Source organism: Lissotriton vulgaris, unplaced genomic scaffold (genome assembly GCF_964263255.1).
Source record: "Lissotriton vulgaris unplaced genomic scaffold, aLisVul1.2 SCAFFOLD_1952, whole genome shotgun sequence".
Classification (NCBI taxonomy): domain Eukaryota; kingdom Metazoa; phylum Chordata; class Amphibia; order Caudata; family Salamandridae; genus Lissotriton; species Lissotriton vulgaris.
The window spans coordinates 92,038-164,126 of record NW_028246160.1 but is presented as its reverse complement, the minus strand read 5'-3'; the positions used below and the strand labels follow the sequence as shown (position 1 = coordinate 164,126).

General features: G+C 46.2%; 1 protein-coding gene across 3 annotated transcripts; it reads left to right on the top strand.

Annotated features, from left to right (window-relative positions):
* The first annotated feature begins 24,211 nt into the window (after window positions 1-24,211).
* On the top strand, window positions 24,212-66,429 carry LOC147666127 (catechol O-methyltransferase-like). Of its 3 annotated transcripts, none has more exons than XR_015304876.1 (7): window positions 24,212-24,302; window positions 37,739-37,844; window positions 43,114-43,367; window positions 46,972-47,165; window positions 47,413-47,544; window positions 62,608-64,682; window positions 64,816-66,429. XR_015304876.1 is itself a non-coding variant. In XM_086949283.1 (7 exons), the coding sequence occupies exons 4-7, from the start codon at window positions 43,232-43,234 to the stop codon at window positions 62,785-62,787; spliced, it is 642 nt and encodes a 213-aa protein (XP_086805409.1). In that variant the 5' UTR covers window positions 24,246-24,302; window positions 31,453-31,648; window positions 37,739-37,844; window positions 43,114-43,231; the 3' UTR covers window positions 62,788-66,429. The 3 variants fall into 3 exon arrangements, 2 of the variants coding, with proteins under 2 accessions (XP_086805408.1, XP_086805409.1); XM_086949283.1 differs by adding an exon at window positions 31,453-31,648 and having other exon boundaries at window positions 24,246-24,302; window positions 62,608-66,429; XM_086949282.1 differs by having other exon boundaries at window positions 62,608-66,429.
* Window positions 66,430-72,089: the final 5,660 nt, after the last annotated feature.

Here is a 72,089-nt window from a genome sequence, read left to right as displayed (position 1 = left end):
CATTCTTAGAAGCCTTTAGCACCTTCCTACAATGGGTACTTCAGGAGATGGAAGGGGTTGAGAGCGTTTCCCATTATCTGGATGACTTCCTTTTTGTAGGCAGAGCAGAAACAGTAGACTGCGCGGAGGCACTGGCGAAATTTCAAAAAATGACAAAGTATCTGGGAGTGCCACTAGTTCCAGGGAAGACTGTGGGTCCAGCGCAGGCTTTAGTTTTCCTAGGCATTGAAATAGACACGAAAGCAGGTGAGGCCAGGCTTCCAGCAGACAAAGTCACCGAACTAGCAGCTCAGATCAAAGTGGTACTGGGGCAAGATAAGGTGTCATTGGACGACATACAAAGCCTACATGGGAGACTAAGCTTCGCCACAAAAGTGATTCCAGCTGGGTAGGGCCTTTGCGCGCAGGTTAGCCAGAACAGCAGCAAGATAAAGCGCAGACACCATCAAGTGAGGCTGAGTTTTGGGGTCAAAGAAGACCTTAAGTTATGGGGGGGCTTCCTTGAACAGTTTAACGGCTCCGTGATATGGAGGGATCCCTGGACTAGCAGCCAGGAGCTGACGTTGTTTACCGACGCGTCGGGCAGGGAGGGTTTTGGTGCGATCCTCGACAGGGAGTGGTGCGCAGCGGAGTGGCCCAATGCATGGAGAAAGAAAAAGATAGCTGCCAACATAACGGTATTGGAGCTTTTCCCAATCATAGTGGCCTTCCACCTTTGGCCTGCCTTGTTAACTGCAAAAAGAGTGGTTCTATGGTCCGACAACATGTCGGTGGTCCAGGCCATCAACACCCAGTCGGCCTCTTGTGCACTTGTGTTATGCTTACTGAGGGAACTTGTCAAAGTATGTCTATACAACAACGTGGAATGTAAGGCTAGGCACATCCCTGGAGTCCAAAACACGGCTGCTGACGCACTTTCACGTTTTCATTGGCAGCGGTTTCGAGAGGCTTGGCCGAGAGCGAGGGAAGAGATGACACCTTTCCCGGCTCAGCTTTGGCACCTGCTGTGGTGGCGCAGCGTATTTGAGAACTAGGCGAGATGTCCCTGGCACCTCGGACTATGAGAAGATCTCAGACTTGCGTAAAAACATTTTGCAAAATCATGGGCCCATGGGAGCAGGAGGCTTCGAAACAGGTTGAAAAAGTGCAGGCATTCATGGTCTGGGCGAAAGATGAGGGGAAGAGCCACTCATGGATGGCGGGTCACCTGTCTGCTATTGGGCACCATGCCCGGCTGTTAGGTCAGAAGGACCCAACCACATTATTTTTAACAAGGGCGGCGCTCAAAGGCTGGGCAAGAGTGATGCCCAAACTAGCAGACCAAAGGGCCCCAATAGACTACGAGACATTAAAGAACATGCTAGACGCCCTGCCAACGGTCACACACTCTGCCTACGAAGCAGCCCTCTTTGCAGTGACATTCAGCCTAGCATTTTTCGGAGCCTTTAGGATAGGCGAACTGGTAGCTCGTTCCAAAAAAGAGGTGAACCCTAGGGCCCTGTTGATGAAGGACGTACGGCTGACAGCGGAATCAGTAGAGATTTTCTTACAATCCTCAAAGACAGATCAGACAGGCATGGGTAGGAGCATTTCATTACAGCGTCTGGGCAACGACAGCTACTGTCCAGTGGCTCTGCTGGCTGTTTTTCTATCGTGCCGCCCACATACAGATGGGTTGCTACTGATACATTCAGATGGGTCCCCGGTCACGAAGTATCATGTGGATCATGTGATGCAGGGGTGCCTATTCTTGGCAGGCTACACAGCAAAAGGGGCCAAGTTCAGCTCCCACTCTTTCAGGATTGGTGCAGCTACCACTGCCTTTAGGGTAGGTCTCCCAGCCGAAGCAATTAAAAGAGTTGGTCGGTGGGAATCTAACTGCTACAAAAGATATGTGAGACCAATGAGTGTAATACGCCCTGTTAGCAGACATATGGTTGACAACGTGTAAATAAAGTAGAATAAGTACATAGGCCATGTTAAGGTGGCAGGAAAAATACAATGTGTGTACAAAAATTTCAGTTGCCATTTGGTGGTTGTTTAACTTTGCAGTGCTTTTAAGTGTGTCAATAAACTATGATCTTGCAACATATTGTGTCTCATTGCAGGGACAGAGGTATGGGTGATGGGGCACTCTTATGTCACGAGACTGGCGAGATGGGTGAATGCCAACACCTGGAAGCACGGCTTTACCAACACTAATATACCTTGGTTTGGCTTCCCCGGGATGCATTGGGCGGCACTGTTAGCGACGCTGCGTAGATTATTGAGGGATAACAGGCGAACGCCAAACATCCTAGTGGTGTACCTAGGGGGGAGCGACCTGGTAAGGTTAGGCAAGAGGCGATTGTTAGACGCAATGAGGAAAGACTTGAGCATCATGAGTGGTGAATTGGGACAATGCAACATATTATGGTCAGAAATATCTCCAAGACCAATTTGGCATGGGGCAACATCGCAGGAGGCACTAGAAGTCAACCGTAGGAGCGTAAACGCAGCGATGCGCAAATTCAGCGAACAGCGAGGGGTAGGTTTCATCAGGCACGGCTTGCTGCACGCCAAATCCATTGGCTGCTGGGAATCTGACGGGCTACACTTGTCTAAAGTAGGCATGGCAATTTTCTTATTAGATCTAGGGGAGGCGTTAGAAACAGCCGGATGCAGATAGAAGAGGACTAAGGGCTAGGTAGTGGAGGCTCTGGGAGCAGCGGGTGCCACGCCCAAGGCTGTGGAAGAGGTACAAGGCGATTCCCATACAGGGCAGGCGCAGGAACAGGACCTGAAGCCCCAGTGCGAAACGCACAGTGCTGAGTCATACATAATCCAAGGGGCCCTTCTTGGGGACTTGGTTTTGACGGCGCCCCGTTAGTCCTTAGGGCGGTTGTAAGCCTGAGCAACCGGGGGCTTGCCGATAACGCCCTGCCTGGCTGGGCAAGGTGTGAGTTGACTCTCCCTTGTCCGGAGGGTGGGGCAGGTGGACGATAGGTCCGCCGGTGGGAGGATTTCCTCCCAAGTACCACACTGGGCTATGGCCGCTGGTGTCCGCTTCCTTGGCTCAACTTCAGGCGCCCTGCAACAAGGGGTTGCGGGGTGTAGGGGGTCGCCTGTCAGTTAACCCATTCTGTTATTTGTACCACAAATAAACCTGCAACTTCTTCATCCCAACATGCTTGTCTGTGTATCATTTGGTTGTGGGCCGAGGTGTACCGATGCAACTACTATGCAGGTGGCACCATTACCAGCCACGTGAATGTTTGGATGCGGTGTCCAGTTTCTTCCTGCAAATGAATTGTGACCAACAACTGCTGCCACTCACTCCAAACACAGCCATTTGCAAAATCCTCCTCCCCAGGGACTTGGCTTCGTGATTTAGATTGTGCTGCACTTCTGTCCAGCACTGTAAGTGTCTCCAAGACGTTTCATTTAGTGACTAAAATATCTACGGTTTATTTAACTAGCACTTTATTTCATTTAGTCTGAGCATAACTCATTGGAACAGGAGGTAAAAACTGCAAGTCTAATGTTTATTTTGCAAGCTCCCAGGGCAAGCTTGACTTTTAAGCGAGCCTTTTCCTTAGGTATTTTTTCGCATGGTGTTCCCTACATTTAAAGACGCAGCCCCATAGTTATATTTGTTACGTTTGGCAATGGAGAGCTTATGTGCTGTTATGACATAGTAATGTGAAGGGATTCGTGAATAAATGGCGCACATTTTATTTGTATCTGTGCAGTTTCCAAACAGGGTGAAATCTTAGCTCGCCATTGAAATGTCAGGAAATTATGTTGCAGTGTTTATGCTGTTCGCCAGGCAGTGCATCACTCCTGGGACACAGGTCGGTTGGTAACGCTTCTTTATTAGTGTCTCACACAACGGCTTACATGTATGTCCGTCCTGCTTCCTCCCTTGGTCCTTCTGCCCCCAGCTTCCTGTCCCTAAACAGGATGTGGTGTCCAGTGACCTGGTCACTGCCCTCATGACCCACAGGGTCCTAGTGTCCTCTTGTCAGGTCGCCCTATCTTTCGGGTCATGACAGATGTCACAAGGAGAAAGGACCCGCAGCGTTTCTCTATTCCTCTGCTTGGTCAAAGCCATTACGCAATTTACATTTTGCTGCCTCCTCTCCCACCGGCCATGATCGCGCCATGCCAGACGTCAATATTCCAATGAAGTCCCAGTAGCTGTCGAAAATATTCTCTTAGTTGCCATGACGAAGAACAAATGACGACTGATGGTCAGTTTACATAAAGTCAAAGAAACTTGTTAAGCGCACAAATCACAGTAAGGTCTCAGGGCGCTTGCGGGCTGTGCTTCTTGCTGCACTCATCCTGTAAATCACTGAAACAAGAAGCGCGTCAGACTCAACTTAGAGAGTCTACAAACACGTCACAGCCCGCTGCTCCGGGAATACCACTTGTTATAGGCCAGAAGACATAGGGAAGGGCCTGTGACGAGGAACAGTGAATTTAAAACCAGTTTAGCCTTTGTTGCCATGACCCTACTCCATTGTCCTCAATGGAGCGAACAGTCACCACGTTCTACCAAAGCTTTGGGCCAGTAGACCTCAATCGTGCAGGTAGAGTTGCCACCTTCCCTACTAAAAACATACCACCTATTTGTTCACATTTTAAGATTCTGCGAAGTGACGGAAATGATACATAAATAGAATTTAATATAAGATAATCTACATTCGCTTTTAACATGACCTCTCTGTCACTGTTTACTTGTATTAAGGCAGCACTAGAGCACATTTTAAAGTGTTTTTGTTTCTTATTTTTACTGTTTAAATGATATACTGACACGGGGTCTAAATGTCAGCTTTAGGTGATTTTCCAAAGTTTTGTACTGTAAGGGGCTGTCAAATACTGGTCATGAAAGTAGAAATCCTGCCAGGTGACAGACAACCCCAGGTGCAGGTAGTGTGTTGGCACCAGTGCCTAAACGTCTACTGCCCCCTGGCTATGGCGGGATTTTATTATCAATGTAGGAGGTGTGTGTGTGTGTGTGGGGGGGGGGGGTGGTGGGAGTTCATAGCTCCCCGTGCCCATGGCATCCACAATATGCTACTGCTTGTGCTGAAAAAGCACAGTTAACTTTTGCGAATGCACAGTCTCTGCCACAAGGTCCACGCATGCAACCTAGGGGTCATCCTCGACTCCACCCTCGTCATGACTAAACAGGTCAACGCTGTTTCGTCCTCCTGCTTCAACACCCTCCGCATGCTCCGCAAGATCTAAAAGTGGATCCCCGCCGAAACAGGAAGAACAGTCACTCAGGCCCGCGTCAGCAGCAGGTTGTACTACGGAAACGCCCTCTACGCAGGAGCCTCTGCCAAACTCCTGAAACCGCTTCAACGCATCCAAAATACCTCTGCATGCCTGATCCTTGACATCCCTCACCGCAGCCACACCACACCCCACCTAAGAGACCTACACTGGCTCCCAGTCAACAAGAGGATAACCTTCAAACTCCTCACCCACGCACAGAAGGCACTCCACAACACCGGACCAGCGTACCTCAACAGATGACTCAGCTTCTATACCCCCACCCGCCAGCTCCGCTCCACCAACCTCGCCCTCGCCACAGTCCCCCACATCCGAAGAGAGACCTCCGGCGGCAGAACGTTCTCCCACCTCTCCACCAAGACCTGGAACACCCTCCCCATCCACCTGCGGCAGACCCAGGACCTGCTGACCTTCAGAAGACGCCTCAAGACCTGGCTCTTTGAGCAGTAGCAGCATTCCCCAACCCAGCGCCTTGAGACCCTCACAGGTAAGTATTGCGCTCTACAAATGCTATGATTGTTTGATTGTAAACGGTTAGTTCCAGCTGAAATTTAGCATAAGGAATTAATGACTGAAGGCTGTCATGTGGAATGTAGGGATCCTATGAAAAATGAACTGATCACTCACAGGTTATAGTTTCATCACAGACCTACTGGTGGGGGCCAAATAGATAGAGAGAGGAGACAGTGTCTCTGACTCTTGCACCCTTATTAAAGGGCCATCGCAGCAAAGTTGCATACAAGAGCCATTCTGCCAAAATATTCACTTCTCCTTCAGACTAGCACATTATGCAGATGTGCACAAGCCAAAGTTGAACATTTACAATACTGCGCACATTTTAGGAAATGTGACCAGCACCACCACCTAAAAGCCAATTCAATTGGTTGATCTCGAGCCAGGAGCCATGTGTACTCCGCATAAGATGTAAATATGAATTGTAGATCACCACTTCAGGTTCAACTGTTAGCCCTGTCTATCAATGATCTCTCTAGTTTGACAACCTTTACCTGCCTAGGCTCAGCTGCTCTGCAGACGTTAAAGGTGAGCGTACCTGAATTCTTCTGCTATGAAGCAAAACACATTGACGGAATGTGTGCAGCAGATATTCAAAGAGACAGAAACCAAAGCCCCTACCCAACAAAGAGACCATGGTAAAGAAAAAAAGCTTTTTCATATAAAATGTATTTACCAAAAAATTATTCAAGCCTTCTGATTTGTTAAGGATTTTTTTATTGATTCAGGCGATACAAATTTTCAACTGGAGCCCATAATACCTATCATTTATTTTTATCTTTCAAAGTTATGGCTTATTGCAGGAAAAACCAATCAGTGGAACATTTAGCATTGTATGACCCTCTTCTTTTCTAAGGTCTTACTCCCAATAACAGTTTGCTATGTTTGCCCTCGCAAGGAAGCTTTTGCCAAACAAAGCAGTGTAACGTCCAAAACACTAGCAAACCCTGCCCACCTCAAACCTGACGTGCGGCCTTTAGTTTCTTTCTACCATGCCTCCTTCTATATACAAAAAAAACACCCACACACTTCTATGCGTGCAAGGCTTTAAGTGGGATGAGAAAACTGCGGGGGAGGGGTTCTCTCTTAGGGGCAGCTGATGTAATTATGAGCGTGGCTTAAAACTGTTGAGCAAAAAATGTGTACTTAGCATAGTGTGCTGCCCCACTAGTATTGTGCTTTTTCTGTCATTGCCTCCAGATATATAATACGAGTGACATTAAACCTACAAACAGCCAGGACTATAGGCTTTGTCAATAGTTGTAAGTTGCATGAGATAAATTAGAAAAAACTGCAGCATTTTCGTTATTATATACAATGAAAACATAGGTGGTTCAGAGATGTGTTACAGGTGGGAAACACTTCGAGGGCCTGTGTCCGTTGGTTGTATGTGCCTGGCTTGGCGGTCATTTTGCAAGCAGACCAGTTTGAGGATTGGGCACATTTTTTATTTGATTCTAATGTTTTCTTCACACTTGTGCTTCAAAATGCTATATTTGGACCCCCCTTTTTTTCAACAATTTACCGGAAATATGTGGTGTAAAACCCACCATTTGAGTCAATTTTTTTCAAAATGTTCTTGCAGGGGGAGAACCCCCCCCAGCACCCTCCTTTTTTCAGTTCGGACCGCTTGCTTCGCTCGCTTGCTTATTACATTAGGGTACAACACTTTTCGCCACACCACTTTCAAAATCCACCAGCCGCCCCATGGTTTTAGTTAGAAAAACCAAGTTCCTGGACGTCATACTTAACAATAAACTCTCTACAAGGGGTCATGTCAACAACATCACAAAAAATATTCAGTAACTGTGCCCCATCCGTAACTTTGATAAATTTAAAAATAAAAGTCCGATCTTTCACTTTCTCCAGACTGGACCATGGAACACCCTTACTCACTGCCTTTTCTAAATCAAGACTGCTGCTTCAAAACATTTCACTAAAGTCTGCAGTGGGGTTAATCAGTTGTTTGTTTTTTATTTTAAGAGTTTTAAATAGCGCAAGCACTTTACATGAGCACCAGTTTCATTACAGACGGACACATTTGTTTTTGTTAGGCACGGGAGAGTAAGTGATTTGCCCAGAATCACAGGATGTTGAGCATCGTTGCCAGACTTGAACCCGGTTCCCCAGCTTCGAGGTCGACCGCTCTAACCGCAAGGCTACATCCTTTAACACAAAACTGAGTACATCATAACCGCTCTAAATTCTTAGCTCCAAATTCTGTGAACTGGGTAAGTTGACAAACTTTTCGTACTTAGAAAGGCATTATAACATTTAACACCTTAAGATGCTTCATGCAATAGCTATATATTATAAGAGAACCAGAAAATACAGAAACTAATATGAACTGGTACTTGAAATTTCAATAGTAATAAAGCGAAAAATTCTACAACTGTCGTTCTCTAGGGTAGCAACAAAGAGCTGGAAAAATATTCCTCAGAACCTGAAGAAGGAAGTCTAGGGTGCATAAAAGCCGCTGGTATAAACGAGCATCTGATCCACTCCATATCCCTAACAGTACTAAACGAGTCCCAGGATCCACTTAATTGTCTGTGGTGCCCTCTAACTTGTGCGTCATCCCTTCCCAGTACTGGCAGAGACTTGAACAATCCCACTGTGTGTCAAGAAACGTACTCCTCTGCCCACAACCTCACACACACTTCTTGTCCAGAGCACTACCCATTTTATATAAGTGGGCCCTGGTATAGAATACATGATGTAAAATCTTAAGCTGTATCAATCTATGGTGGGCCTTAATCGCTACCATCCTGGGGAGTTGCACGGCATCCCCCCAATCCTCATCTTCCAACTCTCCCACATCCCCCCCTACCACCGGGCCCTCAGGGGCTCTAAGTCCCACTGAGCATTCTGCACAAAGTGTGATAGGTGAGAGAGATTGCATTTGGTAAGCACTGGGCCATCCAGCAATCTCTGCTCCAGGGACGAGTTCTCCATAATATCTGCATCACATAGGACCACCGCATTTCATGCAGGAAGCAGTTGGAGGTACTTAAACACTTGGGAGGGCAGCATCTCATATTCCAGCCTAAGATGGTCAAATGGAACCAATCCATTTGCATCCCATACAGCAGCCAGTGTACTTATCCCTATATCGTCCCACTTCCAGAAGCCGCAAAGACTCCACACCACCCCCAGCCGTGCACTCTGCCAGAGTGGGGTCTTCGGTGTGAGGAGCGCATACATACCCATTTCCTTATTTAACCTATGCCAAACCGTAACTTCCGTCCTCATTGCCGGAGGGTCAACGGCAGACACTCTCCCACCATACAGAACATGCAGGGATCCTTCACGCCAGCACCTGCCAATCTAGGCGAAGAACCGGGTCATCTAGCTGAGCATACGCCCTGCAATGAATCAAACTGAATAGTGCGGCCTGATAGTACCACTCCCATTGGGGAGTGTAATGCCCCCTCATACATGGAATATTGAAGAGTGACCAGCGCTTTCCTCGGCGAGCCCCCCTGCCACAGCAACTTTCTCAGCAGTGCATCGACTGCCTTAAAAAACTCTTTGGGTATGTTGAATGGGCTGTTTTGAAGTATATACGTACAACGAGGTAGGGCCACCATCTGAACAGCGCTGTGCTACCCACCAAGGAGCCCAGCAGCGCCCCCAATGCCCAACATCCAATTCCAGTCTCCAAAGCAGCAGTGCAAGATTATCCACATAGTGGGAGTCCTCACCCATGGAGATCCATAAACCCATATATTTAACGTGCCCCGTTCAATCCTGAGCGGCATGAAGAGACCGCGCCGCACCCTCCACGTTCCCGCTGGAAAATCAAGAACTTCACCCAATTAATCTGCAACCTGGAGTACTTCATGTAGATTGCAAATATCTCACCCACCTTTCCCAGTGTCCAGTCATGGTCAGCCAGGTATAGTCGTATGTCACCCGGATAGAGCGAGATGCGATCCTCCCAGGCAGGGTCCCACCTTCAACCCTCAATCTAAGCATCAACTTGCGCTCAGCCTGCGGCTCCAATGCCAACTCAAAAAGCATTGGTGAAGAAGGGCAGTCGTGCCTTATACCCCTCTGGATCGGATAATCCGGGGAGAAGATACCATTTATCTTAAGGCACGCTCTAGGATTCACATAGAGTAAGTGGACCAAGGGCATGACTTTCAGCCCGAATCCCATCTTCTCCAGGACCACAAACAAATTAGGCCACTCCACCGAGTCGACAGCCTTACAGGTATTGAGGGAGACCACCACCAGTTGTACCTCTACCCTTCTCACAGATGCAATGTTGTTCTTGAGCCTCCGAAGAGTGAGTTTTGTAGATCTCTGGGGCATAAACCCATTTTGTCCGGGTGGACCAGATCCAGGATCCCTCCCTCAAACTTCTAGCCAAGACCTTGGCTAAAATGTTGGTGTCAACATTGAGGAGGGAAATGGTGCTGTAGGAGTCCCATCTATCCAATGGTTTGCCCGGTTTTAGAATAGGGATCACTGTGGCCATCCTCAGATTGTGTGGAAGCTCTTCCGTCTCATGGGCCTCCACGTACATTTTGTTGCAGTGGGACTGTGATTTATTTTATTTCTTTAAAACACTTATTAAGCGCACTGTCACCTTGCAGGCATCCTGGCGCTGACTAGTACAGAAAAAGCGGACAGTGACCGAGAGGGCGTGAACTTTCAGACAGTTACCTTGGGAAATAACCAAGTTTTAATCATTCTCCTGAACGGAAGAAGTTCCGTAGTTTGCCTAATCTCAAACAGGAGCAGATTCAGAGTTTGGCAGCTGCCACCTCGAAGGATCTGCCCCCAGCTCTGACCTTCCTAAATCTGGGAACCCTTACCAGCTTGGCCATAGAGGAACGAAGCTGCCTAGTTGGAATATACCAGGCAAATTTCGATTGCAAGGAGGCCGGGCCAATTTCATGGAGAGCCCTAAAAACTATGCAGAGGGCCTTAAATTGTATCCTCTGTCTCACCGGTAACCAGTGCAGTTTGCCGAGAGTGGACGGCCCATGTGCTCTTCTCGGAAGCCCCAGAGCCAACCTAGCAGCCGCTGATTGTACCCTTTGGAGCCTATCCAGCAAGAACCCAGGGGACCCCAGCAAAAGGGAATTGCAATGGTCCAGCCTGCTGAGGATAGTACACCTCACCACTTGAACACGAGCCTGGGATGGTAAAAGAGGCAAGACTTTCCTCAGGGAGCGTAAGATGGCGAAGCAACAGGCGGTCATCTTTTTTACATGCGTCTCCATACTAAGCCTTTGATCTAACATGACCCCTAGATTGCGGACTGAATCCACAGGCCGTACTTTGGTTTAACTAATAATTTCCTCCGGAGCTCCACTGGGAGGCCACTAGGGCCCACAGCTTCACCAGTCCGCAACTGTGAGAGTGCCGTTCGTATCTCCCCTCTGACAAGTCCTCTTCAAGCTCCATTGCCCTCTCTCGCTCCAGTTTTCTAAAGGGCACTCCTTGACAAAATCCTGCAGCTCCAAACCCTGAATAGGAGGCCGTTCTGAATAAAAATCCCGCAGGTAGTCAGTTATGACCCCATCTATTCTTTCAATACAACACACCCTGTTCCATACCATGTCCACAATCTTGCCCGAAAATTGCCACTCTATTTTCCAGTTTCTCCAGTGACCTTACACAGCTGCTGGCTACCAGACAGCCTTCTTTCCTCCCTGGGAGTATTATGAATGATTTCCAAGTTCAGGAACAATAGAAGCCTGCTACACGGAGAGGTGTTACCTCTGCCTTGCAGGAAGCCACTCAGGGTGTTGGCCCAAAAGGTGAGCTTTAAAGGCGAAGCCACCTTTGATGGGCAAATGGTGATCACACTCCTGAAGAGTTTCCCCTTTCTTCAGGTAGACAGACTGACGGTGGGAACTGGGATGGGAGACCAGTACCCAAAGCGGTTCCCTCGTTGGTGTGTATCCCACTGGTAGCTATGCCTCTATTATTTTTTATTTTTTTTTGTTACTCCAAATCTTGGACTCCACAAGTCATTTATTGTGATTATTCATACAGCATGTTCATCCCAGGAGCCAAGACATGTTTTGTCGAGTACATCGACTTCATTAGGGCTACAATTGTAAAAAGAAACAACAGTATAGGAATTCCTAGATTGGCATTATATAGTGTATTTACAAGGCAATCGTCGTGGGTTTTCCTAATCCATGCGATCATAGTACACAAAAATATTCATGTATTTATAAGTATGTGAGAGCAGGCAAGCAAACACTCAGAACACCCAACATTTGTGCCAATCCCGACACAGACCCACGCCAGGGCACCCAACCCGGCTCTACAAGCCAAGAGGGAAAAAACGCAGCGAACAGCCGCCGGCAACACGCAGCAAGAAGGCCCACAACACCCACAAAGACTGAAAAGCACAACAGTGAAACCCAAACAAGTGCAAATCACGAGGTCTACAGCACAGGCACCCCATTGCCCTTTACGTCGTTTACATTGAACACTCTCATAGGTCCTTTCTTCCCTTTTACTTGCTTATTAGAATTAGCTTTTCATCTTTTAACTCATTTTTTTCCTATTAATTTTAAACAGACTTGTACGCACTTGCCAGTAGAAGCTTACAATTTGTCAGTATTATGGCTATGGAATCTTTACTATTCCAATATGGCGCTTACTGGCAACACTGCTTATCAGGGATGCACTCACTACGCGAGTCCGTCGTCCCGTATGCTTCTCTATATTACTGAAGGGCAATATGGCGCCCGTGCTGTACGCCGCAGTAGCTATGCCTCTAAGGTGGGCTACCAAGCACCCAACATCCAAGAAAGGGTGAGACACCTTGGGAGTGAGCAGAAAAGTGCATTCTGGGATTTCTAGATGCCACCAATAGCCAGAAGTCATCACAGGGCGGAAGGGATCCAGGTAGCCGATTGACAAGTGACCACATCATCTCACAGGGCTCCTTCTGGGCATAAATATGGCACCCCTGGCACCCTGAACCTCAGATCATGCCAGAACTAGAGACTGCTCTGCTGACCCTGGACCTGTACAGGGATGCTGCACTGACTGCTGGACTGCACATGCAGCACCTTCTGCTAGCGTAGAAAGGACTGTGCCTGTGTCTCAAGGTTCATGGAAAAGTCACTCCCAAGCCCCAGACCAAAGAAGTGCTTCCAAGGGTCAGTCGGCTGACCCCCTAAAACCATCACCAATGCCATCAAAGCTGAAAAACCCCATTCCAGCAAGTCCATGGCCCCAAGAGACCGATCCTCAGTGGCGAAAAGCTGCACCCGAGCCTGCCCAAACTGCGAATGCCATCCAAGTCTACATTGGTTTCCAAAGATGGTATACTCCCTGTACAATACAGGTGAGTACGAGTGAGATAATTCATTTGGTCACCTTATTGGGATCTTTGCCAGATTACATCCTATGAATAGGACTCACGTTGTACTGTGATTTTTTTGAACAGATGTAAAAGACACTGATTGTTGCAGAGGAACATGAAATTTGGATTACACAGAAGTATCCTTTAATTGATTCATTTATTTTTCACTTTTGGTATGCAGTAGCAAACGTTAAGGACTGTGGCCCTGAAGAAAGCCGTGGGATTTGTTTCCCTCTAGGCTGAAACATGTTGGCCCTTTATATGCAGTTATATGGTTAGACTGCTTTGTTTGCACTGTTCTTGTTTTTATTGAGGGAGAGGTCAATTTCTATTAAAGTTTACCTTATTGATCCTCTATCCTTTTTTAACTCACCACACTTTATTGTTTTTGCACTGCACTTAATTCCATCTCGATCATTAACTTATGGTCTTCACGGCGACTGAGGATGTGACCCAGATGAGTATGGGCTATGGACTAGTCTCGATGATTATGCGACATACCATCCCTATTCGGATGACCAAATGAGAATATTTGATCTACATTTGACTTTGATGGGAATCCAGTATTTCTCTGTACGGGTATGATCAACAATCGCAGTGAGTCCAACTTTATAGGTTGTCTTTTTCACATCTTACAAAGGAGCTAGGTTTATCCAGCCCCTTAAGCACCACTCACTTATATAGGAGTGTGCATATTTTGGGAGTTCGGCTTGCTCCTATATAGACCCCCAGTTTGTTTTTGTTATTTGTGCCAAAGATGGACACCAGCCTTCACCAAAGGATTCCACTGGACCCACTGTGTACGGAAACTGATATCCCAGCCTCAGCTGGCACTCTACTGGCTCAAAGAGGACTTCGATGGACCTTGACCTCTGCGGCCAAAGTCAACCCACCTTGCCCATGGACCATTGAATAACTGTGATGACACCACTGTCGACCGCACAGCACCTAGAACATCTTTTCAGCATCCTGCATCTCCAGCATCAGGACCACTCTATTGAAGTCTATTACAGTCTTGATATAATGTGTGGAACTGGACTTTAGACTGCTTTGGTGACCAGGTAAATGTCGAACTACTCCTTAATGCCCACCCACCCCGGACCTTCTTCCTGCTGGATTAGGTCACCCCACTTGGGCTGGAGTAGCCAAACACAACGCTTTCAAACTTTCCAAAAGTATCCAAATTTTCCGGTACCAGTGTAGTGTTTATTTGCACTTTGGACTAAAAAGCTGAGAATTGTGAGTATATTTAAAAATATATATATCTGGAACCCTCCGGTGGATTTTGCTAACATTGGTGTCTAAAAATTCATAGAAGTATAATCTGTTTTTATAAATTGGTGTAGGATTTTTCTTGTTGTGTGAATTTCTTATGTGCTTCTAAATGCTTTACACTAGTTCCTTGGTTCAAGCCTTGCTGTTCGAAGCCACAGCTACTCAGGTGTGAGCTAAAGGTTTTACAAATGAGCCTGACTGGACCCAGCTGTGCAATGGTATTACACAGTATGGTTGCACAACTATTCCATATAATACACCACAATCCTCACATACAGGCCTTGTGTAACTCAGGGACCAGGGTGGTAATTCACACCCGAGAGGAGTTTCTCCCACGGAAGGAGCATCACAGAGATAAAGGCTGGATAGAGCAGAGATGTACCAGCTGGAAGCTGAGTATAGAGGATGACAATGAGGACAGGGTGAAAAAGACAGCCAATAAACCGCTAATAAAAATGCATGGCCGAATGAAAGGCTATCTAATATTGACTTGTTGGGATTCTCAACACAGGGTCGTTTTGGGTAAATGGGGCTTAGTTAGCCCACCTAAAGGCCATTGGAGAGCAGACCCTCCAGACATAGATTACTATTCCTATCATTTTCTATATGTTCTTGTAAATTATTTTTTTCTGGCATCTATGTTGTACTTAGGTGTGAAAAAAATGTCTCAATTATTTACCCTCTCTTCGTTACTTATAGTCACACACATAGTCATACTCGTCCTTCTCCCAGAAATTACTTATGATGTCATCCCACCTCGAGACAAGAAATCTTGTAAATATTCTGAAGAAACCCCACCCACACCTCCGTGAGGTCCCTTAAACAGGCAATCCTACCCAGAATCCTCCTGGTATACCAAGCTAACATGAGGGACGGTGGGTAAAGGGAGGGAGGACAGGCTCTGATGACTGGGATAAAGATAAGTAGGAGTAATGATGGTTACTGGCCAGTAATTAAGGATATTATCTCTTCATTGGTTGGGTATTTGAGGGTTCTTATTGGTTTCTGGGTCTGTGATTCAATCAATGTAGGGTTGAGATTAGGGCTAGGGTTAGGATTTCTATTGGAAGTAGGGACTAGGCATTCATATGTTATTGGTTGTTGTGAGTAGGGTGGGACAGGGCTAGGGTTAGACCTTTAATTGGAAGTAGCGATTAGGGCATCTGGTGTGATTGGTTGCTAGACTAGTTGTGGGACTAAGAGTAGGGTTAGGCTTTCTATTGGAAGTAGGGACTAGGTCTTCCTGTGCCATTGGTTGCTTGGACTTTGGTTGGGACTACTGGTAGGGGTAGGACCTCTATTGGACGTAGAGATCACGTTTTTTTAACTGATTGGGTGCTTGGACTAGGGCTAAGATTTGCTGTAAGGTCCTGGTCTCCTATTGGTTCCAGATTTTAGGGCTAGTGTTGTGATTGGATAGTTTTAGGGCTAGGGTTCCCATTGGCTGAAGGGGGCTCCTGATTACTAGGGATATAAAAGGCCAGGGTTAGGGCGACGAGGCTATGGGCAGAGAGGACAAGGGCAGTTGCCTGTTTGCGCCTGTTCGAGACTGACCAGGACCAGGGCCAAAAATGCTGCCCAATATATTTACCTCCTTTATGTATCTATATACTTCCATTGGACTTATGGAACTATATATATATATAACACTTTCTTCTAATTTAGCATTTCCAATGCACTACCCTATTTCTCAGCCTATACTTCGCTCAATATATCTTCTAACCTAACTTTCTGACTAATTTCAAACGTCTTTCTACTACTCTTTCCAATACACTACCCTATCTCTCATCCTATACATCTATCAATATATCCTCTACATGCACTCTCTAATTTAGCCCAAACCCCATACCACTACTATGATCCCCAAAATAACCCTTTCTAGACTCTCTCCTACTCTACCCCTCCTTGAATCATCTGACACCTCTTTTACTATACCGATCCCCGAAAACAAACCTTTCTAAACCCTTCCCTCTTTTCTACCCCTCCCCAACCCTTCTCAATCCAAATAACTGACTAACATATCCACCACGAAAATTAATTTCATGTTTCACCATACTAATTCAACACTAATCCTGATGGGTTACAGAGTAGCGTGCTACTGGCACTTCAAAATCCCATCAGGGGTAGCAAGCGCTATATAAATACAAACCTCTTTCCCTCTTCTATCCTGTCACCTAACCTTCTCTGCCCAAATAACTGAACAACATATCCACTACTCGAATTACTTTATATTTTGCTATACTAATTTTCAACACTAATCCTTTAAGGGTTCTGGAGTGGTGTGCTACTCGCCAGAAAAGCACTTCAACACCCATCCAGGGTAACAAGCGCTATATGAATGCAAACCTTTCTTCCCCTTTTATCCCTCCGCTATCCTTCTCACTCCAAATAACTGACTAATATCCACCACTGAAATTACTTCATATTTCACCATATTAACTCACTACTAATCCTTTATGGGCTTCCTGAATAGCGGGCATCAACACCCCATCAGGGGTAACAAGCGCTATATAAATACAAACCTTTTTCCTCCTCTATCCTTCTGCTATCGTGCCAAATCCAAATAACTGACTAACCTATCCACCACTTAAAATGTACTTGCATGTTTCATTATACTAATTAAACACCAATCCTCTATGGGACCCGGGTAGCGTGCTACTCGCTGAAAAAGTGCTTTGACGCCTCGTATGGGGTAGTAAGCGCTATAAAAATGCAATTACAATACAATACAAATACAATACATCCCTCTGCATTTATCTCAGTCACTACTTATGAGGAACATTAAGCTGTGTTAGGCCTGCAATGAAAAAATACCCCTTTAGAAAAGTGGTCTCAAACTTTTTTGAGCAATGACCCACTTTTTAGAACAACACATTTCTGCAACCCACCTACCTTTAATGGACATAGGGTGAGAGATTTTTAATGTAACTGAAGCATTGCGTGGTAGCCTCTGTCCTTTAGACAGCACATGTCTCATTGAAATGGGCACTACATTTGCACAGACCTACAGTTTTACTGCTAAAACTATATAGAACACAAATGATAACGTGTGGAAATCGGGTTTCTGTGAATATTTATCACTTGTGTATCACCAGGTAAGTTTCTTGAGTGTTTTGATTCTATTAAAAACACGTTTTCAGCACACTTCAAATTACAAAAAAAGTGCTTCATTTTTCATTTCCTAACTGCTTGATGCATTCAGGTATTTCCATTCTGTTGTGTATTACAAAAAACAACATCCTACATTGTCGCTTAATTCACTCTAAAAACTCCTATCACTTTCCAGTCGGAGAAATAAAAGTAAACACCAGTCCCCATGTTAAAAGAATAAAACAGTCTGACAATAACCTCTGTTTTTGAATCACCGGCAAAAGTGGCAAGTTAAGCACAGAATGTAAAGGCATCTTTATTCATCGCTCTGACTTTTGCGACTCACCAAAAGTCAGCTTGTGAGTTGTGACCCACTGGAAACACTGCTTTAGACCAAGGTCATTAATGCAATACATCAGTGACTCTATCGATATATCAGATCATACAAATAATTCATGATATGATAGAATTTAGTAAACTTTAAGGGTCTTCCCATCATTCAACATGTCTATAATGGATAAAGGTATTAGGAAGAAGCCCAGGTGGCGGCCTTGCAAATCTCAGCCATGAAGCAGCGAGCCTCTAAAGATCTCCGAGTCCCTACAGGAGAGTGATCTCAGTTAATAAATAAATCAATAGAATGGTAGATCTAATCTATTGATTAAATTAATTGGAGAAGCATTACAACCCTGCTCTGTTGACCCAAAGGTTAAAAATAGACAATCAGACAGTCTGTCAGATCTTGATCTGTTGAGAAAAATGAAGAGTTCAGGTTCAAAGCTAAAAAAGGCCTCCTTTCATATTCAGAGAAGAATGAGAAGGACAGAAAGTTGGAATGAAAGCTTCCTGATCCCTATACAAAACTGGCATAACTTCTGGAATAAAAGCTGGGCCAAGTCACCGCACCATGCCATAACGATCGCTAGCCAAAATTGACCTTGATGCAATGAAGTGCTTGGATCCCCAATGCTCCATGAAAACGTGATTGCCACCGAGCTACCGCCATCATGGAACTTATGATGTATAGATGGTCTCGATCTGCCTGGTCAGAAAACTGACCATTTCAGGAAGCCAGCTCCTACTACGAAGCAGCAACACCCTCCTACTGGAAATACCTCAATGCAAAAGAAAAAGGAGTCTCAAACAAGCCTTCCTCGAATGCCCTACCAGCACCCCCCTTTTAATCAGAACCAATCCCTCTCTGAAAGTCTTCAACGTGGATGAAAAAGATACCCTCCAACAATTCCTCCTAAATGGCCGCTGTACATTATCCGAGTTGCTTACTCTCTGGATAAATCCAAAACTAAAAAAAAGGGGGACCACCCCTATATGAATATTAACTCAACAACTGTGAAAATATTGTTAAATTAAAAATCCCATCTGTTGTATTTGGCTCTTTCTGCAGGGTCACTCCCAGACTTCTTTTCGCCTTTACTCCTCCATTTTTTGCTGAATGTTGTTTTGCTGTCTTTAGGGTTCTGTGCACTTCATTGCTCCTAACCAGTGCTAAAGTGCTTGTGCTCTCTGTGAGAAGTTGGCCTGATATATGATGTTTCCAATTCTGAAACCACCTTGTATCAGTCCAAACAATCCCTTATGGTGTCTGGTTGTAAGTCAACCTTATTAGACAAGCTATCCTAGGGGTAGCATGGACTAAGCAGCCTTAAAGGCTTAACTCAAGAGGTCGTGTTAAGCGAGCTGTTTTACCAATCACAATCCTGTAATACCAAATGAAAGGACACCACACAAGTATATATTATAAAAATATATGTGTTTATTTCTAAAAATAATCCCCAGTACTCTTTATGAGCAAAGGGGCACAAGCGTTAAATCAAAAGCACAGTATAACATACAAAGTTGCACAATTATGGATGAGGGCGGGTGGCCACTCAAACCATATATTAAGAAAGTGGTATAAGAGATACCAATCGAACAGTGGTTAGGCCTAGGGCCTATGGAATCGCTGGGAGCAGTCGGGACTAGCAATGCTGAAGTCGGGAAAAGCCCCGGGGATTCGGGTGCAGCGCTTAAAGCACACGCATGCACCAATGTAAAGTCAATGGTGCGTAAAAGTTACATAAATAGAGTTTTAGGATACTTCTGCTGAACCTAGATGGACAAAACTTTAGACACAGACCCTAGAGGTGTGTACCAGTGTGGGAACACCAGCATTGCAATGTTACCTCACCCACAGGAAGCGGGTGCATAGGGTCGAAGTGGCGTCGGGTTTCGTCACGCAGGTTCTTGGTGCTTGAAGCTGAAGATGCTGCAGGCGATGTGAAAGATAAGTGTCCGGGGTGATCCAAGGGTGGATCAGAGAAGAAAAGTACCTGAAAGCAGAGGGGATAGAGTCTGGGTCACTCAGCAGTGACCAGGGTGGAACCAGGACGGAACCAGGCAATGTCGGGCGCAATCAGGTGGTTGTCGAGGAGCTTCTCTCCGCTGCCACGTGGGCTCTGGGGCATCTGCGAGGTCCAGGAGCGGGTCACAAGCTGTCCCACGCAGGCTCTCACCGTCGGCGCTGTCGGCTTCAAGATTGGAGTCAACAACACTTGGCAAAAGCAATCCACATGGGATTGGGAGATCGCTTCTCACTCGGACCAGGAGGGTCAGACCGGGGGCTCCTTTTCAGAGGAGCTGGTGCAAGTCTGGAGCAACCAGAATCGCAAGTCGGTTTTAGGTTTTCGTTGGCACAGGGCCACAAGCCAGCTGGCAAGTGACCGGGCCAACGTGTTGAGACAAAGAAAGCAGAAGGGCCCCACGCAGCACTCGTCGAGTGTAGAGGGGTGAGCTTTGATGCAAAAGTGGCTCTGGGTTGGGGCTTTTCAAATCCTGGTGTACAGCTTCATGGGTCACTCGTGGGCTGCACGGTCAGCTTTTCGTGGTATTTTCAAGATGGTGTGCCCCACGCTTCCGGTCGCCTCCACGGGTCTCAGCTCTGCAGGAACTGTGAATCGGGCTGTAAGAAGGCAGGCAAGCTTGATCTCGTTGATCTCTGTTGCTCGAGTTTTGGCAGGAACTGCAACAAAGCAGACGTCGAGGTGCTGGATGGTGCCTGTTTGCACAGGGTGGCCACTCCTTGACCACAAGGGAGATTCTTCAGTCTTCTACGTTGAGTAGGATGTCGAAGGGTCCAGAGTTTCATTTCAAATGTTTCATCAGGATAATCTGAGTGCGTTGGCACTGCTCCCATTCTTATACCAATCTAGGGGGCTGGATTACCTGCTAGGTCCCCTCCTATGGGTGGGACCCAGGAAGGGGGTGGATACACCCCTTTCCTTTGATCCAGGCCATGCTGGGACAGGGGCTGGTGTGCCCCAGAACCGGTTTGACCGGATTATGCAAGGGGCAGCCTTGTGCTCCCCAGGCAGTGTCTGGTTTCTTTCAAACCTCCCTGCTACAATCCACTATCTCCTGTCTGGGGTGGTGTGACACCTCCCTGTGACAGGAAACCCTTTGTCCAGGCCTCCTCTGCTGAGTTTCGGTCAGCTGCAGGAGGTCAGACTCGTGTCTGTGGCAGAAGCATCCATTTTGTGGATCTGAGGCTCTTTTTAAAATCAACTGCGTTTTAGCAAAGTAACATGTCGTCTCCCTCTAGAGGGGTGGAATGCTACCCCCGTCGCCAGGACTGGCGAGGGGGTAGTATTACAAATCGTATGACACCTTACACGACATGTTTTGATAAAGCTAAACCAAAGTTGCTATATAACCGCGAGGATTATAATGCACTTAATAGTATATGGTATGGCATTATCCCGGAACAGCTTAGGGAATTGGTCCCGACAGCTGCAGACAGGCTCAGCTCATGCTAGAGCACCATCTCACATAAAACCAAGCACTCTGCCTCCAGGATTGTTAAGGCCTGCCATAGGAGTGACTGATAGGTATATATGTGTCCAGTTAGGTTTAGATATAGGCATACTACATCTAAGCAAGGGGTGATTACACCACCTTGCCCCAGCTGAGTGATCAGCCAGTTGTGTCAATTTTAGATAGCCAGCCAGGGGTGGCAAAACATATGCTGCAGCACCTGGTAGGCCTTGGATGCACCTATGCCCTGGGCACCTATAGTGCTCTGTACAGGGGCTGATAAGGTGACCCAAGCCAATCTAGTTATGCACCTAGGGTACATGGAATCCATTTTAAAGAGAGAGCAGATAGCCTGGGGCCCTGATTAGCAGGGAACCAGGCCAACTAAGTCGAAAACCAGCTAAACACAAGGCAAAAAATCTGGGGTAACCATAGTCAGGTAGCCACCTTCCTACACTCTCTACTTAAAACATGGTAGAATTGCCTCATATCCAATTGGCATATGTAATTTACTTATATGTCCCTAGTAAAGTGGCACAACATGTGCCCAGGGCAAGTAAATTAAATGCTGCTTGAAGGTCTGCAGCACTGATTGTGCCACCCACTTAAGAAGCCCTTTAAACATGGCTCAGACCTGACATTGCAGCCTGTGTGTGCAGTTTAACAGCCATTTCGACCTGGTAAAATAAACCTTTTGCCAGACCCCAACCTTCCTTTATAATGCATATAAGGCACCCCTAGGTAGGCTCTAAACAGCCCAGAGGGCAGATGCAATGTAGCTAAAGAGTAGGACATGCACGTAAAGGTTTTACATGTCCTGGCAATTAAAAGCTCTTCATTTTTTTTGTTACTACTGCAAAGCCTATCTGTCCCATAGGATAACGTTGCAATTGCTTTATTACATTTTATAAGTATAGTTTCCAAATGGGAAGAGATAGTCAATTCATGTTTGGTGTCTCTGAAATCACAATCTAAAATCCTAACTTATGGTGACGTTGGATTTTAAATTGCAATTCTAAAAATGCTACTTTTAGAATGTTTGCATTTTCTTACCTTGGCCATTTGGTGCAGCAGGCTGTCTCTAGTCACATGACTGGGTGGGGTTGTCAGTTGGGCTTTGTTTACATCCCCTAGACAGCCACTTGCATTGGGAGCTTAGGTGTCACTAGATGGGCCATCACAGGCTGGTTTGTGGGATGAGCTGGACACAGCCATACTTACACTTGAATAGACTGTCTCCTGCTTCCGCACAAAGTCCTGCATACCCCCCTGTAGTTAGTCTGGAGCCGGAGAATGGATGGCAGGGCATTTCAACTGCATGCCTCTAGAAGCTTCTCCCCACCTCAAAGGCACAACGGTGTATAAAAGAAGGACCTCAAACACCAGCTCTTCAGAACACTTCTGGACCTGTAGATTCTATATCAGAAAAAAAGGGCTGCTGTGCTGCTACAAGGACTGCCACTCTGCCCGACTCATGCACTAAGAAAACTGCTGCCTTGTTGTGCTAACCTGCTGCTCCTTTGCCTAGGGAAGAAGGCCAGGACCAGCAATGCCATCTTGAACCCAGGACCCCAGATTGACTTCAAGGGCTAGTCTGCTGCCCTCCACATCTGACCACTAGGGACATAAAAGGCTGCCCAACCAGCTCCTGGGTCCAGCCGCAGCATGTTCCTGACCCCAAGTGATGCCTCTCAGGTCCTGGACCCTTGGCGTGGCTTTCAGGCCCATAAATCAAGAGGTTGTGATCTTTGCAACCGTTAACAGGTTCGTTCTCACAGGACTGTGCCACTCGCACTGAAATCCAGCGCGAACCAATGCCAGCTTGTCTCTTCACACACCATCATCGACAGACTATGTCAACTGTGAATCCTTCTGTCAATGCTATGTCTTCTAAAGCGCTCTAATACCCTCGGGTCTAGCCAGCGCTATATAAAACTCTCAAATAAATAAATAAATGCATATTGTTTGTACATCCGTCCCAGGTGCTTTGGGGCGGAAACGGAAGCACGGCTATGACCTCCGTCTTCTGTCTCCATATGCAGGTCAGCAACTTGGGAATTGACAGAAAAGGAGGAAAGACATGCCAGAGCTTCCTTCTGTTAACACACCCCCACCCTTCCAAGTGTGTGGGTGAATGGATAAGTGAATGCATTGATGGAAGCATACAGGCATTTCCAGTTATAAGCATTGACCCATTGGCTTTGCCATCACTCTTTATTTTTTGCTGTTTTCCCTTTCTTCGCGTTCTTTTCCTCTTCATTATTTTCCGTTCCACCTGTTGAGCTCCAGCCACTTTCTTTTTCTGCTCCTTTTTTCATATTTCAGTTCTTTTCATACAGTTACTTTTGAACCCCTTTCTTTTCCTCCGCTGCTCGCTCTTTCTCTTCTTCGTAACACAACATTTCTAGGCTTCTTTGCTTGTCATGGGTCGCCTGGAAAGCGCCGAGCTGAGTGGAATGGTACCCACGAACTGCAGCGCCTCGAGGCTACGCTAGTGGCAGAAATGAGCTACACAGTTGCTCATATGGCAAAACAACGAAAGAACGTCACATTTCCAGAAACTAATCAACACAGGAAAGCAACTCAGCATTTTAAAATACAAACAACCAAGCCAGCATAAAAGAGGGAAATGAAACACGGACAAGTTAAAATTAGCCTGCAGTGTGGCACTTTAAAGCGCGCATGTTTGTCAATTTGTGGAGAACTTCCTTAATAACTAAGAGGCTGGCAAGGGCGCGCGAGGACCCTGCATCCGTGTCCACAGGACTCCATGCATTCACATCACCTGTAGGTCCCACAAAGGATCGGATCCCGCCCAATCACGACCCTGCTTCCATCCGTTCTTTTGCCTGTTCTCTTTTATTTCAAATGCAGCTCTTTATTGGACTTTGGCGCTGCGCTTGCACAAGAGCTGTCACGTGACGTAGAATAAGTTTTAGAAGCGGCTGTCACCTCGCAGACGAGAGGCCTCCTGCTCCTGCTGCAGCTGGTGAGCCCCAGACTTCAAACATAAATCATTTGCCTGAAGACCCCGTATCCTGGGGCTTTTAGAACCCCCACTCTAGCCCTGTGGTCCAGGCAGCGCTTAATTTAAGGATGCCCCCCCCCCCCACCCTGCATTGATGCCTGAGTGAGGAGAAAGCAGAGAGTGAGAGACAGAAATAGAAGGAGAAAGAAAGAAATAGAGAGAGACAGAAAGAAATAGAGAGAGAGAAAGAAACTGGGTGAGCGTTTGAATTGAACAGAGAGAGGGAAAGAGAGCATGTTCCCTGATTTCGGCAAACGTCTCCTGCCCTATTAAAAGTACAGCCGCCCTGAGACAGGCTCTGCTACAAGCAATGCAGGGTGTGCCCATTCGGTGCGTGGCACGCCCGTCTACAACTCCACGCTCTGCCCTGACCTCATTTAGTTTCACGCTAAGGAGTGTAGGCGTTGTTCTATTTTAAAAAAATGCAGACTTTGCAGCCATCCCGAGAAATACATGTAATAACCCGTGTATTACATAGTGTCCCCGCTGTGAAGTACTGGAACGTGCCCATTAAAAGTATAGCGCCTTCCTCAGATGCGCCCCCCTTGGGAGGTGCTTGGTACTGGAGTCTGTCAGAAGAGGGAGGCTGGAAGATAGTATTTCAGCGCCACTTAAGCGCTCGACATTCATGCTGCAAAATGTATTTCTATATTTTGAAACCTTCCCTGTTTCTGAATGCTGCTGAGGCAGATAACCTGGCTCTACCGCTAGATGGCGCCACGTACCGGGCCTCCCGGGATTTCTCTCTTTATATTTGGAAACAGAAGCTCGTGCTGGGTGTGGCCGGGATATTTTGTGATCTGGTTCCTGCTAAAACTTCTAAAATGTCTGCTGGCACTGCCCAGCTGACACATGCCCTCACAGGGTACTGCCACTCCACAGTAAAAGTGAATTTATTCTTCTGAAACATGCCCTGCATTTCATTAAACATGTATCAGTCCTATTAACAAAGGCTGGTCTTGCCCCATTAAACCTATTAGAGCCCTGTCCAGCAGGTTTGTAGCGCGCACTGTCGCCCGGGAGGGTGTCTTGCAGCTGAGGTGTGAGGCTAGGCGCACCTAGGGCACGGTGGGACTACTCGAAAAGCCAGGCCTTCAGCTTATTGTGGAATTCAAGAAGTGAGTAGTAGGTGGTTATGTGTAGTGGTAGATAGTTCTACACCTTAGGAGTGATGTCGGAGAAGACGTGCCTGCCTGGTTTTCCGTATGCGTGGGGTGTGTCACAAGTAAGAGTCCGGACGAGTGGAGGTGTCTGGAAGGCTTGTGAAAGCAGAGGCGATTGTTGAGGTGTGCTCAAGGCCACTGTAATTATGCAAGTGACTGCTGTGGCGATTTTCCACATAATTATAGCTGTGCCGCATTTGCCACATAATCCATTGTCTGCCACATAATCTGCAGATTTGAAAAAAAAAAGTTTTGTTTCTAGCGCAAAGGGTTCAAAAGTTACTGAAAATGCAGAGACACGTGTTCCTGTGCAGTAAAAAGGCCCGTAGCAAAGGTGGTCCTTTTTGTTACCTGTTGCTATATTTGGGTATTAAAATAGTACTAATGCAGCTCAATCAATTCTCGGAAAGTGTTACCAAGTTTAAAATTGATAAAGTAATACCATTTAGAAATGTGCTGCATTATTACTTTTTCTTACCTAATAATTTCTCAACCCTGCTGCATAATTTGGGCTTTGCCTGCTGCATAATTTGGGCTTTGCCTGCTGCATAATTTAATCTTTGCCTGCTGCATGATTTGGGCTTCTCCTGCTGCATAATGTCGGTGGCCCTGGGTGTGCTTGGCCATGTTTTTAGTGCATTGAAAGCGGTGCTCCTTCAGGTGTGATGTGATGCGATGTGGCGTGGGAGGTTAAAAGTGCTTCTGGCTACTGTGTTCTGAATGGTCTGCAGCCTTCTGGTGAATTTTTTGTTTATTCCGGCATACAGGCTGTTCCCGTAGTCCAGTTTGCTTGTGACAAAGGTGCGTGTGATGGTTTTCTGGGTGCTAATTGGCAGCCGCTTGAAAATCTTCCTCTGCATCTTTAGGGTGAAGATGCATGAAGCGGCAGTCATGTCGAGTTTGCTGTCACTGATGATCCCAAGGTTCTCGGCATGGGTGTTGGGAATGGTTGGTGGTCCTCGCTCTGTTGGCCACCATGTGCAGCCTCACAGTGACGTGCTCTTCCTGAAGATGTGATTTTGGTCTTGTTGGTTTTCCGTAGATGAGGCCCAGGCATCCGACGTGTACGATGCCAGGTTGACCGATTGGGTCCTTCGAGTCAGGAAGGAATCAATCCATTGGGGTGCGTGTACGTCGATTCCGATGTTTTGCAGGTGTTGGATGAGAACGGAGTGGAAGACAGAGTGAAATGCTTCAGAGATGTCCAGAGGGATGAGGGCCGCTGTGTCTCCCCTGCCCAGTCATGCAGATGTCATCCGTGGCAGCGATTGTAGCATCCTGCTACAATAAACACAGACACTTATTGCTGTCTAAACTCGAGCTTTATTTAACACGTCTAGCTCATACCCTGTCCCTAGACTAATTAACTCTTTCCTGTGTCCACTCCTCCTCTTCCTCTGGCCCCCTAGCTCCGCCCACTCCCAACTACTGGTGTGCTAACTTCACAACATCTCCCCCTTTTGTGACAAAACAAACAAAACATACTGACTTCTCAGTCCATCTCCTGGATCAGTCTCTTGGGTGGACGTACGTCACGATGAGGTCGTGGCGACCTGGCTCTCGGACTGTTAGTACTCAGTGTCTCAATGATCGGAGCAATGCTCTCACGATCACTTGAATGCAGTTCTTCCGATCTGGGATTGTCCATTTCACTCATCATGGTTCTTGAGGTATCTTGTGGCAGTTTCTTAAAGTGCGAGATGTTTCCTGTGACTCGCCATTGCTCGGACTCCGCTGTCACCATGGTTCCTTTCCTTCTTGTGACCACCAATGGTTCGTCCTTGAATGGACAGTCGGTCTTTTTCTGTGTCTCCTGCTTAACGATAACATGGTCCCCTTCTTGTAATGATAATGACCTCGCTCTTCTCCGGTGGTCTGCGTAGGCCTTCATTTTTCCTTTGTTGCGTTCATCCGTTGCTCTTATTTCATGTGGGTCTTTTGCAGATGATGATGCTTTCAGGGCTCCATCCCACGTTGGAATGCGATTCCTCATGGGACGTCCCAGCATAAGGGTCGCGGGGCACTGGCCAGTCGTTGCGTGAGGAGTTGTGCGATAAGCTCGAAGGACTTCATTGAGTGCTGCTTGCAGGTCCCTCCCTTCCGCGGTAGCATGTTGGAAGGTCTTTTTGAGCGTGGCCATGAATCTCTCAATTGTCCCATTTGCCTGTGGCCAGAGGGGTGTAATCCTGCGGTGATGAAAGTCTAGGTGTTTCGCAAAGGCTGCAAAGTCATTTCCATTGAAAGGGGGCCTATTGTCTGATTTAACTGTCTTGGGAACCCCCCACGTTGCAAAGACTTCATCAAGTACTTTAAGAGTACTGGACGTGTTCGTGGACGGCACAAAGCATGCAATGGGGTATCTGGAATACTCATCGATGATGGCCAGTACATATTTGCCCGATGACAGGGGTCCATAAAAATCTATGGCGATCTCTTGCCACACACCACTGGGTAGGGTGGTCATGTGTAATGGTGCCGGAGGATCGCTCTTGCTCGTGAGTTGACAGAGATGACAATCCTTCAAGGTGGCTTCCACCAGTTGATCGAGGAATGGAAACCACACTCGTTCCCTTAGTGCTCGTTTGGTTGACACAATTCCCCGATGCCCTTCATGTGCAAGAGCAACCACTCCTTGTCTCAGTTGTGTGGGGATTACAATCCTCTGGTCTCGCAACAGTATGCCATCAGTGGTGACCGACAGCTCGCCACTCATGTGCCGGAAGGCCTGCATTTCACGTTGGATCGAGGAGTCGGCATTATCGTCCTGAGGATCGTGTCTCCATCGATTGTTGCGGACTCTGTGAAGGACTTTCTGCAGGATGACGTCCTGTGCTGTACTTTCTCGAATGGTCTCCATAGGGATAGCTGGAGGTAGAGCTTGGTCTGTTACGAAATGAATGTATTCTTCTGCGATGGATGACTTGGAAGCTGACGATGGAAGTGGGTGCCGGGACATGTAGTCCGCTGGATTTTCAGACTTCCCTGGTTTGTGGATTATGGTGAAAGTATATTCCTGTAACCGTAGGCCCCACCTTTCAATCCTCGGGGGCATCTTGGATCTTGGGTTTCCATAAATGGTGATGAGAGCTTGATGGTCTGTAATTAAAGTGAAATGTTTGCCATAAATGAAAACATGAAAATGTTCACATGACCACACTACGGCTAGGCTCTCCTTTTCGGGCTGGGAGTAGGCCCGTTCCGGGTCAGTCAGACTACGACTCGCGTAGGCAATGATGCGGCGTTGATCTGAATCATTCTCATACTGTGCCAGGATCGCTCCAAGCCCCACGGGGCTGGCATCCACAGTTATTTCAGTCTTTCGCTTCGGGTTGAAGTATGACAAGTGATCCGCCGATTCCACCGCTTTCTTGATTTCCTTGAATGACTGCTCACACTGGGGAGTCCATTCAAATGGCTGACCCTGTTTGGTCAGCATGCGGAGGGGATGGCTGATCGTTGCGTAGTCCCTAATATAACGAGCACAATAGCTGGTCATTCCAAGGAACGACCTGAGTTCGCTGACATCTTGGGGACTCTTGGTGTTATTTAAGGTCACAATTTTGTCAGGGTCAGGCTTCATGCCGGCTCCAGAAAAGATATGACCAAAGAACTTCAGCGTGGCCTGGTGAAACTCGCATTTTTCTTTGTTCAGAGTCAGGTTTGCCGCCAACAGGGCATGGCAGACACGATTGAGTGCGATGTCGTGTTCGCGGACGTCAGAACCATAGACAAGGATGTCATCGCTATAGTTGAGCGTGTTGGGAATGTTTTGAATGACTTGCCGAATTGTTTCTTGAAATATTTCGGCCGCTGAGGAAACTCCGAAGCTCAGTCTTTTATATCTAAACAACCCCAGGTGGGTTGCAAAGGTGGTGATATATCTGGACCCCACTTCTAGTTCCAATTGATGGTAACCTTTATTCAAATCCAACTTGGAAAACACAGTGGCCCCATTAAGCGCTGCGATCATGTCGCTCAAATGTGGCCCCGGGTGTCGTTCTCTTTCTATTGCAGTGTTGGGCAGGCGCATGTCCACACAGAGTCTGACTTTGTTGGCCGTGCCCTTCTTTGGGACGATAACGACTGGTGATACCCATGGGGTCGGGCCATCAGTGCGTTCGATGATGTCCGCAGCTAACAAATCCTGGAGTTCTTCCTCAACAGCAGTCTGTAGATGAAATGGTACCCGTCGAGGGTGTTGGGCGATGGGCCTGACTTGTTCATTGATATGCAATCGCACCTGACAGTCTTTCAATTTGCCCAATCCCTGAAACAATCCGGGAAACTGGCGAGTCACATCTTGGTTGTCGCTGACCTTGAAAAGAATTTCTACCAGGTGGAGCCGTTCAGCGGTTGGTACGCTCAAAAGACAGTCTGCTTCGGGGCCCTTGATAACATGGATGACCGCTGATATAGTTGTGTTGTCGTGTGTAAGGGTCGTTGAGAACTTCCCCAGGCAGGGAAGTGGCTTCTTGGCCATCCACGTGAAAACCCTCATGGGTGCGAATGTCAGAGGAGGTCGTGGACTCATCCTTTCGTATTCGGTGACTGGAATGTAGTTCAAGGATGCACCAGAGTCCAGCACAAACTTTGTGTCGTGATTTCCAACTTTGATATCCAGCCGAGGGTATCTCTTAAGCTGGTCCGGATCTGCTGCCAAGTTCAGATATTCAATGGTGTATGCCGAGTCTCGGGACGACGGTCTGGATTCTCTGGAAGGTGACCTCCGCTCCCACCTGGACCGACGTGACTCTCTGCTAGAATGTGACGATCCAGAGGACTGTTCCGTCTGATCTTGGACAGCTCGCGCGTGGTGTCTTCGAGTGTCGGACCGAGACATTCTTGGGGCTCTGCTTCGTGTGTCAGACCGTGTTGTCCCTGTGGTACCACTTTGTTTCTCTTTATTGTAGTCCCCACACATTACTTCGAAGTGGTTAGTTCAACCACACTTCCGACATCTCTGGCCCATGGCCGGGCAGCTGTCCACATGAGGGTAATCATACCCACATCGGTAACATTTTCTCACTCTTTCCAATATTTTCTCCTTCTTCCATGGTTCTCGTCGTTGATATCTTGATTGCTCTTGCCGGGAAGACGTGTGCGACCTCCATTGTTTGTCTCTTGAGCTTCTTCGACTGTCACTTTTGGCGTGCACACGTCGCACCTGTTCATGACTCCCTTTGTGTTCCGTTTCAATGATGGCTGCGTACTTCTCCGCCTGAACATAAACTCGTGTCATTTCCTCTATTTCATCCAGTCCATGTGCTTTTCTCAGCAGGCGCCTCCTGAGTTGATCCGAATAACATCCGTCAATTATTTGAGATTTGATGGCGTCATCTGTAGAGAAATTATCAAATTCACAGTACTTGGCTAGTCTCCGTAGACGCATCATGAAGGCACTCATGGGCTCATCCTTCCCTTGCCGAGCGGAGTGGAATGTGTGGCGCTCCCAATCTACATTTCGCTTGTGAAGAAACTTTTTATTCAAAACCTCACGAGCTTTAACATAAGTATCCACGTCGGTAGCAGGAAGGTCTTTGAGTATTTTAACTATCTCTCGCCCCGCCAGATTGCGCAGAGCAATCAACTTCTTTTTGTCTTCTACGATGTCCGAACCTTCAGTGTAATCTTCAAACTCTTCCAGCCACTCTTGCCATTTGGGACCCATGCTCCCTCCAGTTGTCACCTTGATAGGTGCGGGTGCCCGCAGGAGCGACCCACTTGGTGGAGGCTGAGCGTTCTCTTCGTCGGACATTTTGCAGCAATCTCACTTGGCTTCGCCAATGCTTGTTTATTTGCCAGCGCTTGTTTTCCTTCAGTCGCCAATGCTTGTTTACTTGACCAATGCTTGTTTACTTTCAATCGCCAATGCTTGTTTTATTTGCCAATGCTTGTTTCTTTCAGTCGCCAATGCTTGTTTGCTTGACCAATGCTTGTTTCTTTCCCAGTGCCTGACTTCAAAATGGCCGCTCTATGACAATCAAGGGGTCTGTCCTGACGAGCGCCTGACTCTAAGGTGGCCGCCGTCACTGCAATCACACAAGGCTTTCTCTCTCTGGATTCAGTCACTCCAGACTCACCGGCCAGCAGCTTCAGGGCAGCGCGCTCCAGGAATCACTCTTCTTTGGCCACCACAGCAACCAGGTGAGGTTGGGGTGGGCTCCCGCCTTGCTCGGCACTTTCCCGCTTTTCTCGGCCGATCGCGTGCCAAAGCCCACGCATCAAGCGTGAGGTCGGCACTTTCACCGGCGCAGGCTCCGGTTTTGGCGCGCTTGATCGCGCTGGACGGCAGTTTCTCGGGGCAGCGCCCCTTCCACCAGGACGCCTCCTTACTTGCTGTGGAGGCACTGGACAGGGTCGGAGTGGGCTCCCGACTCCTGTTTCACAACGGCTGGGTGACACACCCCCGGCGGGACTCGCGCTCGGGCGGTTCTTCGACCGAGCGTTTCAGCGCTCCCAGGTCAGGACTTCTTTGGGGTTTCCTAGCGTCTCTGGGGCCGTGGTCGCTTGCTCTTGACCTTCCTCGTCCGGCCTCAGCTTCTTCCAGCAGCGGAGCTCGTCTCTCGACGCTGCAAGGGACAGGGTGTCTCTAGGTGATCTCGTGGGCCGTAATTATTGATATCCCACCCTCGTCGCCAGTTGTAGCATCCTGCTACAATAAACACAGACACTTATTGCTGTCTAAACTCGAGCTTTATTTAACACGTCTAGCTCATACCCTGTCCCTAGACTAATTAACTCTTTCCTGTGTCCACTCCTCCTCTTCCTCTGGCCCCCTAGCTCCGCCCACTCCCAACTACTGGTGTGCTAACTTCACAACAGCGATGAGGGCAGTTTTTGGGCTCTGCTTGGTTCTGAAATCAGACTGAGTGGTGCCGAGAAGTTGGCGGTCGATGAGCTATTCGGTGAGACATCTACTGATGATTTTCTCTTAGCCCGTGGCTGTGAATGGTGGTGAGGAGATTGGTCTGTAGTGGACAAGCGTCGAAGGTCCACAGAGGGTTTCTTCAGCAGTGGAATGGCAGTTGCGTGTTTCCAATCATCTGAGAAGGTCGCAGAAGTGGTGGAGTCATTCAGAATGGGTGTGAGTGTGGCGCTGATGGGTTGCAGTCCTGTGGAGTAGAGGTGGTGGTGGTGGCAGGGGTCCGATGGGACAGCTGAGTTCATGGAGTTTGTGGTGATGGCGGTTTCTTCTGGGATGATGAGGGGCCACGTGGTTAGCATTGGTTCTCTGCATACAATCAGAAGGCATTTGGCGAGGTCAGTCAAGTCCGATTGTGGGTTGAATGTTCTGTACATGGCGGTGATTTTTTGTTGCTGAAGAATTAGGCAGAATTAGGCAATGAGGGTTAAACGAGTTGGAGGTAAGGTGGAATCCTTCATAATGGTGAATATTTATTTGCTTCTGTTGGTGTATGCATCAATTCGGTGCGTTTGGTGTTGCGGAAAATTTGGTGTCAGCGTCTCAGGGTGGATTTGTACGTGCTCCTGTCTGTATTCTCCTGGCTCATTGTCTATTTGCGTCCAGTGGTTTCCATTAGCGTTTCATCAGCTTGTATTACTAATTGGCCTGGGGTCTGGATGGTGTTGTATTGATGTGTTCGAGGGAGGCCTGCTCAGAGGTGCATACACAACCTGTAAGTATGTATGATATTTAACCCCAACAGGGGAGCAAAGAAGTAGTGTGCAATAATTTGAAGTGGGAAAGTGATACAACATTGCTTCTACCAAGTGGGGATTAACACATTAACACTTAAATTATAAAGTCACAACATATTCCACGTATTTGCCCTTTTAGGCACTCAAAGACTAGACCACATCTTAAAAACGTAAACATACGTTCTATCAAGGCTAAATCAATTCTGCTAAACAGTGTTGGCACTGAGTATTGAAGGGCCAGTAACCCTGCTGCGATGTGCTGGTACCATCTCATTAATAGTAAAGTGGCGAATCTACGAAGTGCTATTAAGATATTATACATTAATGCATCACTGCATGGAAGAACTGCCCATTAAAGGTTTAATGGCCCTGCTGAGAAGTGCTGGTACTGTGGTCTTAAAAGTAGGACATCACTGCTGAGAAGTGCTGGTACAATCCGATAACTAGTGTTGTAGGAATGTTACGAGGTGTTAGTCAGAGCTTTTACATTGAAAGTAATGGAGCACTTGTAGGGATTGCCCATTAAATGTGTAATTAACCTTCTGAGAAGTGCTGTAATGGATCTGCTGAGAAGTGCTGGTACTGTGACTTTAAACATGTTACAGCTCTGCTGAGAAGTGCTGGTACCATCCCATAAATAGTGGAGTAGCAATATTATGACATGCTGGCAGGATCTTTTAATTACATTAAAAGTAATGACACACACCTAGAAGTGCTGGTAGACACTCAGCTAGAAGTGCTGGTAGACACTCAGCTAGAAGTGCTGGTAGACACGCAGATAAAAGTGCTGGTAGACTCGCAGCTAGAAGTGTTGGTAGATATGCTGATAAAAGTGCTGGTAGGCATGCAGCAAAGAAAATGCTGGTAGAGACAGGGCAAGAAGTGCTGGTAGAGACAGAGCAAGAAGTGCTGGTAGGCAAACAGCTAGGTTGACAGCTATAAGTGTTGGTATTGGGGCATTAAATGTAGCACAGCTCTCCTGAGAAATGCGTACACCACCTCCTTAACAGTGTAATGACAATGCTTTTAAGTGCTAACTGGGTCTTTTTCATTAAATATAATGCACCACTGCTAAGACACTGACCATTATGGCAGAAACAGTGTGAAGGATTTTGCCATTGCTAGGAAAGTAAGGAAAAATGCAGATACAATCAAGATGTATATCCTAGATTGTTTAATTTTCTTTCTCTTGTGACCGTTTTCCTAATTTATGGCCAGGGCCCCAGGAATTATGGGCCAGATGTAGGTGGCCCAAACACCGGTAGGTAACGGTGAAATTTGGTAAATTTCTCTGTTACCGAGCGGTATTTAGGCATTCGTGATGTAGGGAAGGATTCGGTAAAAAGGAATCGGTAAATACCGATTCCTTAATACCGATTACTTATTGGCCTTGCATTTAAGGAATCGGTAATACAGATTCCTTAAATGAAATGTAGAAAACATATAAAAGAGTGCTTTTGGGCCTTAAGGAATCGGTAATTACCACCAACTTCAAATTGGTGGTAATTACCGAATTCCTTTAAAAAAGCACTTTCTTGCTTTTTTTAAGTGCCATGTGGCACACCTCCATGCCATTAGGGCATGCATGTGTGCCCCATGTGCACACATCCACATTTCAGGGTGCAACAGGGTGTCCTTTGGACCCCCTAGCACCCTTGACATACCTCACGGTATTACCGAATCGGTAATACCGAATGTCTTCACATTCATTCCTATGGGCTTCCAAGCCCATAGGAATGAATGGGTAGGTATTCGCTTTTACCGAATCTCAATTACCGATTCGGTAATAACAAAAAATAAGGATTCAGTATTTTTTACCGAATTCGTACCTACATCTGAAATACCGATTTCTAAATACCGAATCAGTAGAATTCGGTATTTAGAATTCGGTATTTCACTATTACCTACATTGGGCCGATTGTACTGTAGAAAACCAAATTATGTGCCAGGATTGAGGCGTAATGCAGCACATTTTGTGATAGTATTACTTCATTTTTTTCATGTTAAAACTAAATTGTAATCTTTTTTTTTCATGTATTCTCTGCTTTTATGGTTTTAACCGATAATAAAGCTTTTTTGACTGACTGACTGACATTTTAAAACTATCTTGGTAAAGGTTACACATCCTTAGTACCAGTTTAACACCGAAATTCAGCAATAAGCAATTGAAAGGTGACCAGTCAATCTTTGCAACGGGTCTTCCACCGTGCAGCAACATGTCTCGCTGCATTTTTTGTAAAAATGTGATGTTTGGCTTGAAAGATTTTTTTGGGGGTGTTAAAATCTGCAAATTGTGCAGCAGATGATGGATTATGTGACGCGGGGCAAATCCATAATTATGCAGAATATGCCACAGACATAGAATCGCATCATTCCAGTGGCCCTGCCTAGGAACCTATATTCGGCAACATAAAAACCCTGACAATGACAACGTTTTCACTCTTTTTAAGCGAAACGACTAGTCAAGTTTCATTAATACAACACAGATATAGATATGAAGGAGCGGTGCAAGTGCCCATCATACGAAGGAAAGCAATGGGAACAACTCCATGGAAGCACTGGTAACATGTGCTGGGGCTGCCGAGAGTAGCTCACCGAAGGGGGGGCTCACTGATATAATTAGAAGAAACTTAAAGAACAGACACCCCACTTTCGGGCACCAGTGACTGTGCATTTATTCTCTCCCAACAAATTCTCTCATTTTGTCACATGAATAGACCGAAATGGATTACAGACAGGGCTGCTAGATTATTGCGATTCTGCAGTCAAATATTTACTTGTAATTTATAGATTTGTTACATTTGACACATAACCCATCACATGCTGCATAATTTCCACATTTTTATAAAAGGGCATCATAAACCGATCGAAAGTTACTAAAAACACAGTGATGTTTTTCTGTACCGTGGAAGGTCCTTCACAAAAGTTTAGTTGGCACATTCCAACTGCTTCTTGCTGTAGTTCCATTTTAAACTGGTGCTAATGAGGTGAAGCCTTTTTCCAGACTGTGTTATTATGTCTAAAAAAAGACAAAATAATAAATACTACCCCAAATTATGATGCACAATGTAGTCAACCCTGCTACACAATTTGCACTCCCCCCCCCCCCCCCTGTTGCATAATTCCAGTGGTCCTGATCATAGTACTTCTGTTACTCCTTGGGTCCCAAGACTGTTAAGATAATATGCTGGGCTAATGCACCTGCTGCAGAGGTGTTCCTATACTCTGTGACTTCACAAGTTCAAATCTTGCTACTTAGCCTTCCATTTGTGAATAGAAGAGTGAGACAGTGTAAGTGATCTGGATTTTCTGCATGATCATCCCAAATTATTATACTTTTTTTCTAGATCCTCTTTTTTGGGTTTTTGCACTCTGTAGCCTTTATCCTGCTAAAGTGACTGTGCCCCCTTTAAACATTGTTGAATTGGCTTATTCCTAATTGACACATTCAACATGAATAGAAGTGCCTTGTATATAGTGTAGAAAATGCACCCAGGGCCTGGAACTTAAATGCCACTTGTGGACTGCAGCAGCAAATGTGCGATCCACAGACTGTGCAGTGTCAAAGCTACAGGCCAACCTTTTAAAATATATATATTTTTACAGACCAAGCCCTCCCTTCTAAATAGTAAAAAGTCACCCCTATGTAGGCCTTGTAGCCCGCAGGGTAGGGTGCATGGTATTTAAAAATGAGACATGCCAAAGATTAATATCGTCATGTCCTAAAATGACAAGATCCCAAAAGCTATTTTTATTTTGGCAGGCCTATACAGAAAGCCTGAGAACAAATTAAAATATTAACACTGCTGTCTCAGGGTTGGGACCAGCAAGGAAAATAATTCTGCCACTATTTTTAATAGCTATGTTAAATCTAATTCAATTGTGAATATGGGTCTTTAATAAGTATTAAGGAAAAGTAACTTTTAGAAAGTGACATTTACCCTGCCTGAAGACGTGGAGGCTAATTTACCTTAGCTCTCTAGGAGCTGCCCAGCTGGAACTCAGCCTTTATTGAGGTGTGAAATTCCTCCTCATTGGGCAGTGATGACTCCTCTGAGCTCAGATGGACATTCAGGTTGAGGGCTGCTGCCCCGCTGTTGGCACAACAGTGTCAAATCCTGCTCGAAAGGACTGTTTGCGGTACAAGTATCAAGGGAGAAAACTGGACCAGATCACAATTCTTTTGTATCCTTTGTCTGATTTCTGGAAGATCCTACTTATCTTACCAGACTTTTTGTTGTGTGTCCAGAGCCTGCTATAAAGTGTAATTTAGTATTAGATGTGGTACAGTAGGTATGATGTTCAGCTCACACTCGTACAAGACCATCCAACATACCCAGACCCAACTCTCAGACCCCTGGGAGGCTGGACAATCTTACATATCTTCATGGCCCACCCATGCTTCTTTGTGGTCCTCCTAGATCCCAAATCCTGGAGCCGGGCCTGACCCCAGGCTTGTCACGGATCACCTTTAGACCTCCCATTATTATACATCCTGTTGACAAACCGATTGTTCAGAACTGTTTCAAAATTTCCGTTTGTTTCAGTAAAAAGCCAACTTTTCTCTTCCTACAGAAAATAAATGCATAGGTACTAAGTCATCGCCACTTGTGCCCCACCGCTGCGCCAGCTATCAATGATCAGCCAACTCCAACAAGGACACGGAAGACCCAGAGTGCAGGTGAGTTATTTATTTTTTCGCACACCACGCCAGGATAACGTTTCGCCCTACACAGAGGGCTTGGTCACATGGCGCAACGAAAAAAGTTGCGTGAATTTAAAGTGCTGGTGCAGCGTCAGCGTCTTCACTGATTGGTTGTTACATTAAATAGACAAATTGAAAACACATTTGTAAACACCGTTTCAAAAGCATGTGCAAAAAACGGAGCAAGGTATGGCAATAAAGTGCAAGTGCTTTCACTATTACTGTATAAATACACATTCTATAACCGGCACATTCAACACAGAAGCTTAAAAAGTAAAGCGGACAGCTATATAACATTTCTGTACACGTGGCGATTGACCACTATGTTCTTATTCGACATGATTCATATATTTACAATTTGTACTTAAGAGCATTAACTTCTGTAAATGCTGTTTGGCTCCCAAGTAGTCACTGCATAAATGCAACAGCCAATTTATGTCCAGCATAAAGGTCCGTAAAACTTCTGATTAAAATATATACATTAATTCATATATATACATCTATATACAACTAATATTTTACATACATTATCAATAATTACCATGAAAGTTTAAACTGGTAATATAGTGCCGGATAGACATGTAGGGCCTAGAATTAAACATACCCTATTCAGAAATCGCTTATACCTTGCTAAAGGTGTTACATCAATATTTGCCTGAGACGTTGACGTACTAGCACCATAATAAACAAGTGAAGGTTAAAAAGCAATGCTGTTCATATATTGCTAAATACATTGATCTATGATACAGTTAACTTAACTACAGAATATTGTCAAAAGCAATTTTAAGGCATACACTGCGGAACATAGACATGTTAGAAACAGTAAGCAGCACAAATCATAAAGATATTGATGAGGGTACTGGGAATAACTGGAGCTATAGACATGTGTAAAAGTCCTCCGTGGAATTAAGCCCATTGGGGCTTTTACTGTCCATCTCCAAGATGTACCTGGTCTCGAGAGCCCTCAAGATCCCTTCTCTATTCCCGCCCCTTCTGAGTGGGCCTATGGCGTCAATAGCATAGTATTTCAGGAGCCCACTATTGTTGTTATGGAACTCCTTGAAATGCCTGGCCACAGGATATGTGGCGTCACTGGTGTTGATAGCCCGGATGTGCTGGAGCACCCTCTTGTGAACCTGCAGTTTGGTGCTCCCAATGTATTGCAGGCCACACGGGCACTCCAGCACATACACCACATATTCTGATTTGCAAGTCAGCTGCTTGGTGATTTTTCGTGGCACTACAGAAAAAGCTGTTAGAAACTCGGTCTTATTGAGTCCCTGTGCGCAGGCCTTGCAGCTAGAGCATTTTCTAAATCTGCGGCTTGCAGCTAACCAGTTTTTTGGAGGAATCACTTCAGGGCTGGATTTAACCAAAGCATTTTGCATTGCAAATGCTTTCCTGTAAGTGATTGCTGGCTTGTTAGGCATATGGTCTCCTATAACTGGATCCAGTTTAATCAAATTCCAGTTCTGATTAACAATTTTCCTGAGTGCCCCTTGCTGACGATTGTATGCCCAAATAAGTCTGACTTGCTGCTCACTGTTAGTTGCACTGGGTTTCTGATGTTTTCTATGGGTCAGTGCTTCTGTGCGGGATAGGGCATTGGCTTTTCTAATAGCTGAATCAATGAGATGTTCCTTGTAGCCCCTAGCTAGAAACCTTTGCTTGCTCGCTGTTTGTGCCTCCCTGCAGTGGGATTCTGTACTGCACACACGCCTAATTCTAAGCATCTCCCCATAGGGGATGCTACGAATTAGATGCGGGGGTGGTGGCTTTCTGCATGTAATATAGTATTACCCGCAGTGGGCTTTCTAAACAGCTTGGTCTCTAGCTTGCCCTGGCTGACCTCTAGTGTCACATCTAGAAAATGTGCTACATCCTGACTGACATGTGATGTGAATGAAAGATTGTATGAATTTCGATTCAAAGTATCAATGAAACTGGTAACTTGTTCCAAAGTTCCTCGCCAAATCATAAGGATGTCATCGATGTATCTATACCATCGAATGATATGGCGAGTGCAAATGTCTTGATGAATGCCATTGAGGACCTGTCTCTCCCAATACCCCATGTGAAGACAGGCGTAACTGGGAGAGAAACAGGCCCCCATGGCAACCCCTCTTGTTTGTTGGTAATAGCGGTTAAGGAACATGAAGTAGTTGTGATGTAAACAAAAATTCATCATAGCAAGCAACATTTTGTTATGTTCTAACAGCTCTATTGGTCGCTTGCCAAGAAAGAATTATGTGGCCCTAAGTCCATCTTTATGCACTATGCTGGTATATAAAGAAGCCACATCTAGGGTTACCAGCCAATAGTCATCCTGCCACTCCAAATCCATCAACTTCCTCATTAGATCGCTGTAAGCCTTTATCCTGCTAAAGTGACTGTGCCCCCTTTAAACATTGTTGAATTGGCTTATTCCTAATTGACACATTCAACATGAATAGAAGTGCCTGGTATATAGTGTAGAAAATGCACCCAGGGCCTGGAACTTAAATGCCACTTGTGGACTGCAGCAGCAAATGTGCGATCCACAGACTGTGCAGTGTCAAAGCTACAGGCCAACCTTTTAAAATATATATATTTTTACAGACCAAGCCCTCCCTTCTAAATAGTAAAAAGTCACCCCTATGTAGGCCTTGTAGCCCGCAGGGTAGGGTGCATGGTATTTAAAAATGAGACATGCCAAAGATTAATGTCGTCATGTCCTAAAATGACAAGATCCCAAAAGCTATTTTTATTTTGGCAGGCCTATACAGAAAGCCTGAGAACAAATTAAAATATTAACACTGCTGTCTCAGGGTTGGGACCAGCAAGGAAAATAATTCTGCCACTATTTTTAATAGCTATGTTAAATCTAATTCAATTGTGAATATGGGTCTTTAATAAGTATTAAGGAAAAGTAACTTTTAGAAAGTGACATTTACCCTGCCTGAAGACGTGGAGGCTAATTTACCTTAGCTCTCTAGGAGCTGCCCAGCTGGAACTCAGCCTTTATTGAGGTGTGAAATTCCTCCTCATTGGGCAGTGATGACTCCTCTGAGCTCAGATGGACATTCAGGTTGAGGGCTGCTGCCCCGCTGTTGGCACAACAGTGTCAAATCCTGCTCGAAAGGACTGTTTGCGGTACAAGTATCAAGGGAGAAAACTGGACCAGATCACAATTCTTTTGTATCCTTTGTCTGATTTCTGGAAGATCCTACTTATCTTACCAGGCTTTTTGTTGTGTGTCCAGAGCCTGCTATAAAGTGTAATTTAGTATTAGATGTGGTACAGTAGGTATGATGTTCAGCTCACACTCGTACAAGACCATCCAACATACCCAGACCCAACTCTCAGACCCCTGGGAGGCTGGACAATCTTACATATCTTCATGGCCCACCCATGCTTCTTTGTGGTCCTCCTAGATCCCAAATCCTGGAGCCGGGCCTGACCCCAGGCTTGTCACGGATCACCTTTAGACCTCCCATTATTATACATCCTGTTGACAAACCGATTGTTCAGAACTGTTTCAAAATTTCCGTTTGTTTCAGTAAAAAGCCAACTTTTCTCTTCCTACAGAAAATAAATGCATAGGTACTAAGTCATATACCCCCCCCCCCCTCCAGCAGAAATTGTAGGAGTGTTTCTAGTTTGAGAAAAGCACAGGCTATAAATTAAGTGCTTCCGATAGGACATTATCTGTATGATTGTATTTATCCCTCTTCAACGTACATATGAATACATATTCTCTATCATGCTCTACTGTATTAAAGTACAGCGTTTTGCCCCTTTTATGGTGAAACCAGAGACTATGGCACTGTGAACCTCTTATACATTTTTTACAGTTTGTTTGATTTGTAGGTAATGCACCATGGTTTAAACGGCACTGTTTGCACCCTGGCCCATTTTGTTCACAAATGAATCTTGATTTAATGTTCACAATGTGGGCGTGTCTTGTCACGGTGTGCAAGCAGCAGACTGCCTGTGCACGAGAGGTCCTTTCAGGCTCAGCCTGGTGGGCTAGCCCTATTCTCCCAGGTAGACACTCACTGGCCTGGATTTGCCTACACAACCAGGTTCACACTCTTAGATAACCAACCTGCATTTTCCTGCCTTGTTTTCCTCAATTATTGTGTGGTGAACGAATTTGTAATAAGATGTTTACATTGACACTCACAACTTTTGTTGTTATTTTGATAACACCACGGTTTTAAGTCTGACTAATGTTATTAAAAAGTTTTTTTTAATGGGAAACAAGTGTGTGTTGGGGGTCGTGGCACATATAAAATTCGAAATATAACCTCTAAATGCTACTGTTAGGGCTCGTTGGCACACCTTCAGCAAATTCTGGTTCTTCAACCACTAACGCTTTGCATGCTGGGACTTGTAATTCTATTTCTAGAATGTGATTCAATCCAAAGCTACAAGCCCCACCAATTAAAGTGCTTATTGTAATCAGGTTTACGCTGGAGAGCTGGTTCCTGCCTGTTCTTCTGGCCGCGTGAGGACAAGGAGTGGGCCTGACTTTTCTTTCCCCTCCTTCTCTGCTTGGTTTTTCCTCATTACTCCCGTCTTCCAGTTCGTGTCACCCTGTATTGAAGTCTGAACTTTTTTTTAATCCGCCATTTGTAAGTGTCAGCATTTAGAAAACAGCTGTACCATTAAAAAGCAACCATTGCCACGTATACATTACTCTTATAAGACATCATAAAAAAACATCAAAGATGTTTAGGTAAACCTGGGTTCAATCAAGGCTGACTTGGCTCTGTACTGTCTCATAGGGCAAGAAGAACAAACCTCATGCAAGGCTGTTTCTGGTTGCACTGCACCAGGCATCAGAGATGTATCCTCAAAGTGACAGGCCTACTTTTGGGTGTTTTAAAGAGGAACTGGCGGTCTATAGATCACAGGTGCACACTGTAGTGTGCCACCCGGCCTCTACCATACATTGTTGCAACTTGCACCCTGAGGGCCGGGCTGGGTTCGAAAACTATAAATAAACGGGCTAGCGGTTGCTTGTGGCCACTCCCACAATATAACCAGTGTATGTGTCGTATCATTGTGAGTTGCCTGTGTCTACGGGCTAGCATTGTGTTCGTGCGGCATAGAACACGACACGTCCCTGTATGTCTTTGCTGCTGTCAGTTCTAGAGAGGAGACAAGTCTCAGCAAGCTGTGAAAACAAGTATATATGTTGGCTCTGTCTACCTGCAGGACGTATATTAAAGCTTTTGTTTGTCATCTTTTGTGTTCATAGTACTGTTGCCACACTCGTCTTGTGTTCAGTTCTGCCGAGCTTCAGACCCCGACATCGGTTCGGCTTCACTCTAGAGCCCTAGAACCCGCTGCCCCATAAGAGGTGAAGCTCATTCATCATGGCCGACAGCAAGGAGCAGCGAATTCTCGACTACGTGCTGAAGAACGCGGTCCGCGGAGACCCTCAGAGTGTGCTGGACACCATCGACAAGTTCAGCGAGAATGAGTGGGCCATGCACGTGGGGAACGTGAAAGGTAATGAGGCCAAGGAGGGGTGCTGGAGCAAGGGGGTGCATCGCTCAAGGAGGTGAAGCCAGTTGGCCATGGGTCCAATCTAGGTCCTGCTCAGAGCTGGGTGGTAATGGAAGATCCTCTGATTTCTTGAGTAAATCCGATGACGGGAAGAAAAAGTATACACTAAGGGTAGAGGAAATTCCACCAATGGAGCTTCTCTTGATTTGTCACTTTCTGAAGATTTCGCACTATTCCCCCCAATTCCTAATTAGTCCCTGAACATTTAAAATTTTTTGTATTGCTACCATTCACTGAGCTGCATCTACTTCAGCCGCCATCACTAGTAGGTGCCTATTGATACTTAAGACATGACAGAAGCTTCTACAAGAGTATTTAAGTGGAACACCACTAAAATATTTTTGCCAATGATCCACCATATCGATCACCCTCCACAAGATTGTTTCAAGATTTTCCAATTGAAGTCATGTGTAAGAAACAGGTCAAGATTAGAAACACTCGTGTTTTCTCGTCTATATTTAAGATGGGACGTTAGTGACGTAGTGGACCATTGGTAGGGGCATTTTGTTCCCCTGCATTTGCTACTAGTGATTGAAGTGGATCAGTCCACTAGGACTCTTCAAGGTCACAGCCCTGCCTTCGAAGGTGGCTCCTTCTGATGGAAAAATAAAGAAATTTGAAAAGAAGCCCCTCTCCTCTATGAGCCTCAAAATATAGAAAATATATTTTCGATCAGTCCTTGCAATAAGTAGCTTTCTTAAAAAACAAATACATTTTGATTTAGAAACAAGGCATGTCTGTCCCTCAATGGCTTGAAAGCGAATAGTCAACCAAAAAAGTAAATATGTGTCTGAGGGGTTTGTAAATATGTCTTGGGAGCTTCAGGCTTTGTTAGTTGTGAAGAGTGTTTGGCTCCAGATCAGGGTGTGCACTCCTCATCTCTTCGTCCAAGGTCATGACCCTTTGAATTGTAACACAAAAGGATGGTTGCTGAGGAATCTGCCCGACTTTGAAATGACTCTCAGAATATGTGACTGAAGGTGGGAATGCGCCATCTTAACTTTATAAAACTTGCCGGTTGGGGTGATCGCCAGCAAAAAGGAATAAGCCAGGTCTCTTCACCAAAACTTTCTTCGCCAACAATCGTCAAGATTGAGGACCCCAGCCTGTCCCTTTGTCTGATATCGGGTTGGGATCTGAGACCTTTTGTTATCTCATTCACCGAAGGGATCTTCTAAGTTCTTGGACAGTGTCTTGGGTCAGCTTCCCAGTTCTCAGAACAATCTGAAAGAGTTTTGTAGGACCTCACCTCAGGTGTATTGCAGCTCCGATGCAGACTTTATGTCGCAAAGGCACAGAACCCTGATGGGTCCCCAGCGAAGGATGGAGACCATATAACACAATATGAGACTTTGCAGTTCTCAAAGGAAGACCCTAAAACTAGAGGCCAAATGCGATTGGGGGAGGGTTTTGAGAGTACTTCTACAGTATGTATGAATTATTTCACGTTTCATCAATTGAACTTTTATCTAAATTTTCGCATCCGGGCGATGTTATGGTGGCGAACCTCGGAAAGATATACAAAAGCCTCTAACCACAGCATGTGCTTTACAAAGAGAAACCACATTTTGTCTCCCTACATCTGAACAGAATAATTCTTTATCAGAACTTCCTGCCTCTTGGAGTAATAAGGTAGTATCTGTTGATTCGGGCCCTTTACAATCTCATCTACATTCGTTTTGAAATGAGTCTTCAATTGATATCTCTGGATAGGACCAGTTCCACAGTGAGGCACTTTTGTTCCATGGTATAGTGCTTTGATTCAACAGCCTCTCGCCTTCATCTGGATGCAGTATATTTATTGCCTTTTAATTAAATCACCACACTAGCCCCTCTTCCCAAAACACAAAAACCCAAAGGACTGAACTTCTCGTCCTAAGTCCAGAATTTCAATCCTCTATTTTATTTGGTCATCCATCTTCAAAAGCCTCATCTGCCAAGTGCTTTAGGGAAGGATCCTTGTGTCAGTGAAAAGTGGTCATTGTTGGTAACAGGTTAGGTAGCCTGATTGCTGAGTGACGTTATGACACTGTCGAGAATTACGTCATCATGGTATGGTGGCCTTGTGCCTGATTAGGATTTTCCACAGATATGCAAAGGAGAGGGGCGTGAACGTGTTCATATTTGGGTGTTGAGCGTTTGCATGGGTGTATGTTGGTAGTCATGAGTCTTCAATGTAGTTTCTCATGTTGATGTTGTTGTCCTTGAAGCACTACATTTTTCAGATGATTGAAGTACGGTTGGGTCGCCGAGGGGGCTGCCGCACCCAACAATTGCCTCTGCTGGATGCTTCTGAGATGACTTCTATTTATTACATTGCTTTGGTTTTCTTTCTGAGTTTCCAGCCAGGCGAGAGTAGATCTCTCAACTGTGTAAATTGGGATTGTAGCATTTCTGTTCTCATGCCTGCTGATTGAACTGCGGTTGTGTTGCAGTTCTTCGGTGTACCATGGTGCAGGTGACTTTGCTTTTTAATTTGAGCTCCAAAGTTTTATTTTGTTGATGTTTTTATTATTTTTCATATAATAACTCAACATAAGAGTATCGCAGGCAATTTGTTCTTTTTTTTATTGTGCGTTTGGATCCTTTGGTCTTTTACCCTTTTCATGCATTCAGACTTTTCCTTAGCTTTAATTCCCTTCCTCTTCCTCTCGCCTCACATTTCTTCCCCTGCCAATCCCATGTGTTTCCTTCAAACATTCCATATTTTGTGGGATTTCCTTGGGCATCCCCCGCTTCATATACAACGTTTTCTGCTTCCATGCACACATCCATTTGGGGAGGGGTTGTTAATGCTCTGTGGGATTCAGTCTGGTACTGGGTGCAAGACCTGGGGTATTGATGTTGGTTGAGTTTAGGGTGGTAGGAGCAATGAGATGTGATTGTGTTTCATAATGTTACCAGGGAAGCTTTTCAAGGAGTGGGAATCTTGTTGCGTTGGTTGTGGTTAGAGGTGGCATGCGATGCTGGGACTTGAACTGTGATTGACGTGTTCAACCAATCAATCAATCAGGGGGTTTATAGAGCGCGCTACTCACCCGTGAGGGTCTCAAGGCGCTGGGGGTGGGGGGGGGGGGGGGGGGGCGGCTAAGAAAACATCTTTCGCCAGGGCGGTGAGCATCCTTGCACTGGTGCAGACAAACACTTTGCAGAACATGAAGAGGTCGCCCAACCACTGGTAACTCCAAAATAAATCTCCCTCCCCCCACACACACATATTAAGTGCGGTTTTAAGATTTTCTCTGTGGCACTGTGGGTCAAAGACCCCAAATTGATCAGACCCCCATGTTCCCCACCACAGGGAATCTCTCTGACGTAAGCGAAGGGGAGTTATAATCATTCTTGTATCAATAACAGAACTCGGGCCTGTTGTATCAAAGGTTTGTACCCACTCTGAGTCTATGAGGAAGTGTAGTGAGCACTATTTAAATGCAATTACAGTGCATGTGCTTTACTAGAAGCCTGCCAGGCTGGTAACAGACTCTATGAGCCAGAGCCGCTGGACAGCGGTGGGCACAAGGCCTTATTTGCCACCATTGTCTTTCAGGTCCCATTGTGGAGAGGGTTGTGTCGGAGGTGGACCCCTCCACCTGCCTGGAGCTGGGCACCTACTGCGGGTATTCAGCCATCAGGATATCGCGGATCCTCAAGCCGGGCGCCCGGTTTCTAACCATTGAGAGCTCCCCGGCCAACGCCGCCATTGCCCAACAGATGATCGACTTCGCTGGCATGCAGGACAAGGTATGTGCACTGCTACAAACCATGACCAAGACGACATGAAATGTGACTGACACGACTCCAGCCCTACTGGTCATTCAGAGGCAGCAGCCTGCCAGGAGCCCTCTCCCGCTTCTTGTAGGCCATCTCTCTGAATGATGTGGAGGGCAGGCAGCTGCCAGTGTGGGGAGTGGTAGATGGGTCAAGTGGCAAAAAGGGGGTAACTTGGACATACTGTACCTGATTGATGACTGATTCTTCACTTTCACAGGTTAAGATTCTCCAAGGTTCGTCGCAGGAGATCATCCCTCGTCTGAAGGTGGACCATCAGGTGGACATTCTGGATTTCGTGTTTATCGATCACTGGAGTGAGTGCTATGCCCCGGACACCAAGCTGCTGGAGGTGAGTTGGATTCTCTATTTACAAATCTACTTCACTGTGCACTGCGACACTTCGGTTTCCTGTGATACCTGGACCTGCGCGTTCGTCCATGAAGCGATGCCCGCTTGAGTTGTAGTATTTATAGAACAGAGGCAAAAAAGACACCTTGGTATTTATGATTGAAAAAGCTGGTCTATCAAAATATTGGGTTTTTGGCAAGGACTGATATCTTGAATTAATCAAAAAATGAAATTTGCCTGCAATGCCTCTGGAATTGCCATCTGAGGAGGAATTGTCAAATCTTAGCAAATGTAAACCTATATCTTCATCTGTTGGCCAAGGACCAAGATTGGTATTCATTGCACGTGTCGATCTTCTAGGCCGATCCATTTTCCAAGTCGTCCAATCTTTATCGTCAAAGGGTTGGGTTCCATCTCCATTAAGACGAACCATAGCCCATTTACTTATGTATACATTTTTCAATGTATATATTTTTATAATCACATGATACAGGTGAGACCGCTTCAGTGGTCTTTACCCAACATAATTGGATTTAGAGAACCCTGTACAGTTACACCCTTTTCCATGGTCCTCAGAGTAGCAACAATCCTTCTGTGTCTTTTTTTGGTTTTGTTATTGTCTAAATCCAATGGCTGTCATTAGCATTCCTCATCCTCTCTGGCTGGGGTTCAACCTGGATATGTCGACAAGTCTTCCATTCTGAAAATCTAGGATGACCCGGCTAGGCGCGAGGAAAGGTCCGCACGCACTGGTTACTGTGCCAGGTCTGTCTGCAGTCTTTGCAATGGAAGTGCATGGGATGCTGCCAGCTAGACAGATCGATGGTGACAAGGACAGAAAACATAAACGGAGACTGGTAATAAATAGGAAAGATCTGGGATTGTAGGCAGGAGCGTGGACCTGCAGGCGGTGTGGTCCCTAGTGGGCCATCACTGTCGCCCCCCCTTTGTTTTTATTTTATTACAAGTAGTCGTCTGGATGACAGTCGTATGGCGATGATGCATGGCTTTACATGTCAGCTGGATATGTAAGAGCTGAGGCAGGTAACTAGGCCGACTGCCTCTTCTATACGATTATGGTGAAAGACAGCAGGCTGCACTTAATCATATCAAAAACAGAGATAACTTTCATGGTAGGCGGGCGTGCAGCAAAGCAGGAGGACTGACACAGTGATATACAGCCTTATCTTCTGTTCTAAACTCTGAGAAGGCACCTGGTCACTCTAAGTGCTATTACAACCATTGAGTGCCCTTAACGGCGCCAATGATGTCATATGTGATGTAATTTGTAAGGTCAAGAGCAATGCATTAAGGGGGTCGTTGTGGCTGTGTAGATCTCCATAACTGGAGAGTTGAAGTGCTTTCTTACCACTAGTCCATGTGGCCAGTTTTCTCTGCCGCCGGAGTCCCCGGGCGTAAACACAAGACTGTACTTGGGAAAGACTATTTATTTGGGGTAACATTGATGCAGTCAGTAGTGCTGAAAACAGTGAAAAGCTAAGAAATCCATCTGAAAAAACTTCGTTAAAGTGCAGTTATGGTTACAAACTAAAACTGAAAAACCTCTGAAGTTAGCAAGTTATGGTTAGGAGCACAGTCCATAACTCAACGCAACAGTCATGCAAAACTTAACACACACCAACTGCAGTGCTTTTGACCTCACAATATTTATGCCAACAAAGAACACCACCTAAAAGCAAAATGTTACTAAACCACAACACATCAATTAACCAAATACTAATACTACATTCATAGTCGTCTGTGTCAAACCGGTAAGAACAAATCGACATGTAACATCTGTGAGATGATTTATAATGGCATTGATTTCATTAACGGCGACTTCACGAGAATTACATTTGTGTGTCAATTACGGTTTACAGGCTGTTGTGCTGTGCGAGTTTTGGGTTAATGCTCCTAACCAGAACTTACAATTTCTGTGTTTTTTTGTTTTAATTCTAAACATAACTGGATTTTGAGTGTGTTTCTAGGTGACAATAAGTATACACACACCCCCACCAAGAGTGGGAGAAAGAGATGATATCACTGCAGTTATTGTTCCTTTATACAAGTTAAATGCTCAATTCCGATCGCCCCCAAGAATCGTAATTACCAATCACACCCTCACAGTTAGTTATTAGTTATCACACCCGCCCAGTTTCCCCCTCAGTTTGCAGCAGGTCAAACCTGTTGAAATTGTTTTGGAAGAAGTTCACGATAAAAGTTTTTTTTAAAATGCAGTATTTGTTGTGCTAAGAAATGACTCTGCATGTTATACCTCATTTTTACATTGAAAACTTTGTATAGGAGATGTTTACCACATGTGCTAAATACCTACCCCTGGCTAGTGGTGTTTGCTACGTGTGGTAAACACCACACCTTAGTCCTCCCAATTTTTACTGGAGGACTTGGTCTTAATTGTAGCAGGAAAGCAGTAGTGACACTTTCAACATCTAGTTTCTCTGCGAGGGGGATTTAGAAGCAGGACTTGTTTTCCACTATTAGTGGATAGAGGTGGGAAACAGCACCTTTTGTGGCCTCAGTGGTTTCGTTGAAGATGGTGACGCAAACTTAGATATCATTCGCGCTCCACCATTGACTGCGCCTAGAGCTGGCCGCCCTAGTTGCCTACTGCCCTAGAGTGGCCGGTAGAGGACACTGCCGAATGATACAAAATGTTGAGATTGATATATATTATAGCCCCCCGTAGCGGGCTATACCGGCTATTAAAAGCCCTCTCCAGCATTAAAGGTCCTCGCCTTCGGCCTTTAACACTGGAGAGGGCCTTTAAAAGCCGGTATAGCCCAGCTACGATGGGCTATAAGGCTAATGGAACATTCTGCCACTAGAGGGCAGAATATTCTAACAAAGAAAACAAAGCCTTCAGGCAGCGCGAGGAGATTAAAATCCCCTCAGGCTCCCTGAAGCCTTTGTTCACAGCCAGAGCTGTGAACTAAGAAACATTGGAATGTTGGAGCTCCGGGCTTATACCAGCCATTATAAGCCCGGAGCACTCCATTGTTTTCAATGGAGCTCCCACCATTCCAATGTTCTAATAAAGGTTTTTGCAATCACAGCGTCTGGCAGTGTTTTTCCTCAAACCCCTTAATAGTACTGATGGCGCATGATTACCAATGCAGGATATTTTCTCTAATACCATACTCACCTGGGCCCAGAAATATTACACACCGTTAAACCGGTAATCTATTTCCTGCCTATCAGGATTTTACATTTCTTATTACGATATGTACCTGTACACCATGACTTACCAATATCCTTGTCACTTTTTATTCTCAAATTCTTTATATCTGATGGATCAAAAGGAGTTACAATAATACGTAAAAAAACAACTCTTATCTTTCTCATGGAATAACCACAGACTCTTGAAAGTTTTAAACACTTATCTATGCAATATTTTGTGAGCCAAGTACCATATCAATGCAACCAAGGAATGTTCAAGTAGAAAAATGATGATCAAAGTAAAAATATTTAGAGACTTGGCAAACTTATGTCTAGACATTGGTTCCTGGGAAGGGTGAGAAAGGGAAACGGTACAAGGACATACAACACAGACTATATTTACCTAGAATGGTGTGAGGATCAATCCCTGGCCAAGGACTGGAAAGAAAGGGCTCCCGACTAATCAGAAGCCAACAGGTCAGAACAGGTGCAGGACAGAAACAGGACAGGTAACCTCCGCTAAGTGCAACGCCAGCGTCACGCCCTCCCTGCAGCTACTCTTGTTTCCCCTTCTAGATGAGTGTCTTCTCCCTCAACAATCTCTTGAGTCTTTTTTCAAAGTGCTCGACTAGCCCACTGAAGTCTGCGGCATCCACGATCTCCTTCTGCATACGTTGGGTCAGTGACAGGTCCGTAACAAGTCGGACAATCGAACTGACTAAACCTACCTAAGTTATACCATTTTCTAGGGTATGTACCAACCCCAATGTTGCAAATGTGTGTATTCCCTTAAATTGATTGGTCAAAAGACGGGGAGAGGTCATCACACCATACCAGTATGAAGTTATGTTCCCTTATTTTAATTAAGCTAAATTCCCGCCCACACATTTATTTTGCCAAATGTCTTTTATTCCACCCAGCAACATTATTTTAATTTAATATACAATGTTCTTCTTCCTTTCTCCGGTCATAGGGTTACGTACTTAGGCGCATCGCTGGTAAAGTGAGACTTGGCGGAGGTTCAGTGACAGAGCTTCAAGGTTTTCAGTTTTTGAGTGTGCACACGCACCAGTTCAAGATGGAGTTTTGCGGCACCCTTCAGGCTCAAATACGAGCTATTAATAAAGTCAAAGAAAGACACGTTAAAATACAGAAATAAATGAATGCACTGTACACCACTTATTCCAACTCTAATCCCATTATTTTATTTTAACGATAGCATTAATAGTTAAGCAGAACACACAAGGTTTATTTTAAGCATGAGCATATGCGTTAGTATGTTAAATTTGAAGCGGCCATCTTAGGCACTACTGCACAACTACAAAAAATTCCCACCAAAAGCAAAAGTATGTCACACCACGTAGATGTAGTAGACGCATGTGCAGAAGGGTTCCTGTGTTTTTCAGCAGCCTTTTTAGGACACTCGGGTTACTGGTTAGTAAAGCACATATAATTAAAGCTTCCCCTAGATACTGTAATGTTGTGTGGTGCAATGTTGGTTAATTCGTTCCATGTTATTTCGAGAGGATTGACTCCGAGCCAGTCTCTTTACGTTGGAAACCTTGCTCAATCAGTACCACATCAGCCGCAGAACCAGTTTCAACATGTGGACGGCCATTCAGAGAATGCATGTAGAGAAAAGGCTGTACGTCTACTGGCGTTTGGCGAAACACTTGAATGGTTTTTTTTTTTCCCCATTTCCTTTTACTTTGTGGTGGCGGGAAGGCCTGAACCAAGCTTTTTGTCAGTCCAGTGTGGGAGGGCCGGTCCGTGTTGGTGCTTATTTTATTCTGAAGGGTGGGACCTCAGTGAAGCTTGATTTGTTGTTATGCATGCTGAGAAGCTGGCACAACTGCTGCTCTGGTCTCGAGGTGTCATCAGTGTGCCCCAATTGCTCGGGAGACACACAGGGGCACATTTATAAGAAAGTCATGCAGCGCCGTGCACCCTGCTGCGCTGCGTGACAGGGAGAGGACAAGAATGCGCTGTATTTAAAAGAATGCGGCCCTTTCCTGTCTTGGCCCCTTGCGCTGGCGCCGTTTTGCCTGCCTAGCGTCAATACAGGCACCGTTGCATCACAACGCAAGGGCTCCTGCGGTCTAAGGAGGATTGTTTTTGTGCAGGAAGGGGAAACTTCCTGCACAAAAACAATTCTGAGAGGCGTATTTCTCTTTCTATGTGTGCTGCAGAATTCAGCATGTCGGGAGGATGGCGGCAGATGAAAACAGCAATGGCCCCCAGGCAGGGGAGGGAAGGGCCATGTATATTCTGTACCAGATCCCTTGAGACAAGGACTGGTGGACTCCTGCCCCTGGAGATGGGCTCCGCAGCCTCTGGAATAATAAAAGTGAAAGACGGAAGCTCATTGTTTTAACCCTTTCTCATTCACCGTTAAATGCCAGGAGGTGGGTGAGCAAGGGCTACTCCGGTCAATAGTTCTGTGTAAGTCTCTTTGCTAAGCTGGGCGGCCACCCTTTATTTTCAATTCCAAATGAGGCAATGGTTTAACATCTCTCAAGTTAAAGGGGGGGTGAAAATGCCCATATTTCTGATTTTAGGATTCATAAAGCGGTACTTTTGACAAATAATGCACTGCATAAATGTTCAAGTTCAGCATGGCATCTACAGTGGCAACTTTCAAATGTGAATATTTCCAAAACCACTGAACTGACTTAAATCACAGATACACACAGACAAACATTTGAACCTCTGTGTGCATGACAAATTAGGGAGACAATCTACTTGTGGGTTTTCAGGTGTCTTTGGCAAAACTCGAATATGGGTTGTGAATAGGACATACACATGTTAAGACCATCTTCTTTAACCTTTGTTCGTCGTTGACATGTTTGCCCTCTGCCTTCACATTTTCAAGATCTATTGCAGATTAACCAATATATTGGCAAACCTCTGTAGATTCATCATTGGGACCAACGTTATTAGGTGCTTTTAGTAGAGACGTGTCTGAAACCTAAGTGCTTGGCTGTCCCCGTTAGCACTATAAGGTGCACATAAAAAGGCAAAGAGTAAATACAAGCAAAGTGTGCTTCGTGGCCCGAAACATTTAATGCTTTAGAAAGATTGTGTACTGTGGATTACTTCACCTGGAAGCGGAGATGCTTTGCTCGAGTATTTTCAAAGTACACTGCCGCTATGACAATTATATACACTATTTTAATGAGTACAGTGAATTAAATGGCATAGGATTTACAGACATTTCTGTAGAAACATGGCTGTACTCTGAAACTATTGTATATAGTCTGTCTCTGTTATTTGGTTTGATCACTTTGTCAGGCCCTTACCTTGTCCACTCAGTGTGCTCACTTGTTACATTGAGCACATGGACAAATATTTAAACAGTAAACTTCTCAAAGTAAATGTCTACTGCTACTATGGAGCTTAAACATCTTTTATATTCATCTTTGTTCACAGGGTCTTTATTAAATATGTTTTTTCTAATTATTTTATTATATTTTATTTTGTTACATTGAGTGTATCGCTCTGAAGCCTTTGATTTTATTTTTCAATGATACCTTGTTCGATGTAGGACAGTTCTTCATTCAATGAAAGGATAGTGTGACATATGGGGCGAACATCTGTGAAAGCCACTTTACCCAGGAGGTGGTAATGTGAAATACCATGGGTGAGAATGTTTGGGCGTGTTCTTTCTTCTATGTCGTCATACCGTGAATTAGAAGGGATTCGCTCATTGGGTGATTTTCCTTACTGCAGCCACAGAGTGAAAGAAGGGGGTGAGACTGTTTACGCGTGTTCTTTCTTCTATGACGTCATACCGTGAAATAGAAGGGATTCGCTCATTGGGTGATTTTCCTTACTGCAGCCACAGAGTGAAAGAAGGGGGTGAGACTGCCTAGGCGTGTTCTTTCTTCTATGACGTCATACCGTGAAATAGCAGGGATTCGCTCATTGGGTGATTTTCCTTACTGCAGCCTCAGAGGGAAAGAAGGGGGTGAGACTGCCTAGGCGTGTTCTTTCTTCTATGACGTCATACCGTAAAATAGCAGGGATTCGCTCATTGGGTGATTTTCCTTACTGCAGCCTCAGAGGGAAAGAAGGGGGTGAGAATGTCTGGGCGCGTTCTTTCTTCTATGACGTCATACCGTGAAATAGCAGGGATTCGCTCATTGGGTGATTTTCCTTACTGCAGCCACAGAGTGAAAGAAGGGGGTGAGAATGTCTGGGTGTGTTCTTCCTTCTATGACATCATACCGTGAAATAGCAGGGATTCGCTCATTGGGTGATTTTCCTTACTGCAGCCTCAGAGGGAAAGAAGGGGGTGAGAATGTCTGGGCGCGTTCTTTCTTCTATGACGTAATACCGTGAAGTAGAAGGGATTCGCTCATTGGGTGATTTTCCTTACTGTAGCCACAGAGTGGGAGAAGGGGGTGAGAATGTTTGGGCGTGTTCTTTCTTCTATGACGTTATACCGTGACATAGAAGGAATTCGCTCATGGGGTGATTTTCCTTACTGCAGCCTCAGAGTGAAATAAGGGGGTGAGACTGCCTAGGCGTGTTCTTTCTTCTATGACGTCATACCGTGAAATAGCAGGGATTCGCTCATTGGGTGATTTTCCTTACTGCGTCACATTGTGAAAGAAGGGGGTGAGAATGTCCAGGCGTGTTCTTCCTTCTATGACGTCATACCGTGAAGTAGAAGGGATTCTCTCATTGGGTGATTTTCCTTACTGCCGTCACAGAGTGAAAGATGGGGGTGAGAATGCCCGGACATGTTCTTTCGTCTGTGAAATGATTCAGTGAATCGCATAGTTTCCCCAACTTCTACCACAGCTGTGGCGCCCCCTGTGTTCGCTGAGATGGGGTCACCAGATCGACAAAACCAATTTCCCAGACCACGTACAATATGCACAGCTGCCATTTCCTGTGGTTGCGAAATGTGACGGGCCCTGAAAGAATAAACACAGCCAGGCAGCATGAGTCACTGGAAGAAAGGCACACCCAGTGGAAAATAGATTTCTGGTCCAGGAAATATTAATGATTATGAGCGATTGACTGGATTGAGAACTTTAAAACGGAGAGACAGGAGGGTCAATTTACTCAAAATGAGCCTTCATGCAGGGATCTGCTAACTGGAATGAAGAGAGGCGTAACTCACTACTCAATGTGACCTCCCCCCCCCCTCCCCATGCGCTGTGACCCCAACATTTGGCAGGCTGCAGGCAACTCTGGATGATGCAAGAGTGTAAACAATAGGGCTGCATTTTCCATAACCAGTCGTGTTTTGTAGGAAACTGGTGCCAAGGATAGCTGATTGCAACACACAATGATTCTCTTGTTGCTACTGCCGTCTTGTAAGCAAACCTGGGGTTGGAATGAATGAATAAATGTAAGAAACAGAAGGCATTGTTTCCTGTTTCACTAACCAGGCGTGCTCCTGTCACAGATTGTGAAAAGCAATCGGAATCAATGCATCTGTTACAAATGTTTTCTGCTTGTTAGGTCGAGGTTCCCGTCGCACTGCGAAGCAGTGGGCGGAGCCGAAGATTTTATGACTTCTACAGTGGGGCTTTAACCCGACTCTCTCTTCCATTGGCTAGCTTCGTAAATGGAGGCTAGCCATTGGAAGAGATGTGTGTGTCACTCGGGCTGGAGCAGATTCGTGGGCGTTTCTTGATTTTTTTTTTTTTACGCCCGCCCCTTTTTGGTCGTCATTCGGAAGTGGGCGTTTACTTTTTTTTTTTGGGCAGCGCTTTTGTTTTGTCATTTCCCCCAACCGCCGCTGGAAGAAGTCGTCCTCAGGTGAGTGCTTGCTGTCCTGACCCCCTCGTTGTTCGTGCTTGCTGTCCTGCCCCCGTGCCCCTTGTTCGTGCTTGCTGTCCTGCCCTCCCCCCCACGTCGTACTTGACTGGCAGGACTTGGCAGATGTAGCATTAGAAATCGTAATAGTGCTCAGGTGAATACACACAGAAAACCCGCTACGAAGGGAGGTGAAACGTGGTGCTGTTTCCAGATCTGCTCGCCTCCCATCCCTTCTGCTTTCAGGAGCTGCTCGGCTCCGCTCGCCTCCCCCCCCTTCCCTCTGCCCTCCGTCGCGCTCTCGCCTCCCCCCCTCCCTCTGCCGCAGGTCTCCTCCTTCGCGCTCTCTGCGGTCCCCCGGGCCCCCACCCCTCCCTTCCTCTCCTTTTTTAAATTTTTTTTATTTTGTTGTCCTCATATATGCCACCAGTTAATGACTGCTCTAAAATAGGCGCTCTTCAAGCCACTGTCACAAACTGTCCTTTCCAGCCCTCGTGTTTGTGGATAGCTGTAGAAGATTGCCCAGAGGAATGGTCGTTATCCGTTCAACTTCCTTTCGGATTGATACTTGCTGCTAAGGAAGGACAGGACCACTTACCTCTGGCATAATCATTGGACTATTGTTACTTTTCGATCCAGGCATTCAATGCTGACCACAACCTGACAGCTTTATCACCCCCACATAAAATATCCAATTTACTCACCGCCACAATGTATTTAAGACAATCTGCAAATTTCGGGGGGGATACAGACTTCCATGCTTTTGCAGATCTCTCTTCTAGCAATAGCCATTACATAAAAAATAAACTGTGACAAGTTACTGTTGAACACATAATCAGGCAATAGGCCGAAGAAAACCAATCTGGATGTACATTGAATTGGGACCAACAGTACCTCTTCTAAGAACTTACACAATTGTTCCCAAAAATTAGCTATGTTAGGACATTCAAAAAACATGTGAATATCATTTGCGCTCATTACATTACACCTAGGGCAAAAATATTGCACCCCAGAGATCCTAGAGAGTTTCGCTGGGGTCGCTGGGGTCCAATATACTCTGTGGAATGTGTATAAGTGATTTCTTCTTAGATTAGAAGGTTTAATTATCTTTTGGGATAATGAGAAAGAATCAATCCATAATTTCTCTACTTCCTCAGCTATCCCTTCCTCTCCTGCGGCCATGCTGCCTCGGCTTGTTTACAAATCTGCGCTGGTCCCGTTTAGAACCCGAGCTGGGAGCAAAAAATCTGCCCAAGGCGGTCACTTCCTAGCAGCTGTTTCGAGAGTTGGGGAGAGGAAATGCCTCTTCGGTAGCGCAGTGTCAAATGACCATTCCATGCACCTCGCTGCCACGCACCCAACCATCCAGAGCCTTACGGGTGTAATCAAAGAAATCCACCCAATTCTGCATGGACAGCTTATACCTGCCACAGAACTTTTGGCGATACCTTTCGGGGTTGAGGCTAAACTTTTTAAGGAGCGCCTCCTTCATGGGGGAATATCTGAACTGATCTACCTTATCAAGGTACAGGAGGGTGTCCCTGGCATTGGGAGGTATGTAACGATACAGGCCACCTCCCCAGTGTTTCTCAGGCACCCCATGGGCTGTCAAGGCCACTTCATTTGCCTCCAACCATTTGGCGATATCATCCCCCTGAGTGTAGCTCGCTATCACCTCTTTGGGTAACCAAAATCTAGGCTCTTGTTGAGCCCCTGGTACGCTGCCACCATTAGGACTTGCTGGCGCACTCAATTGCAAAGCTCTCAGCTCCAACTCCTTAAGCTGAAGCTCGTGCGCCAACTTCCTCTCTTCCAAAGCTAATCTTTCTCTCTCCCTCTTGTGCTCTAACTTGGCAAGCTCCCATCTCAATTGCCTCTCATCCCTCCTGTCCTCATATTCTTCTGACGACCCACTCCTCCTAGATCCACTACTGCCTGCCCTGGAACGTCTTCCTGGCAACACATTTTCAGTAACATCAATACCCAGTAGGTCTAGCTCTTCTTGGGTGGCCGCTTCCCCTGGTGTGCCCTGCCCCTCCTGTCCCACATCCCCTCTCCCCTCTGGGTGGGCTCCAACCCATGCCCTCAAGGCGGTACGGAGTTCCTCCTTTGCGGCTCTCCGCCCAACCGGCACCCCCATCCCCTGACAAAATTCCTTAACTGCACCACGGTATACTCTTCAAGGTTGTCCAGCTGGAACTCCATTTTGACAGGTGGGGACCCAGATAAATAAAGGAAAGATACTAGGATGTAGGTAGCAGGATTAGGTCAAAACAAGTCTCTATACACTCATGTTAGACAGTGGGGGTCACTTGAGTAGGCTTGCATGCACGATAGGTGTCTAGTCTAATTGCAGCGCACTCTGTCCCACTGGAGGGTGCTGTATAGTCACAGGTCCTGAATCTCACTGCTCGCCACCAAATGTAGGAACTGGGTTCGCCAGGTCTCCGGGGGTTAGCTTGGACCGAGCAGGCAGGCATCCGAAGCTTAGGTGTTAAGTGACTATCCAACACACACATCCACTGAGACAATAAGTGCATGCAAAGACTGAGTCCACACCAGAATGAGTGATTCAAATAAATACGTTTTATCTGGGATCAAAATCAGGGCAGTCAAAAATCACAGCAGCATTAACTCATTGCTTTCCCTTAAAAACACATGCTTTCCATTTTTTGGCTATAAATACTTAAATAAATAAATATTAAATATTAAATAACGGTAGGCCTGGTACAGCCTTGCTCCTAGTCAGCACCTGCAGGGAATTCCCTTTTAAGACATTTAAATAACATTTAATTACTCAGCAGCAGTCACTTCGTCGCTGCAGGAATCGGCGTGTCAATAAATGGGGGGTAAACATTTCCTAGCTGCAAAGATAAGCCCTTTATCAGCAAATGTAGTGTATTTCACAAGGCTGGAATAAAGCAGTTCAATAATTAGAAATAAGCGTTTCTTTTAGGTAAACTCCAACAGTTCATTAGATGGGCAACAGGCACTAATAACCTTTCCTGCTGGCAAAATGAGCATTTCTTTTGGTCAGAATAGGCAGGACATTACTCTCAGGAGGTAAGCATGACAATTCCAATTACCATCAGGCCACCATAACAGAATAACCTTTCCCCTACTAATGGGTTAATTTTTCCCTAGGGATAGTCACAAGAGCCCCCTGGAGGGCTCCCCAAACGACACAGGGCTCTTGCCCAGTCCACAGTACTGATCGGGGCCAACGGGGCCCAACTACAGACTCGCGTGGGGAGGGCAGTCTTGGAGCCTCCCCGGGGGTTTACCTTACTTCTTCAGCCCCTTCTCGGGCCCTTGCGGAGGTTCAGCACGCTGGGGATGATACCCGGAGGCGCGCTCTCACTACCGCGCTCTCCAGTGAAGTCGGGGACAGGCGGGAGCTCCGGTACTCTTCGCGAGCCCCCGCGCAGGTGTCAGAGCCGGTCCCGGTCCTCCCTCAGTGCTTGCAGGGACTGGGAACCAATGGGAGGCCCAGGCGCCCAGCGACCGCCAATAGCAGAGCGGCTCGCGGGGCACAGCACAGGGACTCAATCAGCACACGGCGGGGCGGAGTCAACATGGGTGCCCCTGTCACGTGATGCCAGATCCAGGCTTCAGGCCTAGCGAGGCCTATTGCGGCCTGACAAGATTTCACGGCGGCCCTCTCCTGGCTCCGGGGGCCGCCGAGGGGATGCAGAAGGCGGCGTTGGCGTCTCGGGGAAAGCTCCGGGCCGCGACAATGTCGGCGAGGCTCCGAGGGCCCCTGGGCTGAAGCAGTAAGTTCAGGGGCGCACTCGGTGGAAAGCGCGAAAAGGGGGCACAGCTGAGAAGCGCCTGGTAGCTAAAGCGCTTGGTCCTCGTAGCGCTTTGGGGGCAATTCACGATGGCACCTCGGGCAGCTCTCTTTGGGCCCACAGAGGGTCTCCACGCAGTAGTGCTTCTCAGGGGGGCAGAGTGCTTGCCAGTCAACAGTTCACAGCGCTTCTCACGGGGGCACAGCGCTTGCCAGTCAGCAGTTCACAGCGCTACTCAGGGGCACCATAGGAAAGCGCTGGATAGGGGAATCAGACAGAGTTGCAGGACAGATAGCCCAGGACAGGCCACACGACAGTGGCAAAACAGCAGAGGGGACCCAGGTGAAGTCAGGGAGCGTAGGGGGTGACACAGCGCCAATACCTGGTTGATTCACCACCAGTCCTGTGGCAGTGAGAAGGTCTTCTTGGCGCTAGCTGGTTCCTATGCCCTTGTTAGAAGTTACTTGAAGGGGGGGGGGGGGGGTTTGAGATGAAGGCTTGTCAAGTTTCCTCAGCAGATCACTTCAGGTGGTCCCTAGGTTCCCCTCCCGCTGGGCCAGATCAGTGGGCTAGTTCAGTGTTCCTCACACAGCTTGGTGGGCAGCGCCTAAACCCTGTCACCCCCAGTGGCATAGGTTCCTGACTAGGCCCTAAATCCTAAGTCTCCTGCGTAGGGTCCCCCAGGTCAGTGATGCCCCAACTGACTAGAAAGTTTCCCTCCCTTCCCTTTTATAGCATCAGTTGGCAGTTGGTGTCCACTCCCCTATTCTGGAAGGTTCCAGGAGCTTCCTCACTCTCGCTATGGGCAGGCTGGCAGGCTGGTATTGCAACAATGTTTAAGGGTTCCAGCCAGCTCCTGGCTACTAGAGTGCGCCTGTAAAGACCACGCTGCAGTAGCAGGGGTCAGTGGCAGCCATGTTAGGGGAAGAGAGCACCTGCACCTTAGCATTGATAAGCAATGGGAAGGTGCCCAGAGACCTAAGGCCAACAAAAAGTAGGTGGGAAAAATGAGGCAAAAGCGAAAAAAAATGGGGAAGATCACCTTAAGGCTTACAGGTCTAACAGTCAGTGTTTCGCTGAATATCCGTATCCATCACCCTCTTACACCATCTGAATCCTGCTCTGTTTGTTTTTCTCTTCTGACTCACCACTCCTTCAGTCCCATTTCCTCGCCTTTCTCATAATTTTTTCCTGCTAGTTTTTTACATTCTCTTTCAATTCCCTTTGTTATCTCTCTTTGGATTTTTTTTTCTTTACATATATATTACCTCTACTTTCATTGCTTCTGTCTGTCTTCCCATCTCCATGTGATCCCATTTCACCATGGTCTCTTTTATTTCTTTTGTCCTCCCCATAAATTATTTTCTTATACCTCAACATACATCTTCCAATAAGAGATATATGTTTGATAATGATTTTTCTGTTTAGATAATAATAAATGATAAAAAGTAGATTTTTTTACCATCTTGGTAAAATGAAAAGGTAGCACTCGAACAGCTGCTAACAGTGATGTTTTATACTTGTGGTTCAGTCGACGCGTTTCAGCTCTCACAAGCCTTCATCACAATTAAAGCCTGGCAACCACCATTGTGGTATGGGAAAGTATTGGTTGTACTTGCCAATGGTTATTTATTCTTATTTTGTATTCATGCAGTATCTGATGTTTCTTTTTAAATGTTTTAATGTTCCATGCATACTGTTTGGAACGCCTACTGACCGGGTGACGGTCTGGCTCGTGATCGGACCAGTCGGGCAGTTGCCTGCTGCTCTGGAGGAGGACTGGAACTTGGTTGGTCGTGGGTTCATCTAAAGAAAGGACTGGATTAATTCTTCGTCTGGCTATCTGATCTTCCTTTCCAGAATACTTACTTCCCTGCGTATGGAACCCTACACTACAACTATGTTTTTAAAGCAATCAGTTAAAAACATTAAAAAAATAATGCTCATGGACTGAGATGAAAGAAATATTCTCTCCAACCTCATCAACTTATTTCACTACATCATATATCAGCAAGTTGATGTTCCACAAAGCTTCATATTAATAATGTACATTATAAATACTATGAAATGTTATTAATGTCCATCATTGCTAAATAAAATCTCTTTGACCGGATTTAGTGCACTGTATAATTCTTACAGCCCATGAGGGCGATGCATCAGGACAGAATACCGTCAGGGTTTTTGAAAGGTAGCCAGACACTTGGGAGTCTTTCCCCCTCAGCCATAGTTTCCACACAATCACTGCATCAAGTTATTGAAATGCTCAACAGAATGAAATAACTCCAATCCTGCCTGGTGTAACTGTCCCATTTCTTCTTTATCAGGAATGTGGCTTGCTGAGGAAGGGCTCTGTCCTGCTGGCAGATAATGTTGTGTATCCTGGGGCCCCGGAATTCCTGGAGTATGTTCGGAACAGTGGGCGGTACGACTGCACAAACTTCCCAACACATCTGCAGTACTCGAAGAAGGAAGATGCTCTGGAAAAGGCGGTCTACAGAGGCTGACGTGGCCTTTGCTCCACAGTGATTGGCTGCAGGAGGTCAGGCCTGTGCAGTCATCCATGGCTGTCTGTTATTGTGAGAGGCTGAGATTGATTTAAGTCTCCACAGCACAGGGAGGTTTTTATGCTTTAATTCCACGGCTTTCTTGAATCATCGTGGTTATAATGGATGTAGACAATAAGGGGCATATTTACCAGGGAACGGCGGAGCGTGGCATTAAGCAAACATTGCATCTCCATGCTGAAAATACAGGGATGCGCCGTACTCACAAGAATGCGGCACACCCCTGCGTTTCCCCTAGCGTTGTCGCGGAGTTCAGCAGCCTAGCGCTAACGCAGGCTCCTTTGCACCATAGTGCAAGGGTGTCTGCGTTGGTGAAAGTATTGTTTATGTGCAGGGAGACCTTCCAGCACATAAACAATCAGGATGTTTTGAAACTTCTATGTGTGCTCCTAATGCAACACACATAGAAGATGCGAACTGTCATTTTTTGGGATTGTTTATGTGCAGGAAGTGTCACTTTCCAGCACATAAACAATCAATGGCAATTTGCTGTTTCTGTGTGTTGCACAAAGCAGCCACATGGAAACCGCAATAATGAGGAGAAAGAAAGCATTCCTCCTTGTTTAAGACCAAGTTTTTCCCGGGTGTTAATTTTGGTGATGCATCGTATTTACGCTCCCCTTGTAAATAGGGGGCAGCATCAAAATCAATGAGTGTTGCGGTGGAACGCCCACAGCAACACCCATTGCCCTCCCCTTTAACGCTAAGTACAGCGAGAAAGGGTGCCTTATTTAAATGGCAGCGTTAAGCCACGTGTAGTGCAAAGTTCAAACATTTCTATTGGATATGTCTTCACATAAACACATTCACAATGTTGTGGCAGCCTTAAATTTCATTTTCTCATAACCTTTATAATATGTCCATTTATAAATGTAATTTTCAGAATTTCCTGAAGAAATGACCCAACATAGTAATATCTGTTTGCAATCCTGTATGTGTAATGGTCACCTACTGATTTGCGAACAGGTATGCACTTTGTGATGCAGCTTATGTACACAGAGGCTGTATCAGATATTGTCCATTCATAGGAGTGTGTAAGCCACTCGACTTATCCATAATAGCTAGGCAGGTCGCTATTTGTAACCCCTTTAGAATAGGAAGGAACATAGGAATGATGGTCTGAAAGGGACCGAAGACCTCCAGACCTACATTTGCATTACTAAATGGAAACCCCTTTTTAGGTCGAGCCTGGACAACGCATGCGCTACGCTTCGGCATGTTGCACTGGAGTATGGAATAGAAGCCCTGCCCACTCTCCGTCCATGTTTGTCATTGGTTGGTGTCATTTTCCTTCGTAAATGCTGACTTCTGATTCATTAATAGGCTTGTTAGTCCCTCCTTTGTACTTCCTTGTCTTCATTTGTAACCTCCCATGAGGGCAGGCCCTTTTACTTTGGCTGTTTCACGGTACGCCTTTTTTAGTCTGTAAGCACTATTTTCTTTGAGTTTCTCCTACTGCAGGCACAACATGCTTTCTTCCAACATTCAGCACCCCATGCATGCTTTCACTTTCTGAGCAGCCCGGGGCAATGCGGCTGCTTTGAAATTAAAAAGGTCTTGCATTTACAAGAGTTTGAGCTATTGGCATTGTAAATGACAATGCCTTTAATTTATGTGTTAATTAGCAAAACAGATAAATAAAAGGCATTGCCATTTACAATGCCAATAGCTTAAACTCTAGCAAATGCGAGACCCATAAAGTAGCCTGTGTCACCTAAAAGAGCAGGTGCACCTTTTAGCCCCCTCGCTGCGGGGTGTTTTCCCCCCGCTGTGCGGGGGATGGGGGGACTGCGCGTGGCACCTCCGTGCTGGTGACTAGCTCAGCTCGTCATGAGGCACAGCGGAGCTGCACTCATGATGAGCCGAGCTCGTCACAGCCATACCCGTTTTCGAACATTCAGCACAGCAGGGAAATTATCCCCGCGTGCGAACGTTCCAACGGCCGTGACGAGCTCAGCTCGTCATGAGTGCAGCTGCACTGTGCCTCATGACGAGCTGAGCTCGTCATGAGCATAGAAGAGGTTAACAAACATGAGTTTGCTGACACACCAATGACTCCAGCGCGGCACACAAAAGGTACCTTGCACTTCAGTTACCCCAACTCAGGGGTCGATAACTAATGGGTGGTTTGTGAATGTAATTTCAGTTGCAAACCATTAATACATGACATTCCAGATCACAATTATGAGGGAAGCTCCTTTCATGTCCTTCCACAATTGTGATTCGTAATCAGTGGCAAAATCTCTTTTGTGAGTTGGAAAGGACTTTCTTATTTGTAAAGGGGCATTAGTACGTCACAAAGCACACCTTGTGATTTTACTAAAGACAGGGTTTACCACCACAAACGTGTTTGGTACATTAAGCCCACAGTCCATAAAAAGCACAACATTCCATTTATCCACAAAAGTGCAAAAATCCGTGTCCCAGGTTGTAGTTAAAACTATCTGGTTCTGGACAGATTTGTCAGTTTTTCTCTGACATCTACATAGTTAACACTCCTAAATAACGCATTCCAATGTTTGTGAACGACCTTAACCCTTTGTGTGCGCCGGACGCACTCCGGCCAGCCGAAGTCATGGTGGGTGTGTGCGGAGGATGGCCGGGGGCCGCCGAACCACGCCCAGTCATAAATCACCCGCACTGCGGCGGAATTCGCACCGCGGTCAGCGGGTTAAAGAAAGTGTCAAGAGATGGGCCAGTGTATTGTCCCAATAACAGATTGAAACTTAGACCCAGGATTTCCTTGTTATCATGTTCCTCTAATGCCGCGTCTAATTATTAGCAATAATGATAGGCACTCTTTGATCAATATATTGCAATCTGTGATCTTCAATCTTAAAGCTCTGATGTGTTTTGCAAGTGAGCGCCACACATGAGATATCCATTTAAATTACCCAAGTGGACTGCGTCCCCATTGACTACTTAGTGGAAATATAGGTAATGTTTCCCTGGGGCCATTGGGTTCTGCTGTAAGTTTGCTTTACAAAAATCAATAGAGTTTATTGCTTCTCCAGGAGAGGACAACAGATAGTGATTACTGAAAATGTTTAAACTTGTAGTTCTTAATTAGCAGTATAAAACACACACTATACAATATCTATTCAACAAACTCACATAGCCTGCTTCTATCCCCTGGGACTTGTCTAACTACACAATAATGTGATTGCACCATATTACATACTGGGAGATTGTTTGGCCTAAATAACAAAGCATTTTGCCTATCTGCCACAATTGCAATTCATGTACCACCCTAATTTTTTTAAAGTCTAATAAATATGTAAAGGGAATTAAACAAGGATGTGTTGGCCACAGAACTGCCAACAAGTGTCTGAATTCGATGAAGGCCTTTAACTTTGGCCAATCACACATTGGTAGGACTGCATTTATGTAAATTAATCTTTTGGTATTTGTTGTCTGAGCTGTTACTTAAATAGTCATCATATTAATAAAACCATCTTGTAGTGTTTCAATGCTACCAAACTACAATATTAAGTACTTTGTAAATAGACTATGTGTATCTATGTGAGCCGCGGGTGCATTAAAAGGCGCATTTTGGAAAATAAAACATTTCAATAAATCTAAGACACTTTGACATATCAAATCTTTTAATGCAGTTTGTACTCGTTTGTATTTTGCTTGTGCAACATACTGTTGTTTTGCAGTTCAAATGCAAAATTTCATTCTGCTGCAAGGCCTGTCTCTGATGCCAGTATAAAAGAAAAGTCCCACTCTGGTGGATCATCAAGAGAAAGAAGAATAGCAGAAACATTTGGAAGTACCCTCACCTGGTGCTGGTATAGGTGAGACAAGCAATTTGGACTTTCTACATTAGTTAAATATATTGATGTAATGAGCTTCAGTCGAAGAAAGGCGATGGTAGAAGGACTCAACCTGGGGGCTGATGGCAACACATATCAATTGCACATAGATAGAGGGGAGGTCTGCTGGGGAGGTGAATGTACATATGAGCTTGTGTTAGAGAACACGAGCTGACATCTCTAGAGGGTTGGGGAGTAGTGGTTTTTACATGTTTTAGATTTATGTGGATAATATCATGTTTGGACATTAAACTGCTGTGTATGCACAATTGTGATGTGTAATAATAAAGGATACAAAGTTCCACAGAAGCCTTTTTTGCAGGTGATAAACCAATGCTTGATGAAGGAGGTTGAGCCTCCAATTCATTAAGATCATTCTTTCATGTGTGGACATTGTACCCAAGTGTCTGTCTTTCCTTTGTGTCTCTACCATGACCTCTCCTGCTGAATGTGGACATGTCAGTGTTGTTCACTAAGGATATTCCAGGTCGGTTGGGGACTGACCGTGGCCTGCAGGTTGGTGGTGTCCTGTTCATCTAATGTATCCTGTTTACCCATGGCACCTGTGTTTGAGTATTCTGTGGACAGGGCGCGACAGTCTGATTCCGTCATCCCATGGGAAGCTTCCTTGCATATGCTATTTACAAAACGAGATTTGTGCTTTGTAAAGTTTGGGACATATATATATATATATATATATTTAAAATTTTATTTTAAAGTTTTCATGGGAATAACAGTGTACAAATAGAAGTTACAATTCTAAGTCCCCCCTCCCGCCAATCTGACTTTGTTCACATCACTGTATTGTCAATCGCGCAACTTCCTTCACTCAGGTATATACACAGCCATTTAGCCAACAACCCATAGCTGGGCAGGCGGCGCTTGAAAATATATACTAATGTATGCATCAACATAATACACAGTTCTTCCCAATCAAAAGAGAAAATAGACATGGCACTTGATATCAAGATAAGATCGTTTCTCAGGGTCCCCGAGAGGTTGCCCTCCGCCCTGAACATTCACAGTGACCCTATGACTCTTCTGCCGAGCGAGCGGCCCCTTTATTAGCCAGGTATGTCTGGCACAGCCCCCAGAAGTTTTTAGGTCTGCTAGTGGGGGGCAGGTGTTCACATTAGTTCTCCGACTGCGTGCAGCAATACAACATATCATGCGTCCAACGCTTGGGTCCTCTCATCCAATAGCATGCAACAACCCTCCGGGCTAATAGCAGGCCCATGCCCACCAATCTCCGCGCCGCCCTAGGGAGTTCTTTGGTATATCCTAGTAATGCTACCAAGGGGTCAGGCGTGAGGTCAATCTCTGCTATGTTACTAATATTGGCAAAGACCTTTTCCCAGAAGTCCCCAGACACCAGGGCATTGCCATGCGAGGTGTAGAAAGCCTGCATCAGGGGCATGGCACCTCTCACAGTTCGCAGTATTTCGTAGGCCATACCTGCATAGTCTTGCCGGAGTGTAGTATACCGTGTTAAGGACCTTAAAGTGTACCAGTCTATGTCGGCCATTGAGGGAGAGTTTCCTAGTGTTAGTGCAGCAGTATCACCACATATCGTCATCAAGAACAGTTTGCGGGTCAGTCTGCCATGCCAGTCGTGCCTTAGTGTATGTGTGCCCTTTGTGTGCCTGAGATAATTTGTACAGGTTGGACAATAGTTTTTGGGGAGAATCGGCCTTGATGACGTTAGTGAGTTCCAGAACTTCTGGAGGCTCCACCATGTCTACACCCAATAAGTCGGATAGAGCGCAATGAACTCTATGAAACTAGAAACGTGTCAGAAGCGGCGGCGCCTCGCACTCGCCCGCAACCTGCTCCCAAGTCTTGGCCACCCCATCGCTGAACAAGTCTCCTGCGACTTTGATGTTCAGTTTCTACAATGCAAGAATCACCCCTTTCTCCTGGAGAGGGGGCAGCCACCGGGCCCAGTCCACCGGCATCACAGGGGAGTATAGTAGAGCACCATCTTGTGCCTGCAGAAGGCTGTGCCAGGCGTGGTTCGTGGCCGTGATTGAGTCCAGTACTCCAGTCCTACGATCTGTCGGCTGGAAGATCGTACGCGGAAGCGAGAGAGGGCTGGCGAAGAGTGTTTCCATGCGCACATGTGGAATGTCGCGGTCTCCATGTATCCAGGTGTGCAGATGAGCAGCCTGTGCAACTCTGTAATATAAGTCTAGGTCCGGAGTACTAAGCCCCCCATGGCGTAGGGCAACGTGAGTAGCATCCATTTGGCTCGTGGTTGTCCACCTGCCCAGGTTAGTTTAATCATTAATTGTTGTAGTCGTAGGAAAAAAGATTTGGGGAGGACTATCGGAATAGTCATAAATAGAAATAAAAATCTGGGTAGCACAACCATTTTCATTATGGATATTCGTCTCATTAGGGAGAGTGGGAGCTTACACCAGGCCGCAAAGTCGTCTTCCAGTCTGCTAAAGGCAGTGCCGTAGTTAGCTCTAAATAGGATCTCTGCATCGGTGTGTAGTTGGACCCCCAAGTACCTGACCGTGTCGGTGGTCCACTGTAGTGGATACTCCATAGTTGTGTGCTGCGTAACAGGAGTCAAGGGGAAGGCTAGTGACTTTGACCAATTGACCTTCAAGCCCGATAGCGCACCAAATCGGACCACCTCTCTAAGTATCGAGGATAGGTTACTTTCCGGGTCTCAGACGTACAGTAGGGTGTCGTCTGCGTACATTGACACTACAATCTTGTATACTGGAAAACCCATGCCCTCGTTCCCGTGGTACTCTCGAAGGGAGCATGCTAGTGGTTCTGCCACCGGGCATATAGAAGGGGCAAAAGAGGGCACCCCTGCCTGGTGCCTCTACTGATGGGAAAGGAGTCAGTGACCAGGTCGCCCATTCGGAGCCGAGCCCCGCGGCTGATTGTATAGTGCTCCTACCATCTGCAGGTAATGCTGTCCTAGGCCCATACGTTGCAGCACCGATCGCATAAAAGGCCACTCTACTGAGTCGAAGGCCTTTTCCATATCAAGGAATACTGCTAGTGCCTTCCTGTCATGTCGCACATGTTGTATCGGGCCCAATACCGTCCGGATGTTGTATACCAGGTTCCTGCTAGGGATAAATCCGGCCTGTTCTGGAGCTATCAGCTTTGGTGCAAGGAGCGCCAGTCGGGTGGCCAATACCTTAGCGAATAGTTTAGCATCGACATTCAGCAGAGATAGAGGCCTGTATGAGCTACACTCATCCCAGGGTTTGCCTGGTTTCAGTATAGTGACCAGGAGCGCCTCCCTCATGGATTGGGGCATGCTACCCTCCACGCAAATATTGTCAAAGAGAGCCGATAGGTGGGGGAGCAGTTGGTCTTTAAAAGCTGTGTAGAAGCCCAGAGCGCTGCCTGACTTCATACTGGACAACGCCTCCAGCATTTCGTCTTTTTCTATAGGGAGCATAAAGAATTCCCTATGCATGTTGGTCAGTGTGGGAATTTCAATGTGGCCGAGGTAGTCATTTATGTCATCCTCGCCTAACCACAGAGGTGAAGCGTCTCCCGCGAAGCGGGAGGCGCGAGTAGTTTTAAAGCCCCGGTGAGAGGGGGGCGGAGCTTCGGTAGCGGTGTTGGCCCTGCGGTCTCCTGGGTCTCAGAGTCCTGCAAAAGTTTGTTTAACTGCCCCCAAACGTTGCGCCTAACCACAGAGGCGAAGTGTCTCCCGCGAAGCGGGAGGCGCAAGTAGTTTTTAAAGCCCCGATGAGAGGGGGGCGGAGCTTCGGTAGCGGTGTTGGCCCTGAGGTCTCCTGGGCCTCAGAGTCCTGCACATTCCCTCCCCAAAATGACTCCACCCACCACCCACAGCAGACCAACCCCAACACGGCCTTGCATGGTAGAACCCCTTCCTCCCCCCTCCCAACCCTGTTAGCTAACTAGAAATCCCCCGAAGGGGCTAAAGGTGCATACAGCGCGGGGCCAAGGTAGCCAGGCAGTCAGTAAGTTAACTGAGTACAGTACTAGCCTGAGACCCGGCCCGTAGACCACCGCGTAGCATCTTTGCTTCGGCTAACAGAAACAGTCTAGCACCAATTAACCTGTGGTCCACGCAGGCCAGGAGTGTACATTACGAGCAGCCTCCCCTACATATACCTCTTGCACTTAACACAATCTCAATAAACATATTAGCTATAAACCCAATAGGCTGGATTCACACATAACGTGTGTAACTGAATAATCTCACCTACAATCAGTTCAAACCGTTAACCTGTTCTCGATCCGAGCCTGACACAGTTCTGGTGATCGAGGTAGGTAAGCCCATCTCGAACCGCAACTAGTTCGTTGTCGGGCCATGTCAGTCCTGTTCGTCGAGCTGACTCAGATTCCCCTCGCCTTCCGCCTGGCTGCCGGTGTCCTGCCGATGTTCTTTGGACCACACCTTCAGGGCCTGCTGCAGAGTTTTAGGGTCCATGAAAGTATGGTAGTGACCTTGCCGGTTAATTCTCAGTTTTGCAGGGTACAGCATGGCATAATCGAGCCCAAGATCACAAAGTAGTTTCTTGTATGGGGCGAAATGCCTGCGCTCCTCCTGCATTTTGGCTTTTAAAAACTACTCGCGCATCCCGCTTCGCCTCTGTAGTTAGGAGCAACGTTTGGGGGCAGTTAAACAAACTTTTGCAGGACTCTGAGGCCCAGGAGACCGCAGGGCCAACACCGCTACCGAAGCTCCTTCCCCCTCTCACCGGGGCTTTAAAAACTACTCGCGCATCCCGCTTCGCCTCTGTAGTTAGGAGCAACGTTTGGGGGCAGTTAAACAAACTTTTGCAGGACTCTGAAGCCCAGGAGACCGCAGGGCCAACACCTCTACCGAAGCTCCGCCCCCATATCGTCATATCCTTAAAGGTAACATCCTTTTCCCGCCCCGCAGGACGCACGCGGGCGGCGCACGGCTAAGCCCGGGCAAAGGGCGGGACCTCTTAGGCCCTCAGAGGCCAGAGGAGGCCGGGCTGGGCCACGGACTTTGGGCCTGCATTCAAGGACTTGTTTACCCAAGTGAGACTTTCATTGTATTTCACTTGTTAACGGTTAAAGTGCATTTGAAGCTTGTTGTCTTGTCCTATATTCGGACAATGTCCAAAGTAAATAAAGATAGGTCTGCACCTGGATTAGGTACTATGGATAATTATCTGGTAAAAAAGGTAACTCAAATTAACAGTGAACGTAGGGCCTCATTAGGTCATGGGAGTAACCGGGTGCCGGATGATGATGTTATGCCGTCCCTAGCTGTAGACTTAGCCATAGATGATATACCTGAAGAGAGCAATAGGTCTGTTATGGCTATTGAAGCTCAGGTTCAGGTTGATTTCGAGGAAAATGTATCCCACATATCTACTGAGGCAACTGAGCAGCCTTTGCCCCCCCCCCCCCTTCTCCTAGACCAGTGAGATCACGTAGAAAGCC

Excerpts from the sequence above, each read along its gene's own strand:
- LOC147666127 (XM_086949282.1), top strand. The coding sequence starts at position 43,232 with ATGGCCGACAGCAAGGAGCAGCGAATTCTCGACTACGTGCTGAAGAAC. Across the intron at positions 47,166-47,412 it reads TCGCTGGCATGCAGGACAAG|GTTAAGATTCTCCAAGGTTC; the intron begins GTATGTGCACTG and ends TCACTTTCACAG. Across the intron at positions 47,545-62,607 it reads CGGACACCAAGCTGCTGGAG|GAATGTGGCTTGCTGAGGAA; the intron begins GTGAGTTGGATT and ends CTTCTTTATCAG.